General features: G+C 40.9%; 2 protein-coding genes and 1 non-coding gene across 5 annotated transcripts; 1 reads left to right on the top strand and 2 right to left on the bottom strand.

Annotated features, from left to right (window-relative positions):
• Positions 1-5,734: 5,734 nt before the first annotated feature.
• Positions 5,735-12,261, top strand: EEF1A1 (eukaryotic translation elongation factor 1 alpha 1). Its single transcript, XM_061427223.1, has 8 exons — positions 5,735-5,912; positions 6,842-7,019; positions 7,276-7,455; positions 7,574-7,870; positions 7,951-8,101; positions 8,199-8,455; positions 8,539-8,773; positions 8,876-12,261. Exons 2-8 carry the CDS (start codon positions 6,876-6,878, stop codon positions 8,998-9,000), a joined length of 1,389 nt encoding a protein of 462 aa, XP_061283207.1. The 5' UTR covers positions 5,735-5,912; positions 6,842-6,875; the 3' UTR covers positions 9,001-12,261.
• An 11,175-nt stretch (positions 12,262-23,436) lies between these two features.
• Positions 23,437-53,765, bottom strand: MTO1 (mitochondrial tRNA translation optimization 1). 3 transcript variants are annotated; one of them, XM_061427220.1, is made up of 12 exons: positions 53,213-53,765; positions 51,040-51,239; positions 50,824-50,941; positions 46,041-46,330; positions 44,047-44,159; positions 43,765-43,955; positions 43,398-43,528; positions 42,535-42,739; positions 42,281-42,452; positions 38,025-38,143; positions 35,133-35,293; positions 23,437-33,072 (listed from the first exon to the last, which is right to left on the bottom strand). In XM_061427220.1, exons 1-12 carry the CDS (start codon positions 53,427-53,429, stop codon positions 33,064-33,066), a joined length of 1,926 nt encoding a protein of 641 aa, XP_061283204.1. In that variant the 5' UTR covers positions 53,430-53,765; the 3' UTR covers positions 23,437-33,063. The 3 variants fall into 3 exon arrangements, with proteins under 3 accessions (XP_061283204.1, XP_061283203.1, XP_061283206.1); XM_061427219.1 differs by having other exon boundaries at positions 23,437-33,426; positions 53,213-53,756; XM_061427222.1 differs by having other exon boundaries at positions 23,437-33,426; positions 53,122-53,305.
• Positions 32,857-32,929, bottom strand: TRNAR-UCU (transfer RNA arginine (anticodon UCU)). Its single transcript has one exon. It is a non-coding gene; the product is annotated as a tRNA-Arg (tRNA).
• Positions 53,766-54,592: the final 827 nt, after the last annotated feature.

Here is a 54,592-nt window from a genome sequence, read left to right as displayed (position 1 = left end):
CATTTTGAGTGAGTGTTTTCTAAAAAAAAAATAGATGATCTAAGAGCTTATCATAGTGGTTCCCCAGATACTGAGACTTGGTTTTCCCTTTTCATTAATGACTGTGTGTCATGCTGTTTCCCCAAGCAATCATTAAATGTAAGATGATTGAGTGTTTTTTAAAAATAAGTTTCTAAGGGCTTGCGGGATCTTAGTTCCCCAACCAGGGATCAAACCTCTCAACTAATGTTTGATGCCTGGATAAATAAACAGTGACCTCTGAAGTCCTATTCAATTACTATATCGTACTGAAGGCCACAAGTTGAAAGTCGCTGCCATTTATGGAACTCAGTTACACACACACACACACACACAGTCACACAGTCACACATATTGGTGAATTGACAGTTCTAATATTTACAAGGAATGGATTAAAGTACTCATTATTAGAATGAATAATGACAATTGGCAGAGTAAATTTCTCTGTGTTTCGAACAGATTTTTCTTTCTTGCTTTTTGAAAGTGCTAACAAATTCTTTTCTAATTATAAGAGCACTAATGTTTGTAAAAATGGTCTGCATCTTCAGCTACATTATCTCAGTTCTGTAAAATACATGTCATAAGATACTGTACAGTAGAATAATGAGTTAAAGGGTGACTTTTCACCCCAAGATCACACAGCTAATAAATAAAATTGCTTGGGGACTTCCCTGGTGGTCCAGTGGCTAAGACTGAGCTTCTAATGCAGGGTACCTGGGCTTAATCCTTGGTCAGGGAACTAGATCCCCCATGCTGCAACTGAAGATCCTGCATGGTGCAACTAAGATCCAGCATAGCCAAATAAATAAATAATGTAAGAAATAAAAAGAAATAATTCTAAAAATAAATTGCTGGGAGCAGACTCCAGCTCTTCTTTTAATCCAGTGTTCGTTCTATGTTATCTATGTATGTTAAGTTGATATAGTCATGTTCAATTCTGGGCAACCCTATGGACTATAGCCCACCATGCTCTTCTGTCTACGGGATTCTCCAGGCAAGCGTACTGAAGTGCGTTGTCATACCCTCCTGCAGGGATCGAACCTGTGTCTCTTGTGTCTCCTGCATTGGCAGGCAGGTTCTTTACCACTAGCGCCATCTGGGAAGTCCAATGTTATCTATGAAGACATAGATATTGTGGATGACACAGATATTGTGGAGTCACAATAAGTAGTTGGGGAAGATTATTTATCCTTTCCTTTATACCAAATGAGAAAGCATATATCCTGGTAGGCACTGGATTTGAAATCATGAGAGCAGTAGCAGAAATATTTTTAGTTTCCTTAATTTTCCTGGCATATCCTTTATACTTTCTCTAAACTACTAAAAAAAATGAGTAACATTTCGCTGTATAACTTCTGTACAATTTTTTTACTGTGTACCTATTTCAACATATTTACAAATAAAATGATAGCAAAGAGTTTATCTTCTCTACTGAATTAAATTAGCATCACAACGGCATACCAATTGAGGGCAGGTGTTCTCCAAAATACCTATAGAAACATGGTCTTTACTAGATAATTGAATGCCCTTGCTGGTATCTTTTCATGTCATTACATTACCTCACAATAGAATTGTGAGGTAGGTGCTCAGTAAGAGTAATGAGGAGACCCATGTAACACATGAACTGAGAAGCGAAGACTGCTGGGTATCACAGATCTGTAAGCAGCAGACAGAGGTCTCCTTGAACCAAAACCTCTGCAATTTTCATTAGATTGTACTGCCTAGCTGCTGCTGCTGCTGTAAGTCGCTTCAGTCGTGTCAGACTCTGTGCGACCCCATAGACGGCAGCCCACCAGGCTCCGCCTTCCCTGGGATTCTCCAGGCAAGAACACTGGAGTGGGTTGCCATTTCCTTCTCCATGTACTGCCTAGACCTGCTGGTAAAAGTCAGGACTAGCTCTCTGGTCATATTTTTCGGGTTTCAATGCTGCTCTGCTGGACACAATGTCCTCACAGAAAAGATCTTCTATATGTATTAAGTGTAAAAAGCAAGGCGATATATTTTTACTACTTTTACAGAAATAAAGCGAAACTTTAAAAAGAATTTATGTCTGCATTTGCCTATTACCCACATACTCTCTGTTGCCTACAGGCTCTCCATGTGTAAAGTATGGGTGCTGGGATTACATTAAATATTGCAAATATTACAACAGGGCCTGGCACTCTGAAGTATCATTTTACTTGGATTCTCAGTTCAAATTCCCTGGCATAATCATTTTCTAAACTACCCTTTTAAAAATCATTTTCAATTGCAGAGGCAAGATGAAAATGCGGCAAGCCACAGCAAAAATGTAATTACTTAAAGCTGCTCTAAATTTGGCCCGAAACAGAATGATTAGCCAATACCGAAAGACGCTTGGTGAATCACAATTACTGTACAGATATCCCAAAGAAATTGTTCCCTATTTTACTGAATACATTTATTTGGTTATTACCAAGATCTTCCCCCCACCACTCCCCAAAGGGGTCGCGAAGATGTTGACGACAATGTATTTTAACAGCTTGTTACTCTGAAGGGTATAAGCAACTTGAAGGAAAATCTAAAGCAAAATAACGACCTTAGATTGCGACCCCCAAAACACATTTACAAGTCTCAACAACGTTTTTGTTGTTGCTTGAGTTATTGTTACCGCTTGAGTATCTAAGTTAAAGGCACACTAACTGCTGTAACGTCGTGGGAAAACATGTGCTAGGATTACGTGCAAAACAGGGGGTCCGGGGAAAAGGGCGGACGCGCGAAGCTAACGAAAACCATCCCCCGCCCCGGCCACGCTGGGTTTTCGGCCTCCTCCCGGGTGCTTCCTTCCGCCGTCCGGGTCCAGAGAGTGACCTCAAGCAGGGGGCGGGGCCGGGGCGGGGCCGCCTCGGCGCAGAGTGAGCTGATTCCGCGGCCGCCGCCCGCCTGGCGGGCCCACAGGTGTCGGAGCGCACGCGGGGCGCGGGCTCGCCCTCGCGTGCACGCCGGCGCGCCCTGAGCTGCGCGGCTCTGCCGTGCGACGCGCTTCCCGCCGCGCTCCGCGTCCACCCGGAGCACGGACGTGGGCTCTGCTCAAAGCAGCGGCTTGTGGCCGCCGTCTAACCCTAACTCGCTCTGTGGCTCGAGATCCCTCCAGTTCTCTAAAGTCTCGGCCATTAGGGCAGCAGGACTATAAGCACCCGGTCGGTCGGTGGTGCTCAGTAGGTCACTTATGTGATCAATCAAGGACTGTTGTAGAATTTTGCAGTTCCTTAGGAACTGTTTTGAAGAAGGATTCTCTGGAAGGTATTTATAAAGAGTATATACGGATCCGCAGGCTCAGGCCTTGGGGGCAACTTTCAATTAATTGTGCCTAGTTTACAGAGGTCACGTGTCTCACTTTTATTTTTTTTCTAAACTGAAATTATATTGGATGTTTTCCTCTTACCAATATCTGCTTTCATTTTGACTTTTCTTTCTTAGATTAGATGCTAACTGCAATTCTGGATTTCATGTAAAACTTTGAAATATTCAACTTTTGGTGTCTTTAGTCTTTGCTTCCTTCCCTCCTGTCACTAAATAACCGGTTCTTTAAGTTTCCAAAATGTTGTCAGTCCTGTTAGTATGACCTCCAATAATGTACACACCTAAACCATCTGAAGAATATGGGAAGAAAGCATGGTAAAGAAGCATGTAAAATAATAAATCTAATGTGGCAACTTAATTTTAATATGAAATAACACTGTGCTGTTAATATCACTGTGATACACAGATATGACTGTGGGAATATAGTTCCAAGAGATTAGCCATTAATTAATATTTCCAAGTTAATAAGAGCAGAGGTATTTGCATTGTTCTATTGCTAGTGATTTATTTTCACTTGTATTTCTTACATCTTTATCTTATTGCAAACATGGACTAGCATATCAAGATAATTTCATTCCACATGCATATGACTGGGTAAGGACACTAGGAAAACGCACTGTGAAAAAAGATTTTGTGGAAGAAGAAAAGCTAGAAATATAGACATTATAGAAAAGGCTTTTGTTGCTAGAAACAGATGTTACACGTATTTCTAGAGAAACTTCATATGGCCTAGTTTCTTTCATGAAAACTATCTCAATGTTAAAACAAGCCTACAGACTCCTAATGAAGAAAGAAAAACTTGATTTTTAGAAATGTATGGCTACCAAGAATGGTAAAACAAGATGTAGGAAGGTTGTAACAAAAGACTTTCTTTTAAAAAGAAAAAAAAGGCATTTGGATTCTGAGAAGTGACTGAAAGCTAGGTCTGGAAGAACTGTATTATAGAATGAAATTGAAAGTAAACACCATGGAAATTTGCCTATAACTGCTTCCCACTGTTCTATATATGTTTTCCTTTTCTAATTTGATTGTGGGTTCCTCTCCAAAAGGAGGTACTTCTTTTGCACTTGCCACTTTGCCCTGGACACATAGTAGGTTCTCAAATTGTGTTAACAGATTGACTCAAAAAGTTGTCCTGATGTTATATATGTGGAAGAAGAGACAAAAATGTGTGTTACTCTGTCGTGTCCGACTCTTTGCGATCCCATGGACTGCCGCCCACCAGGCTCCTCTGTCCATGAAATTCTCCAGGCAAGAATACTGGAGTGGGTTGGCATTTTCTTCTCCAAGCAAATGATCTAGTAATTAAGCTCATTAAAGATAAAGCTTCTTCTGCAGGAGTGTTTCTGAGAGTTTGCCCTTATTGCTAAACTAAAAAGGCCTCATCCAGTCTCACCTTAGATTTATGCCTAAAATGTAGTTAAAATCAACAGGATGACGGAAAATGAGGCAATTTACTTAAACGGGATAGGCCATTTTTGGGAAGCAGTGATTTCACAGCAGTGTTGGATACAGTAAACTGCGTGGATAAGCTTGCTGATGCTGAGATCTTAGTCTCTACATGAGATCATGTGGAAAGGCTGAATATGAGAAACTCTTTTTAGGTTTTCCATGCTTGCAATCAAACGAGTGTACACTGGAAAATGTACCAGGAGACCAGGCAGAGACTCAGGATTTCGCTAACGTAATAATACTAGAGTTAGAAGTAAAGCAAACTGCAGGATTTAAGTCTGTTCTAAACTGAAAAACTGGACAGCTGGAGTACCACATGGCGTGACTGTGTGGTATGAACTTTGAATAAAAGCTCTGAATGGCGAAACCCAAGAGACTGCCCCTGGAGCATATTCGTCCGGCTGCTGGCCTCCGAATCGAACCACTCGTGGATTCTCCGGCCCTGTCGGCCTCCGCCCTCGCCCGCCGCCCGGGTCTCCGGGCCTTAGACTTCTCTCCAGTCGGAAGGGGCGCGGAGGGCAGGAGCCGGTGAGACACCAGCCCTGGTACAACAGGCGGCTCGAGGAGTTGGTCCGGAACCCGCGAGACTGCAAGGCTGGGCACAGGAGATGGACTGCAGGATAAAGGGATACCCCAATATCGGTCTCTGCACTTAAACCGGGAATGGTATAGAGGGAAGCTTCTGGATGTCCCCACCCGGCCGCCTCCTCGCCGCCCCACCCCCCAGCTGTGCAGCGAGTAATTCATACAAAAGGCGGACTCGCCTCTGCCCGGGGAAGCCCAGGGACCGTCGATAAACTCCCACTACCCTGGAACCGAGGGAGTGCTCGTCTCCGCCCCCCACCCACCCGCTCTCGTCCTCCTCTGGGTCTAGAGGAGCATGCGCGGGGCGCCCAGCGCTCGTCAGTGGGCTGAGCGTACATCGCCCACGGTCCCCGAGACGTGGGGGGAGGGGACGGAGATTGAACTGGTGCCTGGTGGAGGCGGCGCGGGGTAAACTGGGAAAGTGGTGTCGTGTGCTGGCTCCGCCCTTTTCCCCGAGGGTGGGGGGAGAACCGTATATAAGTGCCGTAGTCTGCGTGAACGTTCTTTTTCGCAACGGGTTTGCCGCCAGGACACAGGTGAGTGCCGGGTGTGGCTTCGGTGGGCCCAGCCTCCGCCGACGGCCGCGGCCTTCGCGTGCGTGTATCTCCCGCCGCGCCCGTGGGCATTTTCACCATGTTCTTGACCGGAATTTCGGGGTGTGAGAGGGTGGGGGGGTGGGGAGAGTTCGAGGCCTTGCGCTTTTCTCACAGTCCCTTCGCCTCGTGCTTGGGTTGAGGCCTGGGCTGTGGCACCGTGGCCGCTGCGTGTGGATCCTGCCGCGCTTTGCCGCTCTGTTCCCCCCACCCCGCCGCCACACACACACTATTGAACAACTCCACACGGCCGCGGGTTTTTCGGCCGGGGCGGTTCATCCGGGGCCGGCCGGGGGCTGACAGGCTGGGCTTCTCGGCGCTCGTCGGGATTCGGGGTAGGGGGCGGCCGCGAGGCGCAGAGAGCGCGGGCCTGCTTCCCCGGCGCACATGCCGTAGCGGCCTCGCTGGGCCGAGGCGGGGCGGGAGAGCCGTGGCGGCCGGGCGAGCAGAGCGCCGCCCCGCCCGGCACCAGTTGCGTGCGCGGAAAGATGGCCGCTCCCCGGCCCCTCTGCACGGCTTCAAAATGGAGGACGCGGCGGCCCGGGAGGGGAGCGGCCGGTGAGTCACCCGCACAAAGGGCCCGGGCCCGTCCCTGCCTGGCGCCGCTTCCTTGGGACACCCCCCCCCCCCGCCCCCCGCGGCGGACCGGGTGCCGTCCTGGCCCCTCGATGCCTCGTGGTTCCAGAGCGACACATGGGGTGGGGGAGGGGAATCTGGACGGTGGAGCTTATGGGTGGAGACTTGAGTTGGGCCAGCTTGGCGCTAGTTGTAATGCTCCTTGGAATTTGCCCTTGGAGTTTGGATCGTAGCTTTTTCTTCAGCTTCCGGACAGTGGTTTAAAGTTTCCCACACCTCCACCCCTTTCCAATTAGGTGTCGTGAAAACCACCGTTAAACCTAAGCCAAAATGGGAAAGGAGAAGACCCACATCAACATCGTTGTCATTGGGCACGTAGATTCAGGGAAGTCTACCACGACTGGCCATCTGATCTACAAATGTGGCGGGATCGACAAGAGAACAATTGAAAAGTTCGAGAAGGAGGCTGCCGAGGTAGGCAAACTAAGAATATTGGCTGAGCAAATGAATTGAGTGGTGCTTTTCCGAAAACTAGCCACTAGTCTAGTTTTTTACTAGTTAAAAGGTAAATTGCAAAGTTTGCTAAGTCAGTTAACTTTTGAAAATAAGGTAGATGAACTTAAGTGTAACAGTTGTAAGTGAAATCCAGCATTTTTTCCAAATTAGGGAAAAGAATTTCATGCTGGAGTTCATGGTTTAGTTACCAAGTAATCGTCCTTAATCTTTCTAGATGGGAAAGGGCTCCTTCAAATATGCCTGGGTCTTGGACAAACTTAAAGCTGAACGTGAGCGTGGTATCACCATTGATATCTCCCTGTGGAAATTTGAGACCAGCAAGTACTATGTTACCATCATTGATGCCCCAGGACACAGAGACTTCATCAAAAACATGATTACAGGCACATCCCAGGTTTGTGAGACTAAAAACTACTGAAAATAACTCTTTGGGTCTGTTTTTACACTGGCAAAGCCATGAATCCTTTTGAAGAACTTGGTTTAACAGGATGTGGACTTGTTTTCTTTCAAAGGCTGACTGTGCTGTCCTGATTGTTGCTGCTGGTGTTGGTGAATTTGAAGCCGGTATCTCCAAGAACGGGCAGACCCGTGAGCATGCCCTTTTGGCTTACACCCTGGGTGTGAAACAACTAATTGTTGGCGTTAACAAAATGGATTCCACTGAGCCACCCTATAGCCAGAAGAGATACGAAGAAATTGTTAAGGAAGTCAGCACCTATATTAAGAAAATTGGCTACAACCCCGACACAGTAGCATTTGTGCCAATTTCTGGCTGGAATGGTGACAACATGCTAGAACCAAGTGCTAATGTAAGTGATTTTCAAGTTTTTAAGACTTAAGTTCTGTAAGGGGGTTTAGTTTGATGGTAACACAGCCTTTCTTGTTTTAGATGCCATGGTTCAAGGGATGGAAAGTCACCCGTAAGGACGGCAATGCCAGTGGAACCACCCTGCTTGAAGCTCTGGATTGCATTCTGCCACCAACTCGCCCAACTGACAAACCCTTGCGTTTGCCTCTCCAGGATGTCTATAAAATTGGTGGTAAGTAGAATAAAACCATTAGAATTTGTCTGGGTTGGTACAATACCTTCTGCCTGCGTTTGAGGCATTTATTAAGTGCTGTAAACGTTTATTTTAGGTATTGGTACTGTCCCTGTGGGTCGTGTGGAGACTGGTGTTCTCAAACCTGGCATGGTGGTCACCTTTGCTCCAGTCAATGTAACAACTGAAGTGAAGTCTGTAGAAATGCACCATGAAGCATTGAGTGAAGCCCTTCCTGGGGACAATGTGGGCTTTAATGTCAAGAACGTGTCTGTCAAAGATGTCCGTCGTGGCAATGTGGCTGGTGACAGCAAAAATGATCCACCCATGGAAGCTGCTGGCTTCACAGCTCAGGTAACACTTAGAGACAGGTTTTTATTTAATGCTATAATTTTAAGGGTCTTTGAGACACAACTAAATGCAAGTCGTTTTTCCAGGTGATTATTTTGAACCATCCAGGCCAAATCAGTGCTGGATATGCACCTGTGCTGGATTGTCACACAGCTCACATTGCTTGCAAGTTTGCTGAGCTGAAGGAGAAGATTGATCGTCGTTCTGGGAAAAAGCTGGAAGATGGCCCTAAATTCTTGAAATCTGGTGACGCTGCCATCGTTGATATGGTTCCTGGCAAGCCCATGTGTGTCGAGAGCTTCTCTGATTATCCTCCCCTGGGTAAGGATGTTTTTCTGCTGTAATTTAAAGCTTAAGTTTTAGAAGTAAACTTAAAGGTTTGAAAAATGTCTCTAATGGTAATACAATGTTTGTTTTTCATAGGCCGTTTTGCTGTGCGTGACATGAGACAGACAGTCGCTGTGGGTGTCATCAAAGCAGTGGACAAGAAGGCAGCTGGAGCTGGCAAGGTCACCAAGTCTGCCCAGAAAGCTCAGAAGGCTAAATGAATATTATCCCCAATACCTGCCACCCCAGTCTTAATCAGTGGTGGAAGAACGGTCTCAGAACTGTTTGTCTCAATTGGCCATTTAAGTTTAATAGTAAAAGACTGGTTAATGATAACAATGCATCGTAAAACCTTCAGAAGGAAAGGAGAATGTTTTTGTGGACCATATGTTTTGTGTGTGGCAGTTTAAGTTATTAGTTTTTAAAATCAGTACTTTTTAATGAAAACAACTTGACCAAAAATCTGTCACAGAATTTGAGACCCATTAAAAAAAGTTTAATGAGAAACCTGTGTCTTCCTTTTGGTCAACACTGTAACTCCCTACAGTACTACTTTGGTAAGAGTTGCTCATAAGCTATTTCTGGTAAAACAATTTTCAAATTATGGGTTTGTATTTCTAGGGTGGAGCTTCAGGTTTGTTAACCTTGTGTTGAGAACTCATCTGTTTTAATAACATCTTAAGCATTGGTGCAACACTTTTCTAGATTAGGACAGATGAACAAAGTAACTGTTTTATATGTAAGCTAGTTTGTAAGGTCAGATTCTATAGTACAGAAGCTCCTGTTGCATATAAAATTTTGTATGGTTACATAAATGAATAAATCTATGTCATTTAGTTTGCCAGGTATGAGGATGTGCATTCACATTTATAATAAGTAGTTAATCTAAAATGTGAGACTTAATAGTATTGAGTACTGCCTTGCTAGAGTTAATTGTATACAGGTTCTAGGAAAAATAAAAGATGCTGGAGGCTAATTGTGTTTCCTGTCACTTAAATAGAAATGAACTTTATAGGAATTCTCATCAAATGGGCAAGGTTGGGTGAATGAGAACATTGCTACATTGGTGAGGAGGTAAGGCCCATTTGGGTCTGAGTGTAGGTTCATCTAGTTAATGTTTTCAAAGTTAACTGCCATTTTAAAAACTAGAAAGGAAACTGGAACTTGTCATTTGCAGGTTGCTATAATTTGACAGTTGAATGAAAATAACCCTTAACTCTAGAGGAATTACTTTCATAACCTGTCAATTGTAGGGCTTGTTCACAAATGGGAAAAACTAGGTGGTCAGTTGATAATTGATCTCTGGTATAAGCAATGTAATTCTAAGTTAACCTTGGTTTTGATAGTAAGTCTTATGCATTTGCAGAAACTGAGTAATTCTGTATCTGATAACTAGGCTTTTATAATAGGAAAATTAATCCAGCTGAAACTGGTGAAATCACACCAGATACCATTCTAGAAGCCTTTTTTATGAATAGAAAGCATCCTGTGAGCTGTAGACAGGTGGATTGTTAATTGCAGTTTTTCCTGGATAAAAATAATTTATATGGCCATTGGTAGGGACTCTAAAATGACAAAGGATTTGGTCCCTAGCTTGTTCCTTAATGTTTTGACAGATATGGTGTTAACTGATTAAAGGAGATATGAATAAAGATTGCTAGCTAGTAAATAGCTGGTGAAGACTTGTCTTCACAAGGAAGGTTTCATTGCAGAAAATAGCTTTTAAGTGGAAGTTTAAGGAGAGCAGGACAGTTGGCATGCTTGGAGCCATAGATTTGTCTGTACAGAATTGCTGTGAGCGCCACCTACTGGTGGTCACTACAGACTAGTTTTAAAACATGAATTTCTAGATTCAGGATGAATGTTTTGCTCAGTTTTATACAGTTGCTTTCTGAATATGAACTGACTGAAAAGATTTATAAAACAAACTGGTGCTTGACCTTAAACCCCATTTTTAAAATTGCCTAGCTGTTGAAATGGAATCTTGTTGAAACTTGGCCCCAGGAATTCTTGTGTGGTTTCAGAATATGAGAGGCAGTATGATTTCTGAAAAAATGATTCTTAATCCTATTCCCAGAATAGGCAGTATAGTTGAGTTTTGGCCAGATTAACTATGCTTCAGGGGTTTTTTTCAAGAGCATGAGCAATTCATGTGGTTGGGTTCTGGTCTGCCCAAAAGCAAATTGCATATCCTAAAGAGCTTGATTATTAGTAATTTGCAGAATGGGGTATATAAATACCAGGACAGGACTATAGATATTTTTATTAAAATGTATTTACCTTGGTTACCTTTTGTTAGGTTGAGCACTGAGCTCATGCCAAAAACAGGCTGTTTCTGGCTCTATATACAATTCTTGAAATGGGCAGCTCTAGAAAAGGGATGAAAACTTGTGTGTCAAGATGTCCTTTTATGTTTTCTGTTGATAGGTGTTAGATGTCCTTGTGAAATGCTGCAAGATGATGTATAGTCACTTGGGAATTATTAAAGGTATATTAGTTATTCCCTTGTATCTTAAAAGGAATGAGCAGCATGAGTTCTCAATCTTGTGATGAGAAGAGCAAGCTCTTCCATATGAGAAAGAAGGTGGAATGAAATGCATCTTCCTTTATTTGCAACGTTCCTGAAACTTTTCCTGATCTGGTTTTGGTTTTCATGACTTCTGTCCTTTTTTCTTCCAAACTTAGAGGTTCTCTCACCCAGGTGGCATCAGAGTCCTCTGTTTGCAGGCCTCCGGGAACTTCCTAGACTAGTTAAAATCACAGTTGAAGTTGCATTGCTTGCTCAGGTGATAGTGATTTAGAAAAAACTTTGGAAACTGCCACATGGCTTCTGAGAGGTCATTGACCTCTGATCCAATGGAAAACTTGGAAAGGATCATATGGGTTTCTTTTCTAAACAGAGGTTATGCTACATAGTTCTGCTGTTAATAGAAATGAGTGAGATTAGTGAGTTTGTCATATACCTTGGACAACCTTCAGCAGGTCCATGGATCACCAAGCCTTGAGTGCTCAGTGACAACAAAGAGCATGTTAATATTTCAAGTAAGCAATAATAGAAAAGTTAGCAGAATATTTTAAAGTTCTTACAACTTTTTTCATTAAAATTTACCCTGTAAAAAGCATTTTGCAAGTTTTGATAAAGTTTACCAAAAAACAGTTTATCATGGTATAGAATATTTCCGTCACTTTTCCCCTTCCCAAATTTCCCACGTCCCTGTATGGTCAATCACTCTTCTCTACCTCTTATTCTTGGTAACTACTGACCTATATTCTTTCCCCGTTTCGATTTTTAGCAGTGTCACATACCTGAATTGATACCATATGTAGCCTTTGAATCTGGTTTCTTTACTTAGCATGATGCCTTTGAGATGATCTGTTTTGCATGTATCAGTAATCTGTTCCTTTTTAATAACTATAAGCTTGTTTACAGCTGAGGGACATTGGTTGTTTTGGATAATTACAAATAAACCACTAAACATTCACATACAGGTTTGTGTGTGATTATAGGCTTTCTTTTCATTGTGTAAAAACCTAGGAGTGGGATTGCTTACTCTTGGCAAGTGTATGCTTTTTAAGAAACTGCTAAAAAATTTCAAAGTGAACCGTTAGTAATTTAAGGGAAGTTAAGTTTTATTTTGATATGAATTTTTTGAAAATAATTCATTTGGCTCTTATTGTTGTCAGGTCTCAGTTGTGGCACATGGGATCTTAGTTGCATCATTATCTCCCGTTGCAGCACAACTAGGGGCTCTAGTTGAGGAGTATAGGGTTAGTTGCCTGGGATCAAACCCACATCCTCTGCATTACAAAGTGAATTCTTAATCATTGGACCACCAAGGAAGTTGCTGATGTGATTATTTTTTTAATGAAAAGTAATTTGAGTAAGGTTTCTCTTGTAGCTCAGTCAGTAAAGATTCTACCTGCAGTGCAGGAGACCCGGGTTTGATCCCCGGGTTGGGAAGATCCCTTGGAGAAGGAAATGGCAAACTGCTCCAGTATCCTTGCCTGGAAAATGTCATGGACAGAGGAGCCTGGTGGGCTGCAATCTATAGGGTTGCAGAGTTGGGCTCAACTGAGTGACTAACACTTAATTTGACTAAGTGTTCCACTGAGATTCTAGGACAGGGGTGCCAGACACTATTCTATTGCACAAACTTGGGATAGGATTGTGAACAAAACATAGTCCATGCCCTTGGAGTTGATGGTCTACTGGGGGAACTAGATACTGAGTTAAGTAGGCAAAATCTGAGTTCTGGTGATGCTCTTAAGGGAAAGAAGGATGCTCTGAGCAGAAAGAGTGAAAGAGATGTAATTTAGATTGTCTAGAGAAGGTTATTTGTCAGAAATAGCTGAGATCTTAAAGGATAAGTAAAAATTATGAATTGAAAAATGTGAAAACGTTGCACTACTCTGTAACAATTACATAGAATCAGAAGTCTTGTGGGTGTGAGTCACTCAGTTGTGTCTGACTCTTTGGGAGCTCATGGACTGTAACCTGTCAGGCTCCTCTGTCCATGGAATTATCCAGACAAGAATACTGGAGTTGGTAGCCTATTCCTTCTCCAGGGAATCTTCCCAACCTAAGGATTGAACCTAGGTCTCCTGCATTGCAGGTAGATTCTTTACCAGCTGAGCTACCAAGAAAGCCCTAGAAAAGTCTTGAAAAACCTAAGAACCTTTTAACTACTCAGATCGATTTTGAATATGCTCATGGCAGTTTTTGGTTGATTACTTTGTCAGTGTGGGGTTGTCAGAAGCACAGTTGCTCAGTTGTGTCTGACACTTTCTGAGCTCATTGACTGTAGCCCACGACTCTTTTTGACCCCATGGGCAGTAGCCCACTAGGCTTTTCTGTTCATGGAATTTTCCAGGCAAGAATAGTAGAGTGGGTTGTCGTTCCTATTCCAGGGGAGCTTCCTGACCTAGGGTGGGGATTGAACCCTCGTCTCCAGCATCCCTTTCCTTGGCAGGCAGGTTCGTTATCTCTGAGTCACCTGGGAAGCCCCATATCGCTGTCACTGCTATTACAAATGAGACTGAGGTATGGAGGCTACTAGATGATCCCCTTGCTGGATGAAATTTTTTATTTATTTAAATATTATTGTTGGTAACATAACTAGGGTATTCTCTTCATCTAATTGATTCCATTTTCTTTAAGAGTTACTAATTTACCTGAAGACGCCAGTCAGTACCTCTCAGTCACATCTGAACTAAACACTTCAGTTCCTACAGCTGTTTCTTAAATTGAAGTATAGTTGATTTAAAATTTTTTTTCAGGTGTACAGCAAAGTGACTCAGTTATATGTGTATATATTCAGTTTCAGGGGCTTCCCAGGTGGCTCAGTGGTAAAGAATCTGGCCGCCAAGCAGGGGATACGGGTTCCATCCCTGGATTGGGAAATGGTATTACCCACTCCACTATTCTTGCCTGGGAAATCCCTATATTCCCACGAGGGCCATATTCCATGGGGTTGCAAAAGAGTTGGACATGACGTAGGGATTTTAACATTTTTTCCCAGACTCTTCCTATATAGGTTATTAAAAAATACTGAATATAGTTCGCTGTACTATACAGTAGATTTTGTTGGTTATATATTTCTGTTTTTGTTTTGTTGGGTTTTTTGGCCTCACTGCACGGCAACACGTTGGATCTTAATTCCACATTCGACAAGGGATTGAACCCACACACCCTGCAGTGGAAGTGCAGAGTCTTAACCACTAGACTGCCAGGGAAGTCCCTGGTTATCTTTTTCCTTTTGTATGATTCCATTTATATGAAATGTCCAGACTAGACAGAGCCAGAGAGAAAGCAATGATTAAAAAAATATTCTAAAATTTAGTGATGGTTACACAACAGTAGATACACTCCAAATCATTGACTTTTATACTTTAAAGAGGTGAATGTTGTATGTGAGTTACATCTCATAGCTTTTTAAAAAAATGTCAGGTATCAGGACAGCCTAGAGGTCAGTTGTTTAAGGCCAAATGTCCATCATGGGTTGATTGTGCAGTCTGTCTTTGATCCACACACTACACAAGGCAGTTACTACACAGGTTACTAGTTCTTTGCCCTAGTAGAAATCAGCACAATTGAGAGATCTCAATTTCCCTAAATAGGTTGATATTAGGTGGGGTGTGTGAATGTGTGTATGGCTTGTCAATTAAAGTGACTTGAAGCAGAACCACCTGTGTAGCAGGCCCTGGTTGGCTTTTGGGTATGTGAGTGGGGAGAGGAAGGAATGTGTCCCAGTTTTCTGTTATTTAGTCACTAAGTCATGTCTGATTCTTTGCAACCCCATGGACCGTAGCATACCAGGTTTCCCTGTGCTTCTCTGTCTCCTGAAGTTTGTTCAAACTCGTCCATTGAATTGGCAATGCTATCCAACCATCTCATCCTGTTGCCCCCTTCTCCTCCTGCCCTCAATTTTTCCCAGCATCAGGTCTTTTCCAATGAGTTTGCTCTTCACATAAAATCACCTGTGACCATTTCATGTGTCCTGGGTTTCTTTGCGGCAGGCACTGGGTTCCATGAGTGAGAATTTTAAGGGAAACAGATGGAAGCCTTATCTTTAATAGGACTCAGCTTTGGAATTCATGTAATGTCATTTCTGTAGTCACTGGCTCACTCCACAGACCCCAACTCTAGGTGAGAGGAGTGTCACTGTCATGTGGTAGGAAGAGCATGTGAGATAGAAGTTGTGGTCATCTTTGGAAAATACCGTATTTTTATGATAGTGTGTATAGTTCAGTCTCTCAGTCCTGTCCAACTCTTTGGGACCCCATGGACTACAGCATGCCAGGCCTCCCTGTCCATCACCAACTCCTGGAGTTTACTGAAACTCATGTCCATTGAGTCGGTGATGCCATCCAACCATCTCATCCTCTGTCATCCCCTTCTGCCTTCAGTCTTTCAGGGTCTTTTCAAATGAGTCAGTTTTTCACATCAGGTGGCCAAAGTATTGGAGCTTCAACATCATTGCTTCCAGTGAATATTCAAGACTGATTTCCTTTAGGATGGACTGGTTGGATCTCCTTGCAGTCCAAGGGACTCTCAAGAGTCTTCTCCAACACCGAGTCCAAAAGCATCAATTTTTCGGCGCTCACAGAGAAGGCAATGGCACCCGACTCCAGCACTCTTGCCTAGAAAATCCCATGGACGGAGGAGCCTGGTGGGCCGCAGTCCGTGGGGTCGCTAAGAGTCGGACATGACTGAGCGACTTCACTTTGACTTTTCACTTTCATGCATTGGAGAAGGAAATGGCAACCCACTCCAGTGTTCTTGCCTGGAGAATCCCATGGACGGGAGCCTGGTGGGCTGCCGTCTATGGGGTCGCATAGAGTCAGACACGACTGAAGCGACTTAGCAGCAGCAGCAGCTTTCTTTATAGTCCAACTCAAATCCATACATGACCACTGGAAAAACCACAGCCTTGAATAGACGGACCTTTGTTGGCAAAGTATTGTCTTTGCTTTTTAATATGCTGTCTAGGTTGGTCATAATCTTTTAATTTCATGACTGCAGTCACCATCTGCAATGATTTTGGAGCCCCCCAAAATAAAGTCTGTTTCAGTTTCCCCATCTGTTTGCCATGAAGTGATGGGACCAGATGCATGTTTTCTGAATGTTGACTTTTAAGCCAACTTTTTCACTCACTTTCATCAAGAGGCTCTTTAGTTCCTCTTTACTTTCTGCCATAAGGGTGGTGTTATCTGTATATCTGAGGTTATTGATATTTCTCCCAGCAATCTTGATTCCAGCTTGTGCTTTATCCAGCCCAGCGTTTCTCATGATGTACTCTGCATGTAATTTAAATAAGCAGGGTGACAACATACAGCCTTGACGTACTTTCCCAATTTGGAACCAGTCTGTTGTTCCACGTCCAGTTCTAACTGTTGCTTCTTTACCTGCATGCAGATTTCTCAGGAGGCACGTCAGTTGGTCTGGTGTTCCCATCTCTTTAAGAATTTTCCACAGTTTGTTGTGATCCACACAGTCAAAGGCTTTGGCGTAGTCAATAAAGCAGAAGTAGATGTTTTTCTGGAACTCTCTTGCTTTTTTGATGGTCCAGCGGATGCTGGCAATTTGATCTCTGATTCCTCTGCCTTTTCTAAAACCAGCTTGAACATCTGGAAGTTCATGGTTCATGTACTGTTGAAGCCTGGCTTGGAGAATTTTGAGCATTACTGGTGTGTGAGATGAGTGCAATTGTGCGGTAGTTTGAGCATTCTTTGGCATTGCCTTTTCTTTGGGATTGGAGTAAAAACTGACCTTTTCCAGTCCTGTGGCCACTGCTGAGTTTTCCAAATTCAGTGTGTATATGTTACTCCCACAGAGAAGGCAATTGCACCCCACACCAGTACTCTTGCCTGGAAAATTCCATGGATGGAGGAGCCTGGTGGGCTGCAGTCCATAGGGTCACTGGGAGTTGGACACAACTGAGCAACTTCACTTTAACTTTCATGCATTAGAGAAGGAAATGGCAACCCATTCCAGTGTTCTTGCCTGGATAATCCCAGGGACGGGGGAGCCTGGTGGGCTGCCGTCTATGGGGTCCCACAGAGTCGGACACGACTGAAGCGATTTAGTAGCAGCAGCATGTTACTCACAAATTCCTAATTTATCCTCCCCCAGCCCTTCCCATTTGGTAACCATAAGTTTGTTTTCTATCTATGGGCCTATTTCTGTTTTGTATGTAAATTCATTTGTATTACTTTTTAGATTCCACATACAAGCGATAATCATACTTGTCTTTGGCTTAGAATTATAATCTTTAGGTCCATCTATGTTGCTGCAAATGGCATCGTTCCTTTTGTATAACTAAGTAATACTCTGTTGTGTATATACACCACATCTTCATCCATTCATCTTTTGATAGTCCTTTACATTGCTTCCATTTCTTATCTATTGTAAATAGTGTTATGAAGATAGGGGTGCATGTATTTTTTCAAGATACAGTTTTCTCCAGATAAATACCCAGAAGTGGGATTGCTGGATCATATAGCAACTATAGTTTTTTTTTTTTTTAAGGAGCTTCCATACTGTTCTACATAGTGGCTGCATCAATCTACATTCCTACCAGTAATGTAGGAGTATTCCCTTTTCTCCACACCCTCTGCAGCATTTATTATTATTTTAATACTTTTTGATGATGACCATTGACTATGCCAAAGCCTTTGACTGTGTGGATCACAATAAACTGTGGAAAATTCTGAAAGAGATGGGAATACCAGACCAGCTGATCTGCCTCTTGAGAAATTTGCATGCAGGTCAGGAAGCAACAGTTAGAACTGGACATGGAACAACAGACTGGTTCCAAATAGGAAAAGGAGTTCGTCAAGGCTATATATTGTCACCCTGTTTATTTAACTTATATGCAGAATACATGATGAGAAACGCTGGACTGGAAGAAACACAAGCTGGAATCAAGATTGCTGGGAGAAATATCAATAACCTCAGATATGCAGATGACACCACCCTTATGGCAGAAAGAGGAACTCAAAAGCCTCTTGATGAAAGTGAAAGAGGAGAGTGAAAAAGTTGGCTTAAAGCTCAACATTCAGAAAATGAAGATCATGGCATCCAGTTCCATCACTTCATGGGAAATAGATGGGGAAACAGTGTCAGACTTTCTTTTTCTGGGCTCCAAAATCACTGCAGATGGTGACTGCAGCCATGAAATTAAAAGACGCTTACTCCTTGGAAGGAAAGTTATGACCAACCTAGATAGCATATTCAAAAGCAGAGACATTACTTTGCCAACAAAGGTTCGTCTAGTCAAGGTTATTGTTTTACCTGTGGTCATGTATGGATGTGAGAGTTGGACTGTGAAGAAGGCTGAGCGCCGAAGAATTGATGCCTTTGAACTGTGGTGTTAGAGAAGACTCTTGAGAGTCCCTTGGACTGCCAGGAGATCCAACCAGTCCATTCTGAAGGAGATCAGCCCTGGGATTTCTTTGGAAGGAATGATGCTGAAGCTGAAACTCCAGTACTTTGGCCACCTCATGCAAAGAGTTGACTCACTGGAAAAGACTCTGATGCTGGGAGGGATTGGGGGCAGGAGGAGAAGGGGACGACAGAGGATGAGATGGCTGGATGGCATCACTGACTCGATGGACATGAGTCTGAGTGAACTCCAGGAGTTGGTGATGGACAGGGAGGCCTGGCGTGCTGCGATTCATGGGATAGCAAAGAGTCGGACATGACTGAGCGACTGATCTGATCTGATTCTGACTGGTATGAAGTGATACTTTATGGTAGTTTTTATTTGCACTTCTCTAATAGTAATGTTGAGCATCTTTTCATGTGCTTATTGGCCATCTGTATGTGTTTGGAGAAATGTCTCTTTAGGTCTGTAGTTCATTTTTTGACTGGGTTGTTGGATTTCCTTTTTTTAACATTGAGCCCTACAGCTTTTCACTTAGATGCATTGCAGAAGGCAACCCACTCCAGTGTTCTTGCCTGGAGAATCCCAGAGACGGGGGAGCCTGGTGGGCTTCCGTCTATCGGGTCACACAGAGTCTGACACGACTGAAGTGACTTAGCAGCAGCAGCAGCAGCAGTTTCTTAACCTAGATTCTTTCCATGCCATTCTCCCAGACAGTTTAGTGTTTTCACCAAAATTAAACATTATGACCACGGATGCATTAAAAGACTGATTTCTTAACCTAGAGTGTACTTTTATTAATGTGACCCAAGAGATAGTCACCCAAATTTCCTAGTTCCTAAACTGATATATTTGACTAGATCATCAGAGTGGTGTAAATGGATAAAAGCTGTCCTTTTCATCATCTAGCCAGTGGGTGCAATACTATCTATCTCTTAAGACTGCTGTGAGGGTGAAAAACTGCCAATAAAAGGTAACTTTTATCATCATTAGTCATTTGGAAGATCACAGTTGCTTTGAGCAATACCACTCTACTTCTCTGGACTTCCTGGTAGCTCAGCTGGTAAGAATCCAGAAGACACGGTTTTGATTCCTGGGTTGGGAATGGAGAATGGAGTGTGGCTACCCACTCCAGTATTCTTGGGCTCCTCTGGTGGCTCAGATGGTAAAATAAATCTGCCTGCATGCAGGAGACCTGGGTTTGATCCCTGGGTTGGGAAGATCCCTTGCCATCCCTTGGGCATGGCAACCAACTCCAGTGTCCTTGCCTGGATAATTCCCATGGACACAGAAGCCTGCTGGGATAAAGTCCATGGAGTCACAAAGAGTTGGACACAACTGAGTGACTAAGCGCAGCACACTGTACTTCTGGATTATTCTAAACATTACCTGATTTTTTAATATGATTCCATTTATATGGAATATCCAGAATAGGCAAATCCATAGAGACAAAATTGACTGATTTTTTAAAAATTACCTTTGGCTGTTCTGGGTCTTTGAGTTCCAGAAAAACATCTTCTGCGTTATTGACTATGCCAAAGCCTTTTACGTATGGATCACAACATACTGTGGAAAATTCTTAGAGAGATAGGAATACAAGACCACCTGGCCTGTCTCCTGAGAAATCTGTATGCAGGTCAGGAAGCAACAGTTAGAACCCAGCATGGAATAATGGACTGGTTCCAAATTGGGAAAGGAGTATGTCAGGGCTGTATATTGTCACCCTGCTTATTTAACTTTCACAGAATACATCATACGAAATGCCAGGCGGGATGAAGCACAAGCTGGAATCAAGACTGCTGGGAGAAATATCAATAACCTCAGATATGCAGATACCACCACCCTTATGGCAGAAAGCAAAGAGAAACTAAAGAGCCTCTTGATGAAAGAGGAGAGTGAAAAAGCTGGCTTAAAACTCAACATTCAGAAAATTAAGATCATGGCATCTGGTCCTATCACTTCATGGCAAATAGATGGGGAAACAATGGAAACAGTGACGACTATTTTTTTGGGCTCCAAAATCACTGCAGATGGTGACTGCAGTCATGAAATTAAAAGACGCTTGCTCCTTGGAAGAAAATCTGTAGCCAACCTAGACAGCATATGAAGCAGAGACATTACTTGCTACCAAAGGTTCATTTAGTCAAAGTTATGGTTTTTCCAGTAGTCATGTATGGATGTGAGGGTTGGACTATAAAGAAAGCTGAGCGCCGAAGAATTGATGCTTTTGAACTATGGTGTTGGAGAAGACTCTTGAGAGTCCCTTGGACTGCAAGGAGATCAAACCAGTCTATGGTTAAGGAAATCAGTCCTGAATATTCATTGGAAGGACTGATGTTGAAGCTGAAGCTCCAATACTTTGGCCATCTGATGCTGGGAAAGACTGAAGGCAGAAGGGGATGACAGAGGATGAGATGGTTGGATGGCATCACCGACTTGATGGATATGAGTTTGAGCAAGCTCTGGGAGTTGGTGATGGACAGGGAAGTCTGGTGTGCTGCAGTCCATGGGGTCGCAGAGTTGGACAAGACACTGAACTGAGTCTTCGTTGCTTTTTTGTTGTTGTTTTTCTCTGGTGTTGAGCAGGGGCTACTCTTAATTGAGGTGTGTGGACTTCTCAATGCAGTGGCTTCTCTTGTTGCAGAGCACAGGCTCTAGGCACGTGGACTTCAGTAGTTCCAGCTCACAGGCTCAGTAGTTGCAGCTCTTGGGCTCTAGAGCAAGGGCTCAGTGGTTGTGGTGCAAGGGCTTAGTTGCTGCATGACATATGGAAGCTTCTCAGATCAGGGACTGAACCCATGTCTCCTGCGTTGGTAGGTGGATTCTTACCACTGCACCACACGGGTAAGTCCGAAAGTTGACTGATGCTTGCCAGAGACTGGTGAAGGGGGACTAGGGAGTGATCTTTAATTCAGGTTTTCTTAGATGGGGTAATGAAAATGTTCTGGAAGCAGATAGTGAATGGTAGTTTTGTGACCTTGCAAATGAATATACTAGAAACCACTGAACTGTACATTTTAAAAGGGTAAACTATGTTGTAAAAAAAACACAACAACATGTATATATATGTACATATATATATGTATATATAAAATGGCAGAAAATAAGAGTGACAGCCAAGGGTCAGAGTCCTGCTGTTACTATGCACCATTCCCAGCCTTAACTATGCTTGAGCACAGCCAAGGGATCCTCTGCCCTCACTCTCACTGACCTGCCATGAGAACTGATTTTTATTTTATTTTTAAACTTTACAATATTGTATTAGTTTTGCCAAATATCGAAATGAATCCGCCACAGGTATACCCGCGTTCCCCATCCTGAACCCTCCTCCCTCCTCCCTCCCCTCCCCTCCCTCTGGGTCGTCCCAGTGCACCAGCCCCAAGCATCCAGTATCGTGCATCGAACCTGGACTGGCGACTCGTTTCATACATGATATTATACATGTTTCAATGCTATTCTCCCAAATCTCCCCACCCTCTCCCTCTCCCACAGAGTCCATAAGACTGATCTATACATCGGTGTCTCTTTTCCTGTCTCGTACACAGGGTTATTGTTACCATCTTTCTAAATTCCATATATATGCGTTAGTATACTGTATTGGTATTTTTCTTTCTGGCTTACTTCACTCTGTATAATAGGTTCCAGTTTCATCCATCTCATTAGAACTGATTCAAATGTATTCTTTTTAATGGCTGAGTAATACTCCATTGTGTATATGTACCACAGCTTTCTTTATCCATTCATCTGCTGATGGGCATCTAGGTTGCTTCCATGTCCTGGCTATTATAAACATTGCTGCGATGAACATATTGGAAATAAAAGCAAAAATAAACAAATGGGACCTAATTAAACTTAAAAGAACTGATGTTTTTAAACATAAATTATATTTTAGGAAGATCTCTTTTAAGTTGTACTGCATTGTTTTTTTAACAGATAAACCTTTATTTTGGAATAAGTTTAGATTTATAGAAAAGTTGCAAAGATAAGTAAAAGCTCCCATATACCCCTTACCTATTTTGTTTCTCCTCATGTTATCATCCTGCATTACCATAAAACATTTATAAAAATTAAGAAGCCAACATTAGTCTCTAGACTTTATTCAGACTTTGCCAGTTTTTTTTTCAAATGGCCTTTTTACCTGTCTCAGGACACAACCCAAGACATCACTGTGTGATTAACTTTAAAAACTCAAATGTTGGGAGTTTACATTTACATCTCTGCTATACTTTATCATTTTGTTGAGATAATTTTGCATTTGGAGCCACATTAAATAAAAATGTGGGCTTTGTCATATATACATCTTGTATTTTGTGTTTCTGTAGTTTTACTTTATTGTTAAGTACTAAGCAAACCAGGTCCAAAAACGGGGAACTTGGTATTACAGTAGAGAACTGTTGTTTGACTTTGGTCTCACCAATTGCAAATTCACCTAATAATACAATAACCTGTGCCATACTTTACCATTTTAATCACAGGGTTACCACAGTGAAAATTTTATCAAATGTTTGGTTAAAGAAAAGTGAAGTAGGTGAAAGCTTTAAACTGACTTGGCCTTTTTGGGCAGACCAAAAAAAAAAAAAATCTGCAGAATTTACAGTTTCTATTTTAACCAGTCACACTTTCCCTAAAAGAGTTCAGGTAGTTTTGGGTTTTTGTCAAAGTTAACAACATATGCAGTCTGGATATTGCCTTTAACACTGTCTCTCTTGATACATTGTATAAAATGTAGGTTATTGCTTGTATAAAGCCAAATCAATTTTAAAACGGACAGAATCAAAAGTAGGTAGTTTATTTTAACTGGCAGCAAAAACCAAGCCAAGAGAGTGTGGTATGATCATGCACGTGTGGTTAAACAACGGATGGCTAATATAAAAAATAACAACTAAAACCCCGAAAATATTCCACTTGGTTGAGTTTTCAGTAAAATCATGTGGTTGAGAGAATACCCTAGTTGGTGTTGCACTAACTGTAGGGCTGCCACATAAGGAGTTTGAGTTCCAGTGCTGTCTGGAGGAAGCCAAGGTGGGGATGTGGTCTCCTCAGCCTGCTGGTGAAGCCATCTGCAAAATTTTCTGAGACTTGGGTTGTAACCTTTCAGATGTAAGGACTGCAGCTATGCCATTGCAACAGAGGAAGGACCTGATCTAGACCTGACCTGTAGCCCCTCTCTTTTAACTGTTGTCATACCTTCCTGACTGACCCTTTGAACTTCTCTGTTTAGCCTCCTACAGGATTCTGTGTAGAAACTGGCAACTCAGTAAATGTCTGAGAATTGAGGTGGTTTTTATTCAGTCATTGCTATTGCTATTGCTAAGTCACTTCAGTCGTGTCCGACTCTGTGTGACCCCATAGACGGCAGCCCACCAGGCTTCCCCGTCCCTGGGATTCTCCAGGCAAGAACACTGGAGTGGGTTGCCATTTCCTTCTCCAACGCATGAAAGTGAAAAGTGAAAGTGAAGTCGCTCAGTCCTGTCCGACCCTCAGCGACCCCATGGACTGCAGCCTACCAGGCTCCTCCATCCATGGGATTTTCCAGGCAAGAGTACTGGAGTGGGGTGCCATTGCCTTCTCCTATTCAGTCATGGTTGGGTATAAAAAACATTTTCCCAAACTAACTCTTTGAGTCTAGGGCATGCATCTCTTGGAACTCAATTTCTCATATGTAACTGCTTGTAAGTTTTTTTCTTCAAAGCTCTGATACCTGTCTCTGCAATTTGTTAAATTGCCCCCCTTGAGGTTTTTCTGTATAAAATTGGAAATAAGATCAGTCAAGTTTCATTGTTTGAAACACCACATGCTTGCACACACAAACATAGTCTGATCTTGTATTAAATACAGTAGCGTCTAGAAATGTTTCGTTTTAAATTTATGCAGTGTGTTTTTATGTATATTTATGCATTTAAAAATTTCAATTTCCCATGTATTCAAAGGGTATAGACTGGACTTCCCTGGTGATCAAGTGGTTAGTAATCTGCCGTGCAATGCAGGGGACACGGGTTCTATCCTTGGTCCAGGAAGATTACACGTGCTGCCTGCGAGCTACAACTACTGAAGGCCCTAGGGCCTGAGCTCTGCAGCAAGAGAAGCCACTGCAATGAGAGGCTTGCACACCCAAACTAGAAAAAGCCTGCATGCAGCAATGAAGACCCAGTGTAGCCAAAAATAAATTTCTGAAAATGTATAAAAGGGTACAGACTAACTGTAAAAGAGAATTAAAAGAAAAACCAACGTAAGACTAAAAATGAATTAATCAGGAGGCAGTGGATTTTAAAAAATAGTCTAGCAAACACTTAAAAAAAGCATAACTCCATAAATGCATAGTATGAAATGGTCTGTAAAGAGTGAGTGTGGGAACTGAAGGGTAAGCCAAAACAGACTTCTACCCTATATTGTTTAACAAGGAGGAAGAAACACTTTATCCAGTGGAGGACCTTTCCTGGGAGGAAAAAAACCTACTTGAAAGTGACAGGCATTGTGAAGTTAGAATATCTGAGATTCATGCTCAATAGCAACTTGGAATTACATTTAAATCACATCACTTAATCAGGTACAGCATAGGGAGAGACCAATGTCTTGTTTTTAAAAGCTTTTTAGAAAAATTTGAGGAATGTATGTGTGTGTGTGCTCAGTCATGTCCAACTTTTGTGATCCCATGCACCATAGCCCACCATCCTCCTCTGTTCGTGGAACTTTCCAGGCAAGAATACTGGAGCAGGTTGCCATTTCCTACATGGAACAAATATGCCTCTTAAAATTTATGAAATACAATTTGTATATAAATTACTGAAACAAAAGTATTAGAACACTTGCTGCATATGACAAAAAACTAATTTCACGATCTGATAATGAATTGCAGACAGCAGTTATAAAAATGTCGATTTAGCTCAGTGACAGTCAAAAATGAGGTTTCTAGATTAAAATAGTTGCATTTATTTCTTTATGGCATAAAAACATAGGACCTCAGGGCTTCCCAGGTGGCTCAGTGGTAAAGAATCCGCCTGCCAATGCGGGACACAGGTTCGATCCCTGGTCTAGGAAGATTCCACATGCAGCGGAGCAAATAAGCCGATGCGCCACAACTAGTGAGCTTATGCTCTTGAGCCCAGGAACCACAACTACTGAGCCCACGCACCACACCTGCCGAAGCCTATGCACCTGGAGCCTGTGCTCCACGACAAGAGAAACCACCGCAGTAAGAAGCCCGAGCACCCGACTAGACAGTAGCTCTCACTCCCTGCAACCAGAGAAAAGCCAGCGTAGTAACGACCCAGCACAGCCAAAACATAAGTAGGTCAAGAGGCACAGGATCTCAACCTATATATATTTGTCCACAGGCATCAAGTATATCCAAAAAAGTGTACAATTTGAAAGAAAAAAAAAAATGTGGCCTTGCCCACAAATTACCATAGCCCACCTCTGACTGCAAGCTGGAACAGCTTTTAGACTTGAATTTCTCTAACAACGTGAGCTCACTTTTCTGCACAACTGAACTGCTCTAGTACTTCCTTCAACAGTACAAATTATTTGTCATCTAGGTTCCTGAGCCATCACACATTATAAAGTTATAGCTTTGTTTCTGCCACAAGCTACTGAGTGGATATTTATTTATGAAGGAAAGTCAGTGATTCTCACAGTTGGCTGAGCATCAGAAACACAGATGTGTTAGGAAGGAAGTTAGACATGAGCCACAAGGGGAGGCTTGGCTGAAAGGGAGGCAGGCTGATCTCTAAGCTCCAGCCCAGATGCACCCAGGAGAGCTGACATACGCTATAAACCAGAGACTTTTCAACTGGTGCACATGCGCCCTCGGCACACAGTGGATACAAAATAACCACAGGGGCTTTTCCAAGGAACTTTAGGCAGTTAGGAGCCCAGTAAGGATTTAGGAATATTCTACATCTAATTTTAACACACTAAATTATTGGAAGACATATGTGAAGACATAACACAGCCTGCTGTTATATAACTTAAAATTATCAACTGGCCTTAAGCATATGCTCATTTGCATTCCCTTTCATTGATTGGTGGTGGGTATAAGCCCTACTTTGCACACACCATAACCAAAAGGAGGAGACTGGAAGTACAAAAAGGGGAAGCCAAGTGGGATCACGTTGAAGAATGAGGAAGACTCCTTTAGGATCAGCCTGCTCCCATGTCTTGGGAATGTCTGTTTAATAAAAGATCTGTCTGCTTGAGCTGAACTGAGCTATAACTTGTCTGTTGTTTTTTATACTCTTTAACGACAGCTCTAAATTTTTGTTTTAACAAGACAGGAACTCAGGAAGAGAGAGAAACTGACCTGCCAGATGCCAAGACATTTCCAGGGAAACTAGAATTGCGTGTGATAAAGCTGGCTGTCTACAAGCTAGTATTGAAAATTCTGATGTCTAACTAGATCAACTGTAAAGAACCTGAAGTGCAGGAGACCCTGGTTTGACTCCTGGGTCAGGAAGATCTGCAGAAGGGATAGGCTACCCATTCTAGTATTCTTGGGCTTCCCTGCTGACTCAGCTGGTAAAGAATCTGCCTGCAGTGTGGCAAAGCTGGGTCCAATCCTTGGGTTGCGAAGATCCCCTGGAGAACAAAATGGCTACCCACTCCACTATTCTGGCCTGTACAATTCCATGAACTGTATAGTCCATGGGGTTGCAAAGAGTCGGATGTGACTTTCACATTTTTCAACTAGGTTTTGGGGCTTCCTAAGTGGCACTAGTAGTAAAGAAACTGCTTTCCAATGCAGAAGAAACGCAGGTTTGATCCTTGGGTCAGGAAGACCGCTGGAGTAGGGCATGGCAACCCATTCCAGTATTCTTGCCTGGAGAATCCCATGGATAGAGGAGCCTGGCAGGCTACAGTTCATAGGAGACTCAGATACAACTGAAGCAACTTAGCACATATACACATCTGGGTCCAAGAATCACTGTTCAGTGACATCCCTCATGGTCCAGTGTCTAAAACTCTATGCTCCCAATGCAGGGAGCCTAGGTTAGATACCTGGTAGGGGAACTAGATTCTGCATGCTACAATTAAAGCCTGGCACAGCCAAATGAAAAAAAATATATATATTTTTAAACATTTTTTAAAAGATGAAAAAAAAAATCACTGCTCAAGGGCTTGCCAACCATACATACTTCCTTTATTTTTTTTAACAGCTTTATTGATATATGTCACATACTATAAAATTCACCCTTTTAAAGCATACAATCCAGTGGTCTTTAGTATGTTCACAAAACTGTACAACAATCTAATTTCAGAACATACCACCTTAAAAACAGGTGCCCTTTTAAAGAGCAAAAATGCTACCTAGAGGACTGCCTTTCCAACTCATTGGGTCAGTCTGCACACCAGCCTCAGGCCTAGACCAAATACTGGGGGGCTGCCATGACCAAGATTACTCTAAACTAATGAAGAGTTTAAGCTTCTGGGGCTGCAGAAGCAAAGAGTGAACGAAAGCATGGTTCTTTAGGCAACGAGGAGGGCAGTGCACAGACATGGCTGTCAGGAAGACAACCAGCAGTGTTTCTTAATGTTTCCAAGTGTTGTTTGTTTCTCTTGTCTGTAGAACAGGAAGATAACTGCTTTATCATGGGTTAAAGAGCAAGAATCCATGTAAAGCCCTTAACTTCGTATCTGACACACAGTAAACGTTATTAGGTAGTAGCTACTCTTTTAAAAGAAGGCTGAGCACCAAAGAATGCTTTCGAATTGTGGTGCTGCAGAAGACTCTTGAGAGTCCTTTGAACAGCAAGATGGAACCAGTCAATCCCAAAGGAAATCAACCCTGAATATTCACTGGAAGGACTGATGCTGAAGCTGAAGCTCCAATACTTAGACCACCTGATGCAAAGAGCCAACTCATTGGAGAAGACTCTGATCCTGGGAAAGACTGAAGACAGAGCAGAGGGGGAGGCAACAGAGGATGAGATGGTTGGATGGCATAAAGACTCAATGGACCTGAGTTTGAGCAAGCTCAGGGAGATGGTGAAGGACAGAGAGGCCTGGCATGCTGCAGCCTAAGGGGTTGTAGAGAGTTGGACATGACTTAACGACTGAACAACAATGAAAAGCATAATTCTCCCTATGGGGTTATGTGATTTCTCTTAATTTTAGCTAATAGGAAAAAGTTTTCTTCTGGTCCCCTTGATGGGGCAGAAAGAACTGGGGTTTAACATTTAAATGCAATGTGCCTTTTCCTCAGACCCTTCTATTTAAAATATCTCAATTTTTAGAAATAAGAAGGGGGTAAGTTATCAATCAGCAGGTTTTGGAGTCTAAGATACAAGTTAATTCATGGCTTTTAAAATTGTTATACAATATAAATTTTAACATCTTAATCAGTTTTTTTAAAATTTATTTGGCTGTGCCAGGTCTTAGTTGCAGCACAAGGAATAGTCAGTACGTGGGATTTTTTTTTTTTTTTCAGTTGTGGCTTGCAAACTCCTAGTTGTGGCATGTAGGATCTAGTTCCCTGACCAGCAGGGATCAAACCCAGGCCCCCAGCATTGGGAGTGTGGAGTCTTAGCCAGTGGATCACCAGATGAAGTCCCAACATCTTAAATTGTTTTTAACTGTAAGGTGGTGGTAAGTACCTTCACGTTGTTGTGCAACCATTAACACCATCCTCCTGCAGAACTCTTCATCTTGCAGAACTGAAACTCTATCAAACAGTAAATTCCCATTCCTCTCTTGCCCCAACTCCTGGCAATCCCCATTCTGCTTTGTCTCTGTAAATGTAACTACTCTAAATACCCCATGTAAGTGGGATAATACAGAGTTTGTCCTTTTGTGATTGGCTTATTTCAGTTAGCATAATGTCCTCAAAGTCTGTCCAAGTTGTAGCTTGTGTCAGAATTTGCTTCCTTTCAAAAGGCTGAAAAATATCTCATTGCATGTATATACACTGTTTATCCATACATCTGTTGATGTACTTAGGTTGCTTCCACCTTAGGCTATTGTGAATAATGCTATGAACATGACCCTTGAACAGATCTCAGACCCTGCTTTCAATACTGTTGAATATATATGTGTGAGATTTCAGGGTCATATGGTAACTCTACTTTTGAGGGGAACTGTCACCCTGTTTTCCAAAGTGGCTACACCATTTTACACTTCCACCAGCAGTTCTAAGTGTTCCATTTTCTCCACAGTGTTCTCAACATTTGTTGTTCTTTGTAAAAAATACATTATGTATTTATTTTGCTGCACTGGGTCTTAGCTGTGGCATGCTGGATCTTGGATCTTTGTTGTGGCACCAGGGATCTTTAGTTGCAGCATGTGGGCTCCAGTTCCCCCACCAGGATCGAACCCATGCTCCCCTTACTGAGAGTGCAGTTTTAGCCACTGGACCACCATGGAAGTCCCAACATTTATTATTTCCTGATTGTTAACAGCCATCCTAACAGGCATGAAATGGTATCTCTTTTTTTTGGCCACACTGTGCAGCATTTAGAGTCTTAGTTCCCTGACCAGGGAGAGAAACCATGGCCCTACAGTGTAAGCTTGAAGTCTGGACATTGGACAGTCTAGGGAGTCCCTCCCTGTGGTTTTGATTTGCACTTTCCTAATGACTAGGGATGTTCAGCATCTTTTCACGGGGTCATTGGCCATTTGCATATCTTCTTTGGAGCTATGTCTATTCAAGCCTTTTGCCCATTTTAATTTTCTTTCAAATGCTTTTTACTTTTTTGCTGTACCATGTGGCTTATTGGATCTTAGTTCCCTGACTAGGGATCAAACCTAGGCCCTGATAATGAAAGCACTGTGTCCTTACCACTGGACTGCCAGGGAATTTCCTCAATTGTGTCTTTAATCTGGCTTTTAAGTTAGGAAATATTTTCTGATTGAATAAAATGGCTTGAATATAAAATATAGGCTTTAGTATCATATCAGGAGCAGTGATAAGCAGGGATAACAGTAAAGAAAGATAGAAGAAATGAAACTGAAGAGAATGTGAAGACAGAAGAGAGAGAAAGAGAAAGGCAAACGCTTAAGTATGCAGTTCTTAATATGTTATAAATCTTTTTATCCCATTTAATTATTCAGTTAAGTTTTAGTTTTGCCATCTCTTGCCTTTAGTACTATTTTTTCATTTATTCAAAAAACATGTTCTGACTGTCTACAACCATGCCACTGCCTGCTTGAAGAGGTTTACATGTTAATAAGAGTAAGTTAGAGTAAGACAGGTATTAAAAATTAAGATGGATGAGGTAAGTGCAACAAGAGAAGATTGTGAAGAGGGAGCCTGGGGAAAGTTTATCGATACTGTGTACCTTCTAGTGTAAGCAGCTTTGCCAACTCAGAGGGAACCCCTAGTCTGCTGGTGGCTTTCCTGGTACTTCTGACCACTTCTCCTGAGCAGGGCATTCTTCTAGGAGTTGAAATTTCTGAAGGGAAAAAGTCATGGCTATTCCAAGGGAGGCTGAAACTCAAAAATGACAAACCAGTTTAAAACAATCAGTAATATAACTAAAACACTTGTCTATAAGGTAACTTCGTAATTCAAGGCTGTGATGGTTTCATTTAGCATAGGTCCTTATGTTCATATTCTCTCCCTCCTCAACCAATTTGACAAATGCTTAGTGTTTCTTAGTCATTTCCTTTTTTGGCTGCTCAGTGTGGCTCGTAACATCTTAGTTCCCTGACCAGGGATCAAACCATGCTCCCTACGTTGGAAGCACAGATTCGTAACCACTGGACCACCAGGGAAATCCCTCATTTCCTCATTTTAAGTTTGGTGTTCCTGTTGAAAGGAACTTCAGTATGTGCCCAGCTTTTCAAACTCCCAGGCTATGTGGTCTGCGGTGGGTGGAGAAAATCATAAGGCCAACTTCTGTTGGATGCTGGCTGTTGTCATTGTTGGGGGGTTCCCATGGAGTAACTGGACTAAGGTTACATTTTTAGCTGGTTTGTTCTGAAATATTCTGTTAAGTGAGATAATTTTGTATAATATATGTAACAACATATTTTAAATTGTGGATTTAAAGAGGTTTCATATGCTAAACTAAATGCAGAACCTAAAACATGTTTTCTATCAAACATTTTTTCAGTAAGATGGTTACTACTGTAATGGAATCACATTATAAAACCCAAGCTTCATTATATGTAGTATCACTAGGCCCAAATTACAGCTGTTGAGAACCTTCCAAAGCATTTAGGAATTTATTTCCTCAAAATCAATTTTTGCTATATTCCATTCAATAAGCACCCCACTCATTGCTTTTACTCCTGCAATTAGCCAGAAAAAGAAAAGTTTACAATCAATGGTTCCCCCCTAGTGATAAACACTAGTACAAAATACCCTCTTAATAAACACCATGCAGAAGTGTACTCAATATGCCTCTGTGGTAAGAATTCTGCCTAGGAATGGCCATAATAACTAAAAGTTACCACTTACTGAAATTACTACATCAAGTATCAAAAAGAACTCATCATTGCTAAAACATCCAGCATTACACATATTGGGTTGGCCAAAAAGTTCACTCGGGTGTTCTGTAACATCTTCCGAACAAACTTTTTGGCTAACCCAATGCTTTTTACTTGCTACTGATCTGGACTGTGTTATGGAAAGACAAAATTAGATGAAACCCATGGAAACCGAGCTACATCCAAGAGGCTATACATGATTATAGTAAGAAGGTATTTGCCCCACACCCACTGAAATCACACCAGTGATTTCAGGGCGCTTAGAACTGTCTGAGATACCTGCTTTGGCTTGAGGCTGATATGGGAGCTTCTCCCTGGACTGACAGGAAAGGTCTGAGTTGGCATTTCCAAGGATAAGTAGGGTCCTCTTGTCTGCTTGGCTACATTCATCCTCTAGTCAGTGAAGAAAGGTCAAGGTGTGTGAGGAGCTAGCCAAAGACCCGGCTGGTCACCCCCGCTAACCCCAGTAACCATGTATCACAAGTACTGGAGAGTCCCAGCGCCATTCAGATTTTTCTGTCAATTCTGACTTTCAGTAGGGGAACTTTAGTCGCCATGCTGCAGCCAGCACTGGAAATTAGCTGAATGATTCTGGATGATTTTGTACAGTTTCAAATTTTTAGCCTTAAGAATTTGAGGGCTTTGAAATAACATAACTAAGCAGAAGCCTGCCAACTTTCAAAACTAGTTGAAAGATAAGACTTTTAATTTGGTACCTTTTATGGACAAAGTTCTTATTATTTATTTTTGGCCACGCCATGCAGATCTTAGTTCCCTGACCAGGGTTCCAACCTGGGTCTCCTACAGTAGAAGTGTGGAGTTCTAACCACTGGACCATCAGGGAATTCCCAGTAAATTTGTCCTTATGAGTAGGCAAATCCGCAAGCTGAGATTTTTTTTTTTCCAGACTCAGTTTTAGTTCCACTGTATGTCTCTTTGATGAACACTGCCCAAACTTATATTAGTAGGTATACTGTATTAGAACACCTGAAAGAAAGAGTATAAATGGACTTTATAACTATTTTTTCAGATATACAAAAAAGCAGAATTATAACCTATTTACAAATTAATGACAAAGCCACAAAACCTAATAAAGTTATTTTAACAGGTGCTAAATATAAATACTTCTCATCTCCTGTCTACACTCTTGTTCAGATTAACTCTTCTATGAATAGAAAGCTATAACTGACTCTCTTCAAGTCTGTCTGTATCATGTAACTGTTGATCAGTTTTGGGAACTCTATTCATAGCTGCCTGTCTTTGCTGAGTGGTCTTCACAAATCTGAGCAGGTTGACGATGGCAGCAGCTGTCACTCCAGGTATACGACTGGCAGCCCCAATCTAGGAATTAAATCCACGAGAAACATAAATGAGCTATGTTAGTTATAAGCAAATTTATTTTCCTCCTGATAACGATCTGTATGTTACAGTTTATAAAATATTTTCAAAACTTTATCTTAATGTATTATCAAAATAACTTTAGAAAGTAGATAAAAGAAATGTGGTTATAATTAATATCTTCACTTTAAAAACAGGGGAAACTGAGACTAAGAGATATTAAAATGACTTGTCTAAGATCATGTAATTAACAGATGTTAGAGTATCTAACCTTTTCTTTTCGTTAAACTAAACTAACATCACTAGCAGTGTGTTGCTCAGCACCCTACGACTAATCTCAGTAATATTTCTATGGTATATTTTTGCAGTGAAATGTATGACTTATTCACTCCAAGTGGTATAGAGACCTCATATCAGTTCAGGTCTGTTTTGCCACCAAATGACTCTGTAGCAAACGTTTGTCAGAGCTTATGGTATTTCAGAATTTTGGTTAAGAGGTGAACTGTGATGACCAATACAATGCAACTGAACTTTTCTGTGATAATGGAAAATTTCTGTAACACTGGCAGTGTAAAAATATGATAACTGTCCAGTATGACAGCCAAGAGCCTTTTGTAGCTACTGAGCATCTGAAATGTGGCTATTATGACTGAGGAGTTGAATTTTTAACTTTATTTCATTTTAATTACTGTAAATGGTTGCACTTGGTTAACGGCTATCATATTGGGCAGTGTAGCCTATGACTATCCACAAAAACATAACCCAAAATGAGTAAGATACAGCTATAAAACTTAAGGCCTCTCTGCTGCTTTCCATGATGAATATGACTAAGAATACCATGTTAGTTGATGAAATCACTCCTCTTTAAAAAAGCAAGAATACTGGAGTGGGTTGCCATTTCCTTCTCCAATGCATGAAGGTGAAAAGTGAAAGTGAAGTAGCTCAGTTCTGTCCAACTCTGAGCGACTCCATGGACTGCAGCCTACTGGGCTCCTCCGTCCATGGGATTTTCCAGGCAAGAGTACTGGAGTGGGGTGCCATTGCCTTCTCCTGGTTAAGTACCCCTTTATTTTATGAACCACTGAAAAAAATAAAAAACCCAATGCAATGCCCATTAAACTATGATACACCATCAATTTTTAAGCTACAACTCAGAGATGTTAAAAATGTATCTCAGAATCAATAAATATAGCCTACAAGTCTTTAAATATTTGTTATTACAAATTCAATACTGTATGCTGAAGTTTTTAACAGATGTATACAGCATGGTGCCCATGTACTCATGCAAATACAAACCACACACAGACACACACAGGATCATCTCTGGCCCTCTACTTCCTCCTACTGGCTCCCAAGGCAACACTATGGAACGCCTTGGAGGGATCCAAGCAGTGATCTGAAAACCACTGACATGTATTCTATTTTAACCCAAAGTAGTTTAAGTCATGCATATAAACAAGCATGCACATGGTTGGCTAATTATAATCAACCCAATTCTTCACTTCCAGATACTTATTTAGACTAAGCTTTTTTTTATCTCTCATAAAAAATATAATGACACCTGTTATACAAAGAGAATATGAAAATAAGAGGTTAAGCTTTTTATGATGAAATAAAACATTAGTTATATGGCCACTACAAATCCAGCTTTTAAAAATTAAAGCATTGGCTCTCTATGATCTGTTCCTATCCACTGCCTGTTTTCTTACCGTCTGTGGGCGACTGAAATGGAGCTTCTCTCGAACTTCATAGGACAAAGATATATCCTTGAGAGTCAAATAATCTAGGTCCTTTGGCAGTTGGAGAGCTTCATCTCTTTGAACTTCCTTTATTTCTTGTTGCTGATGGAACAGTACTGATTCATAAGTAGCTGGTGAACAAAATTAATTATGTTGTGATACTCAGATAATATTAACAAGCTACATGTTTCTAGCTTTTTACAATTTACAGAGAGCTTTTGCATATATGATCTTAGTACCCCGATAGGTGGTAGGTATTCCCTTTCACAGAAGAGGAGACTGGGGTTAAAATAAAGAGAGGGAGTATCCTGTGTGTTAACTACAATATTCTGTCTGGCAGTTTATTCCATGTCCTTCTCATTTAAAAAAACTAGAAAATTTTAAGTTAAAAAAAAAATTCCTTTCTTTCTCAATGCAAATTTTGGTGGAACACTTTCTTCAACAGGCTATAGGTTTGAAGTTCTAAAGATTAGGTGTTTCTCCAAGAAGATGGTTTTCAAATAAAGCTATAATTGTTAAAAGTATATATTCTTGGATGATAACATATAATTTAAATAAATTAACTGAAGTTTTATTCAGAGTGAACTTAGAAAGACAATTCAGCAATTATTTTGTAATTAAAGCATTCCATTCTTAGAAAAATAAATCCAAGACCTGTTTTAAAACCTATACTGAGGTGGTCATTCTGTCCTGTTTAAGAAAAGCAAGTCTTCCCTAGAGGTTCTGGCAGCTTCTGCTTCCATCACTTGACTGTAGCCAGAAAATCTCAGCTCTGAGCCTGGCTCTACCAATAAATTACCCTCTGACAATGAACACATCATGATACTTCTGGGCCTCAGCCACATTATCTAGAAATGTTATGGGCTGACCCAGAAACTTATGATGGTCTTTTTGACAATAAAGGAGAGCTGTGAGGTGCACAGGCCTTGTAGACAGATATACTAGGTTCAAAGCCCAGTTCTGCCACTCCCCAACTGTGTGACCCTGGGCAAGTTATAACTATCTGTAAATTAAGACATAATGCTAGTAGCTATCCTTCACATGACACTTTTTAATTATCAAATGAAATAATTCATGTAAAGGGATTAATCTAACATATAACACATCAGCATGACAAATTGTAATGAAATTTTATGACTCAGGAATAGACTATAGGATCACAGAATATAAATAATGTATATGTTAAAGATATATTTACTTTTTCAAATATGTATAGCAAAACAATGAAAGATAGTACAAAGAAGAATCTGAACTGATTTCTGCCTTCAAGAAACTTGTCTAAGGACTTCCCTGGCAGTCCAGTGGTTAAGACTTCACCTTCCAATTCAAGGGGTGCAGGTCTGATACCTGGTCAGGAAGCTAAGATCACACATGCCTCAGGGCCAAAAAAACCAAAACATAAAACAGAAGCAATATTGTAATAAATTCAACAGATTTTTAAAATGGTCCACATTAAAAAAAAAAGAAAAAACTTATCCAGTGGAGGATCTAGGTAGTGATTTGAAAACTACTGATATACACTATATTTTAACCTAGTGTGGTTTCTTTTAAGCCATGGGTATTAGTTAGAGTCTTTATATACGCCAGTCTTAAAGAACAAAGCAAAACAGTAACTACTCCATGGCTGAAGTCAGGGTTTCCTATAAACAAGTTGAAGATAATTATTTTGGACCATTTACTGGACACAGTAAAACTGCAAACCAAGTTTAAAATACAGAGTTTAATCACCTTTTCCCAGATGCTAATGGCCTAAATGTTCAATAAAGTAACTTTTACTCAATAGAAAGATCATGATGTTGAGATATAAGGTTAACAATACTTCTTACACATTAGCAAATGACCAGGGCATGTTCATTTGGAAGAATGATAGGCAGCACTTGGGTCATTCTATATAAGCAGTCAAAGCATAGCAAGGTAACAGACCTCTCTGGAACTGAAAGAAAACGTTACTGCTAGGACTGCAGCATTCTCACCACCTTCGCTGGTCCCCAAGGAGCCTGAAGGCCTTTCCTGTTTAAACAGTCCACCTTTTATCTGCTTTTCCTACCCTTCTCTCCCATCTCATTCTGTTCCCTGACTTTTTCTGCACACAATTTTCCAGTGGAGGAAAAAAAAAATCTTCTATCACAATGCAGAAGCTAATGCTATTATCAGTATTTCTGTTTGAATTTTTTTTTTTTTTTTGGCATGCGGGATCTTCCCTGACTGAGGATCAAATCTGTGCCCCCTGCATTTGGCGTATGGAGTCTTCAGGGAAGTCCTGAAATTTTTTTTATAAAGAAAAAATTATAAATTGCAGTACAACTCCAAAAGTCACATGTGACTTTGATGGTCAATATACTGACCAAGAATATGAGAGCACGTCAAATGTTATAACATACAGGGGCAGAATGTGAACTTCTTTGCCTGATACAAAATAAGTCTTTGTTAATAGAAAAGTATTATATCATCAAAGCCAAAAATAGCATTATTTTCCTCATTAGCAGAACATTTAAGTGGAGAAAACATTAAAAAAAAAAGTTCAAAAGGAAAAAAGATTTAAGTTTGTTTTTTTTTTTTTAAAAAGGAGAGCTCTACAGTGGCACTTCCCAACATGAAATATACACACAGATCTCCTAGGGATCTTGTTAAAATGCAAATGCTCACTCAGTGGGTCTGGGGTGGAGTCTTCCTAACACATTATGATGTGTTACAGTGCTACCTGGGAAACCTACTCTGAGTGGTCAGAGCCTAAGACGATGCTGGTCTTACGGTAATAATGGCTCCTCTTGACACAGAGTTCTCTGTGTATCTGCAATTCATTCATTATTTGCACAAATGAAGAAGGGAGCATACAGACATCCTAAGTAAAAAATTTTCTACCTTCTATTTTCAGTCTTTCGGCCAGCTCTCTACATTGGGTGTACTTCTTCAAGGGCTCTGGAACAGCCCTGGCCAACAACTCCATGTCAACTTCCTCATACTTCAGAACATCAAGAGCTCTACAAACACAGAAAAGTTTCATTAACACAAGGGTCCATATCATATCAGGCAGATTAAGAACAAAATTCCTTGAAAGTAATACCAAATCTCAGAATAAACAATATCAATATATTTCTAATTTTCCCCAAGTACACTGAGCAAACAGCAGCATCTGTGACACAGCGGGACCTCCATGAGATCAGCATGTGATTCTCAGGCTGAATTCTGTCGAAAGTGTTTCTGCATCTACTGAGATTATCATATGGTGTTTATCTTTCAATTTGTTGATATGATGTATCACATTGATTGATTTGCGTATATTAAAGAATCTTTGCATCCCTGGGATAAACCTGACTTGATCATGGTGTATGATCTTTTTAATGTGTTGCTGAATTCTGTTAGAATTTTGTTGAGGATTTTTGCATCTATGTTTATCAGTAATAGTGGCCTGTAATTTTCTTTTTTTGTGATGTCTTTGTCTGCTTTTGTTATCTGGGTGATGGTGGCTTCATAGAATGAGTTTGGAAGTGTTCCTTCCTCTGCAATTTTTTGAAAGAGAGCATGTGATTCTCAACTCCTTTCCTTTATCAAGAGGGGTAAGTAGTTGGTAAAGTGGTACTGCAACAATCCATTTGTCCTCTGGAGCTTTCCTATTAGGACAGAATATCCTCTGAAAACAAGGGTGTGATTGAACTCCCTAAGAATTTACATCTAAGTCACATTAAGCCCATGTCCGTTGAATGCGCCATCCTTCTACACGCATGCTTAGAACCAACTAAAGGAGATCTGCTTGTTCCAAGACTGGAAAATACCCTGCAGTTTCCTTCTCATTTTGCTTGGTTCTCACAAGGTTTCACTGATCTGTACACTTTCCCTACAGTACACTTACTGCCTTAACTTTATTTTTATTTACTTTGCCCTTTCCCTCTTTCAATAGATTGCTTTTTTTATCAACTCTGTCCACCCAAAATCAATTAAACCAATTAATTTATTAAGTCAAAAGAAGGTCAAATCTGCCCATCCCAGCGTTCCAAGTCCCTTCAGGCCTCCCAGATGTGTTTATTTGTTTGTTTGTTTGTTTTTTACAGCTCATTCTATCACCACAGTCATGTGTCACACTCTCTGCAGAGGCCTGTCTCATCTCAGACAGTCTAGGAAAGGCCAGACACCTCTTCCCACAAGGAGCTGTCAACTTTGTTGTGCTCCACAAGATGAATTATGTCAATTAATTTCAGAAGTCTCATCAGATAAGCTGTTGATACAATGAAACCAAATAACCCTAAACTCCACAAGAAAAGGGGTTGTTCTTTCAGAAATTATAAAACCAAGACTTCCCTGGTTGCTCAGTGGTTAGGAATCACCTGCTAATGCAGGGAACATGGGTTTAATCCCTGGTCTGGGGAGATCCCACATGCTATGGGGCAACTGAGCCTGTGTGCCAGGACTACAGAGCTTACTCGCCTTGGAACTAGTGCTCTGAGACATGAGAAGCCATCACAACGAGAAGCCCATGCTCTGCAACTTGAGAGCAGCCCGCACCAGTCACAACCAGAGAAAGCCTGCAAGTAGCAATGAAGACCCAGGGTGGCCAAAAATAAAATAAAAAAATTACAGAACATACAGGAACACATCTAATGACCAACCAAAAAGAGAGGAATCTTAGAGGATGGTGACCTCAAAGAAAAGCCTATGACCATTTAACTTTTAAGAAGGTTTTAGGGTTCCCTGGTGGTCCAGTGTTAAAGTTAAGAATCTGCCTGCTAATGCAGGGGACGTAGGTTTGATCCCTGGTCTGGGAAGATCCCGCAGGCCGTGGGGCAACTAAGCCCATGAGCCACAACAACTGACCCAGCACTCTGGAGCCTACCAGCTGTGACTATTGAAGCCTGTGCTCATAGACAGGAGAAGCTGTTGCAATGAGAAGCCCTGGTACCACAGTGAAAAGCAGCTTCCGCTTGCTGCAACTAGAGAAAGCCCACAGGCAGCAGTGAAGACCCAGAGCAGCCAAAAATAAATACATCTTTTAAAAGGCTTTTAAACAATTTGTTTAGAAGGCTTGGAGCTATTTGCAGGTCCAAACTTCAAGACCAGCTTTGAATGAAGCCTAAGCCTCAGAGTACAGAGGGCTGCCACTGAAGGACAAGTTAGCACGCTTCTGCAGAACACGAGAGACAGTTTCTGCACTACCTGACACATCAGTGCGTCTCCCTATGATCCTAACAGGAAATGTGTGCGCGCATGCTCTGTGGATCTGTTCTGTCAAAACGGTAGCTCAAAGTCCAGTCCTACCCCTCAGTGCCTGGCGCACAGCTTGCTATGTGTGCGGCAGACACAATACATGTCCTTGGACCAATTTTCTATCTTTCTAGCTTTATATATCTAGGAATTGATCAAGTGAGTTCTTTCAGGGAGGCTCAACACTACACTATAAATATTCTACCAAAATCAAACAGGAGGATGAGGTCCCTGTTTCCTTCTGAAAGGAAAGACACCTGAAATTAACAAGAAAAGCATTTGGTCAAATTACTGTTTTAAAAAAAGTTACCTTAACAAAATGGGTACTCTTAGGATTAGGTAAAAATATAAAGCCGACAGCCCCCTCCTTTTTCATATTTTTATTCATCAATTAGCATTCTAAACTGTGTTGAAAACAATCACTTCCCTTGCTCTCACTATGACCTCAATCCACATGAGTCACATTGAATGAAAATTCTAATTATATAAAATCTAACACAGTGCAATATTTGACCTAAATGAAGCATAATGCTATAAATTCTTCTGCAAAGCTTGAAATAATAATAAACCCTCTTAAATTTAAACAAATATCTGGAAAACAGAGTGAAATATAAAACTATGCTTATACTACTACCATCTCCCAGTACCACTTAACTGGTACACAAATAAATCTGCCACCCTTATCTGTGAACCAAGCTGTCTTTCCTATAAATGAGACCCCCTGGTTTGGGTGACAACCATGCAGATTCTTTATTATTTATTGTTGCTAAGGCACTTCAGTCATGTCTGACTCTTTACTACCCTATGGACTGTAGCCTGCCAGGCTCCTGTGTCTGTGGGATTCTCCAGGCAAGAATACTGAAGTGGGTTGCCATGTCCTTTTCCAGGGGATCTTCCTGACCTAGGGATCGAACCCACATCTCTTAGGTCTCCTGCATTGGCAGGTGGGTTCTGTACCACTAGCGCCACCTGGGAAGCCGATTATTTACCATTACTATAATTAAAAACCTGCTTATTCTCCTCTTCAGTGATGCCAGTGCTTTGGGAAATTCTCATGAAAATGAAAATTTGGGAACACAAGTTGTAAACAAAAAACACTGTGATGAGATGAAAGTCAAAGACATGTTATGCCTGGCTGTTAGTTAAAAAGAGAGAGAGCACTTAGAGAGATTGTGGATGATAAAAAGTGGCATTAAAATGAATATACCATTAAATCTACAAATTTCCTCACAAGCAAAACAAGGACTGAGAAAAAGAAAACTATAAACAAAAAACATACTGGAGACACAGCAGCAAGATCAAGTCAGCATGTGTGCTTCTAAAATACAATGATTGTAGGTTTATACCTTCTAAACCCACCCTCCAACCCCCGCTCCCCACGTTAGCTTACATTTTTTAAATGGGAAAAATCAGTGGTGACTGATGTAAATTTTGAATTACATGAGGTTTTCAGAAATGTATCTCTGAATCAAGAAAGATCTCTATTAGTGTCCTTTAGAGTCCATACAACCAGAATGGTAAAAATAAGGACAAAAAAACTCCTAAAATGTAGTAAGGGAGTCTTCAAGAATTGGTAACACTGCTTAATCAAAGTTTCCCTGCTATGGCTCATAGGCAAGATGAGACCATTCCAATTGTTCAATGCCTAAAAAAGAAAGCAGATGCTATTTCTTGGTTTATGCCCGCTAGATCTTAGGAAAGGCAGAACTCAATGGGAGCCACAGAGAAATAAAATAAAGAATAATTTAGAATCATATATATTGTCATTCGTGAGTAAGGAGATTATCTCTAAAGAATTTTGAAAAGAAGCAAACATAAGAGCTGCGTTCGTTTAAAATGTGTAGGTAGGGAATCTATGGTAGTATCTCTCTGAGATGACTCCATTTTTCTACAAAAAGAAAGTTTATACAAAAAATGCATACCTGAGAGGCAGACTTTTACCACTACTTATAGAAGACTCTGGAATTAAGTTTTTCCATTTAGTACTTAAAAACTCAATGGATTTTAGCATAGAAATGCCTTCTTCTAAAGAAGACTTCATCCAAGAAGCTCTTTCATATCGTTGTTGGGACACACAACCAGCTTCCTTGTACCCTAGAAGGGGGAGGGGGAGATTATAATGAAAGAGGTCTTAAAGGAGAGAAAGTCTGGTTGCAGGACTCAGTGTAAGAGTTACCTCGGAATGTGAGCCTGCTGTCGGCGTTATCAGGACGCAGTGACAAACGGAACTCGGCTCGGCTGGTAAACATGCGGTATGGTTCGTTGGTGCCCAGTGTGGTGAGGTCATCAATCAAGACTCCTATGTAACCTTCTGTTCGGCTAATGACAAAAGGAGGCTTGTGTCTGACCCGAAGACTTGCATTGATTCCAGCTATCACACCCTACAAGAGGACTGAAATGTTTAAAAGGCCATTATGAACTGAACAAAGAGCTATCCTATTCAGACACTACCTGGAAAAAATGGTTCAGGCGGTAAGGAAGCAGGCCTGCCCAGAAGGGACAAAACAGAGACAGAAAATGTGGTTCATATTCACAAACAGAATATGGGTAATATACCACTTTAGAATGCTATAATTCATTGTTTTCAAAAATATCTAATATTCTTGATAAACCAGGTGGCTAATCTTTAAAAAAAAAAAAAATCCACTTGAAAGACTTTTTTAGCCTTTGCCCATTTACAAGTAAAAATAACATAACTTTCTGTTTAAAAAGGAGTAATAACAGGGTAATTTTCAATAAAGTTAGGTTAGGTTAAAAGAACTAACTTTTCTTTTTTTAAATTTCAGAAGCAATACAAAAATCTAATCAAAATATGCAACTGGATCTAGGAGCTCAGAAAAGAGTAACAAAGACACAGTGTTTAAAAAATCTTGTTGTATACAGAAGCCACCCCCACAGTTCCTGAAATAGAAGTCAGTTTGCTATTACAGTTATGAGTTGTATCTAAGCTCTATATAGCAATCATGACAGATGTCAAGAGGAGGAACACCAGTTAAATAGTCCTTTTCTGTTTATAGTAACATTTGAACCACTTCTTACTTGAGCTGCAGCTTCCTCGTAACCAGTAGTGCCATTTATCTGTCCAGCAAAGAAGAGCCGCTGCACCAAATGAGTCTCGAGAGAAGGAGAGATCTGCCGGGGGTCCATGTAATCATACTGAACACCGTAGCCTGGCCAAAGAACAGATGGTACAAAATAAGCAAAAACAGCGCTGGGTTTGCCTCAAGCAGAGATGCAAAGATTATCATTAAATGCTCTTCAAATGTGAAGACTATTTTATAAATAAACGTGCAGATGCTGGGTTTTGTCTTCTGGGGCTCTAAGCACCATGACTGTAGCTTCAATTTTCCGCTGTCTGCTAAGCAATACTGAGCTCAGACCAAAGGGCAGCTGGCAGTCTCTTTACCTGGCTGAATCATTTTAGCGTTCTCCAAGCCTCTGATGCATGTGATCATCTTCTCCTGTAATTCAGCTGGCAGTGTCACAGATAACCCTTGGGGGTAGATGAGGTCAGAATCCATTCCTTCAGGTTCCAACCAAACTTGATGTACACGGTTTGGAAAACGCAAGACCTTTGATTCAATGGAGGGACAGTATCTAGAATAAGACATTGGAATTTAAAAATGCAATTAAACAAAAGAGGGTTGACAATCCTTACTGTAATTAAGCACTGGTATTTTGTCCTTACCGGGGTCCTCTTGTAGTTTCCTTAACGTGACAGTTAAGGTGAAGGTTCTCAAGGACAATCTCATCCACTCGAGGGTTAGTGTGAGTCAAGTAACATGGCAGCTGATCTTCTGGCTAAAACATGGGAACTCGTCAAAATACTGTTTTGCTTCTCTATTAGTTTGCCTCTAATTCAAATAAATTCCACACATGATATAAACTTACTTGTATAGACATCAAATCTATGCACAAAGCCAAATACTAATGGTGAAGTATGTTTGTGAAAAACAACCCCAAAGATGAACGTAAATTGACACAAGCCTCCAGATCAACAGTTCATAGGAAATACTGATGATGCAGGAACATGTTTAAGGCACCAGGCAGTGAAATCAGACAAATCTACAAATCTAGAATGTAGGAAATTCCAGAAGAGAAATGTCTCAGTTTCTTCCCCATGTAGATGTAAAAGAGGCTCCCCTGGTAGCTCAACTAGTAAAGAATCCACCTGCAGTGCAGGAGACCCTGGTTCGATTCCTGGGTCAGGAAAATCTCCTGGAGGAGGGCATGGCAAACCCACTCCAGTATTCTTGCCAGGAGAAGCCCCATGGACACAGGAGCCTGGCATGCTACAGTCCACGGGGTTGCAAAGAGTTAGACACAACTGAGCGACTAAGCACAGCACAGCACAGCACACAGATGTAAAAAAGAGAGGAACTATTATAAGATATGTAATGTATGAACCTCATTTGGTTCTTGGTTCAAATAAAACAACTATAAAATACTTGGAATGCACTTGGAACATTGTAGTTCAACTATACTTCAATAATATATCTATATTTAATACTAAGGAAAATTGAGCACTGAGTATCAGATGATATTAATAAATTATGTTTTGCTATATGTGTTAACAGTATTATGGTTGAGTTTTACAAAATCCTTATTTGTTAAAGACATGTACCAAGGTATTTCTGGATGAAATGATGTCTGAGACTTATTTTAAAACTAAGTAAGACAAAGTGTTGAGGAAAGATAAGAATGTCAAAAGAGGGAATTCCCTGATGGTTTAGTGGTTAGGATTCCACACTTTCACTGTAGGAGGCATGGATTCAATCCCTGGTCGGGGAACTAAGTTCCCACAAGCTGTGCAGCATGGCCAAATAAATAAATTAATAGCCACTCATCAGGGTAACACTCACCAGAAATTAGGAGCGTCAACTACTAGCCCTTGATTCTAAACACACAATATATAGCTTGCTTTTTTTTTTAATTACAAGGATAGGTAAAAGTAGCCTATATCTTCAAAAGTATCAGTATTATTAAGACTGAGGAATTATTCCAGATTAAGAAGAAATGACAATTAAATGCAATATATGATCCTAGGTTGGAAAAAGAACGTTGGGACAAAAAAATGTATTGGGGTGGTCAGAAAACTCTATGAATTTTATTTTCGATAACAGCACTGTGTCAATGTTAAAGTCCCCAAATTTCATCACTGCATTGAGGTTATATGAGGATGTCTTTGGGCTTAGCTGAGATGCAGACTGAGGTATTTAGAGGTAAAGGGTCATGATCTCTGCAACTTTTAAATGTTTTGGGAAAAGAAAAAAGAATAAAAATAAATGTGTATGTTACTGTTCTATATGTTAAATATATGTATCTATGTCTATATATATGGAGAGGGCAAGTAACAGTCCTACAACTTTTCTGAAATTATTACAAAAAGTTTAAATAGGTAAAGTTATCAAATCAATGAAATTTAAGAATTTATGGGATTTTGGGAGGGAGGTGGAGGGAGGGTCGGGATGGGGAATACATGTACACCCATGGCTGATTCACGTGAATGTATGGCAAAAACCACCACCACTTAAAAGAATTTGTGAGGAAATACCCAAGTAGCCAAATCAGCTACTCCTTTTAAAGAACACATTTTTGTGCCCTAATTAATAGTGATGAAAAATGAATACCAAAAAAGTCTATATTCCCTATTTAAGGCCAGATTTTCATAAATTATCTCACCTTAATCCACACTGTCTGATTGATAAAGCTGAAAGGTATGGATGGATTATCTGGTGTCTGCTTGTTTAGAATGCTGAAATTAACGGATTCTTTGGCGATTCGGGGCGGAGTCCCAGTCTTCAATCTTCCCACCACAAACCCCAACTTCTCCAGGGTCTGAGCCAACCCTACGGCAGGCTGATCCCCTAAACGTCCTGCTGGATGCATTTCCAATCCGATTACAATCATGCCTCTCAGGAATGTCCCAGTAGTCAGAACCACACTCTCTGCATACACTTTACTTCCATCGGCTAAAGGACAAGAAAGAGAACAAAACTCATGTCCTAATTGTCACCATGGGTCAAATTAGAATGTTACGCTTTTGTAGGAGAACTACAGAAAAATTTGTCTTTAGAAACCTGAAAAAGATTTTAAATCAGTAAGAAGGCTACATGTCCTCAATCTGAAGAATGCAGGAAAGCTGAGACGGAGAGCATAATGTATTATCACAGATACACATGTTCCTAAAGTCTTGTCAGCACTGAATAGCTGGTCTCAGTTAATTTTTAAAATTAATTAAATTTAGACTTCTAGTTAAATTTAACAGATCCCACCTCACATGATTTCTTCTCCTTCTTAAAATTCCAAAAGAAAATAAAGGAGCAAAAAAGATATGAAACCATGAGAACCACAAGAATGGAAAAGAATTTGTCAAAAGATGAAAAATTTCAAATATTTTTGAAAGATAGAAAGTGGTTGGGGGGGATGGATAAATCAGGAATTTGGGATTAATTTATACACACCACAATAAATAAAATAGTCAACAAGGACCTACTATATAACACAAGGAACTCTACTCAATATTCTATAATAACCTACAGTAGAAAAGAACCTGAGAAAAGAATGGATATATACATTATATACGTTTAACTGAATTGCTTTGCTGTACACCTGAAACTAACACAATATTGTAAATCAACTATACTCTACATAAAATAAAAAATTTTTTTGAAGTGGTTGGAAGAGTGATAACTGATTGAGCAGAGGGTAGAATGCTATAACTCAAGAACCTGAAGAGAACATACAGATGACAGTGAAGTACTCTGCCCTGCAGCGACACAGAAACGGGAGGACTGAGTGTGAAAAATGTGGGAATGCAGCTGGGGGCTGAAGAGGAGAAAGAGCTGAAAACCACATATAAAGGCTTGTCTACAGATGGATCTACCATACAAGAAAATGTGGGTTAATTCTTTGGGTAATAGAGAGTTACTGTTAATGGGTACAGTATTTCAACTAAATTTCCAAAGTTCTAGAAATGGAGAGTGGTGACAGCTGCACATCACTGTGGGGGTACTTGAGGGCGTGGAACTGTATACTTAGAAATGGCTACAGTGGCAAACTTTATGCTATATACATTTTACTACAATAAAAACCCGATTATTAATAAGCTATAATGGAGAAGACTGAAAAAGAATATATCACTTCACTGTACATCTGAAACACTGTAAATCAACTACACTTCAGTAAAAAAAAGTTAATTAAAAATTGTATTGTTGGGCCCATAAAATATAGACAGGGTCCAAGAAATAGCGTTTGAAGATACTAATTTAAGTAACAAGTAAAAATAATTAAAAAGCATAAAGGGCTACCTTAATAAAAACAATATAATCATCAAGTCTGGCGAGGAAAGGAGGCAGAGAGAAAAGGAAATGAAAATAAAAGTAGTAACTGTTCAACATAGGGAAGTCAGGAAACACTGACAGAAGAAAGGGAAGATGGGGTGTATTATACAAAATCATAGTTACTAAGGTAATCACAGAACAAAAGCCATGAACTTATAAGAAAGAAACATAGCTCCTAAAAGGCAAAGCAAACACAGATTAAGTGGTTAAAAAAAAAGTATAGCAGAGTGTGTACAATATGTTACTACTGTGTGTGGGGGTGGAATATATATACCTCTGCATGAAGTCAAGGATAAAATCACAGACAGAAAGACCACGCCAGTGCCTAGGAATGCTCCTGAAGAAGGAAACCGGCTGCCTGGAGCACAAGATGAGAGAGAGACCACCTTTTCACTCTGCCTTCTTTCATCCCCTTTAAACTGTTGATGATGCAAAAGGAACATTTAAGTTTTTAAATACCTGGATTGAGTTCTTGACTGTGATATTTTCTAGCTGTGGGACTTGGGGAAACTACTTGAACTTTAGGAAAGTTGGCATTCTAATCTATAAAAAAGATATGCCTACATCATAAATATACTTATATGGAATTTTAAAAATTCAGGTGGAATATAGAGCAAATTGAAAATTTTTTCAGATCCCTGGCTTTAATTGTCTGTGGTAAATGGCAATTTATTTTTTCGTAAAAAAATTTTTTTAGGCATTAGCTGGCTGCAGCTACCATGTTTTTTTACTATTAATGTTGCAGTTATTTATTAAGTAATTAAGTATAATTATTTATTAAATATTTTATTGTAATCTGTTAAATCCTTACTATATGCCAGCCTCAACATTAAGTCACATTTTTCACATTTCGTGAAATATACATTACTCTCCCAATTTTGTAGATGAAGAAACTGAAACCCAAAGCTAAGTCTGAACACTAGTCTAATTCCAAAGCACCTTCTCCAGTCAATGTATTTTCTTTTTACTCTTTGAGTCCACCAAATTCCTCACAGTAAAGTTTGAGCAGTATCTTTCTGCTTTTCTTCATTTTGTCTTTCCTTTTCCTTTTAATCAGAGGATAACTGCTTTACAAAGTTGTGTTGGTTTCTGCCGTAGAACAACTATATGAATCAGCCAGACGTACACATGTCCCCTCCCTCTTGAACCTTCCCTCCGACTCCCCACCGATTCCACCCCTCTAGGTTGTCAGAGCCCTGGATTGAGCTCCCTGTATTATACAGCAACTTCCCACTTGCTATCTATTCTACACCTGGTTTTGTATACATTTTAATGCTCCTCTCTCAGTTCGTCCCACCCTCTTCTTCCCCCACTGGGTCCACAAGTCTGTTCTCTATGTCTGTGTCTCTACTGCTGTGCTGCAAATAGGTCCATCAGTATCATTTTTCTATATTCCATATTGTGCGTTAATATACAATATTTGTTTTTCTCTTTCTGACTTATTTCACTCGTTTAACAGGCTCTAGGTTCATCCACCTCATTAGAACTGACTCAAATTCATTCCTTTTATGGCTGGGTAATATTCCACTGTGTATATGTACCACACTCTTTTTTTCCATTCATCTGTCGGTGGACATCTAGGATGCTTCTGTGTCCTGGCTATTGTAAATAGTGCTGCAATGAACATTGGGGTACATGTGTCTTTTTGAATCATGAAGTTTTCTCAGGGTATATGCCCAGTAGTGGGACTGCTGCATCGTATGCCTACCACAGTATTTGATTATTGTTTTTACTTGTAACACCGGATATGTTCAATGCCTATGTGGGATGTAAGTTATAGGTAATATATTTGTTATGATAGCACTCTCAATGTAAGTAATTCCTTATCCAACTGACACACTTTCTTGACTAATAACTCTAATTTTCCTTGGGTGAAATATACCAATTAAAAATATTTATCTTCTCACACCAATTTGAGGCCATAGAAGGCCATTAGGATGAAGTTTTGGTCAATGGACTTCAAGAAGATGCTGGGCTAGACGTCTATTAATAGGAAAGTGGAAATCCTGTTTAAAAGGAAATGCACCTTGTTTGCTCTGTCTGTATTTGGTCTTTACCCTTTCCCTCTTTTTCCTTTTCTTTCTGATAATGGATACCTGGATATGTGACTTTGGTCTTGTGAACACTGGGATGAAAGCTACAGCCAAAGGTGACAGAGCAGGACAATGGAAGGGCATGGGTGTCTGCTGACATGGCTAGGACTTCCAGGTGCATTGTCTACCCATGTCCTTCTTATCGTGTAAGACAAATACACTCAATTATTTCTAAGTAAGAAAATTAATATGTATATCCCATTCTAAAAAATGTCTATAATAAAATTTAAACAGGGAAAATAAGTTAATAAGTATTTTAAATGATGAATTTTTTATGGCTGATTTGAGATGTTGTATGGCAGAAACCAATAAAACATTGTAAAGCAATTATCCTCCAATTAAAAAAAAAAAAGGATAAATTTCTCCAGTGCAGCCCCTCCTACCACTTTGTTCCTAGAAAGCTAACAGTCCAGTCCTCTGGCAGAAGACTGATTCTTCTCTTTAGGACTAACAGACATAGATGTTTGGGAATTCCCCAACAAAAAGGCCAGTTCAATCCCTAATCATCAGACTGTACAGAGTCAGTCAAGCCATAAAATAACTATGCACACACAAATCTTCCAATTAGTGTTTGCAGTGAAGGCTAAAAGAGCTAAAGTGGTTAAGTCTTTAAAGGAAGAAAACAGAGATAAATTGCTTTTCCATTCTTCTGTAAAAAATATGTGCATGTGCAATTTTATTTAAAAAATTAATATGTAACTCAAGTAAAAACATACATAATAATCTTGTAAAATATAAATTTAAAATGTTTAAAGTCAGAACTAAGAAAAATAAAAATTACCACAGAAATACCAAGAGAAAAATACATAATTTTGCAGGCTATAGAGTCCCAAAATAAGATGGTACAGAAGGTGAGCTTCATGGTAAAAATAAAATGAGGAATAGGATTTTTTCTATACAGTTTCCCTCATACTTGAGCAGAAAACACAACAATTTCCTAGAATAAGCAAAACATCTCCATACACTACTCAGGATAAAATTTTCACATGGAGTTTGATACTGTTACTATTATCTGTAAGCAGTACATACCCAAAACAACACCACTGACACGGTATTTCCCAGTGTGCTCAGGCTCTGGTTCTGTAAGAATGAGATCTTCTACAGCTCCCTCCTGAACAGTAAGCAGCGGTGTATTTAGGATTTCTTTCTAGCAAAAGAGAATGCAAGTTGAAAATAACTTGTTAAAAATAACTTGCATGTTAAATAATCACTACAATCCTTCCTGTTTTCATGCCCTGTTCTTACCTGCATGTTCTGCTTATAAAGCTTCCTATCAATTTGAGCTCTCAGACCCCAAACAGCTGGTCCCTTGCGCCGGTTTAATACTTTGTAATGTATACCAGACTGGTCACAGATTCGAGAACACAGGCCATCCAAGGCATCGACTTCCCTCATTAAATGCCCCTTTCCAATGCCACCAAAGGAAGGATTACAGGACATCTGACCTAAAGAGAACAGACATAAACAAAATAAATATACGAGCATCTTGCACACAGTGCGTGCTTGATAGGAAAATGTCTGTACAAGCGACTAGAATCATGTGATTAAAAATAAAAAATGATGCAAACACTAAAACTGCTGAAGTCCCAATGGGATGCAAGAGTTATTCAGGGCATCGTGGAAGACAAACAACTGCTGGACGTTTCTTTTGAATCTTTCTCTTATACATATTTTTAGCACTTCATTACGCTGCCTCTTCCTTTACAATGTGATTTTGAAAACCTTACCTCGTGAAACCTTCCTAAATCAAGCATAATTTAATAAATTTCTTTGTACTGGTTCACAGTTATAATTAATTATGTCTTCCATAAAGGCCATCTGCTGATCCTGTGACCAGCATTAAGGCCTCCAAAAGTTTTCACGGTCTCCAGAGGGAGGCTGAATAGTGCTGTCCTTATGAGCATGGGTTAGGAGCAAGGCAGAGTTCTGGTTCAGCTCCTATATTCACCACTTAGAAGCTCTAGGTGATCTTGGTAAGTTGTCTAATATTCTGTATCTCAGTGTCCCTACTGTAAAAACAGGGATGACAACTTCGTAGATTATCTTCCTCCTTCCTTTGATATAGAACCACTGTTTATTTAGGTAAACACTCTTCCTGATGAGGCTTTGTGCTTGGGGAGTGTGACCTACACTATTTTAGGGATAAATCTTTATTGATCTAAAGTAATCCTGTTCCTACTTGCCAGTGAGTGGTTTAGTGTTAAAAGACTTTTCTCTTTCGTCATGAATGGCAAACAAGAGTTTGTCAAAAAGCACAAAAAGGACAATTCCTGCATTCTGTATTCCTATGGAAGTTTAACCTTCTAAGTCAAAGCTATCTTTCTGAGAACAAGCAGAAATACTTCATACTCCATGACATCAAAGTACCTTAAAAAAAATGAGACTTTGATTTTAAGATAGAACTGTCATTCATTAAGCTCATTTATAAGAGTTATTACATATCTCTGAAATTCATTTATTTAAAAAGATAACATAGGTCACATTGTATTGGTATAAAAATATAAATACATGTTTTGATGGGAATTCCTTTATCCTTGACAAAGCTACACCACTTATAGTATTATCTTATCATCTTAGTTCAATAATACTTTTTTGTTCATTCAACTTTTAAAATTATTATTATTGAAATGCAGTACCTGGTTTTTACTTGGTAATCACATAGCCTCTATCCAAAAGAATCGCTGTTAACAAAAGTATATATTTCTCCACAGTTATAAACTGAATGGTTATTTCTAAACAGTATTTCAGTACAGAAAGCATAGTTAACATTTCAATTACAGTTCCCTCGTAAGCAAAATGCACAAGGAAAGACACAGGCATGCATAATTTACAAGATAGTGTCCTAGCTGGCATCTATGATGATGCCACAGAGGGGTCTTGCTTTAAATTATGGCCGTCCAACCACTGCTTGTGAAGTGCCAAAAAGCACAGTCGGGTCCTGACCATAAAATTGGGGAATAAACATTCAGTATGAATATAAAATACAATTTAAAAAGTAGCCTCGTTCTTCAAAAGGGTTCCACAAAATCTCGAGAAAAACACAATGGGTATTTAATAAACGAGCACTAATAACGCTGATTCACTCTAACCGAAGCAACAAGCTAGTAAAGGGCAAAAGGCAAAATTGAAATAAAGTATCACCAGTATTCTTAAGAGTTTGCTCTTTTCTCAAGGCACCTCTCCCTCAACCCTCCTCCAACTAATTATTTCTGTCAATAGCAGCACAATTCGTGGTCCACAGAATAGCCGAAACCAGAGTTCTGGCCCGGTCCCGCTTGATCTGCGAAACACACATCAGGCTAAAACGACATTCGGTAGGATTCTCACCAGAGTAACTGGAGGAAAAGGCACTGGGAAGGGGAGAAGGAGGACCCTGGCAGCGTGCGTCTCTCTGCAAGCCTCACACCGCGCCACTCACCGATGGTGTCCACTCGGTGCGTGAGCAGCAGAGTCCGGGAGCCGCATCGAGCTGCGGCGGCAGCGGCTTCGGTCCCTGCGTGTCCTCCGCCGATGACCACTACGTCGAAGTGCGGAGTCCAGGGCGCCGCGCTGTCACCGCCGAACCGGACCGACGCAAGGTGCTGTTTGGTGAGGCAAGCCGCGACCCGGCGGCCACAGCCTCGGATACAGAACATTGCTGGAGAAAGGCAGTCTGTTAATTCGGATCCTGACACTAGCGAGGGGAAAACACTTAGGAGAGAAAGCCTTCAGGAAGCAGCCATCTTGCTATTATGTCACAGCGTCACGTCTACGTCCAGCGTCGCCGCTGATTGGCAGTTTGGCGCGACTTTCCTGGCGAAGCGCGTTGCAGTGTGTGCACGTGGATTGGTGCGTGTGTACCTCGTTTCTTGCCTGGCGGAGGCTGTTGGATTACCTATGGTTGGAGAAGGGGACGACGAAGGATGAGATGGTTGGATGGCAACACCAACTCAACGGACATGGGTTTGGGTGGACTCAGGGATTTGGTGATGGACAGGGAGGCCTGGCGTGCTGCGGTTCATGGGGTCGCAGAGTCGGACACGACTGAGCGACTGAACTGAACCCCGTTTCTTCCTGGCGGAGGCTGTTGGATTACCTATGGTTCTGGATTTGGGGGCGGGGGGGCGGGGGGCGGCACTTCTACTCAGTCATCTTTTGTCCTTTTAAGCGAATTGCTGCCCTAATCACTAGGTGACTGCCTACAAACAATAATTTAGGTCCCTTTGCTTTACATGAGTCTTTGAAATTTGTGGTGCAGCCATCACCTTGCCTCTGTTTATGAAGATTGGGATAGATTCCAGAGATATTCAGATGTATTTGTGGATGAAAGGTTCATGAAGCCTAGTTAGAAGAACTGAAGGGTTGAAGGTTAAATGTCCAGCCTTAGGGAACTGATAGTTTTAAAACCTCTTTGTGGTCAGGTACATCCCCTGCTCTGTGTGCATGCCCTAGTTAGCCAGTGTCTACCTCACCTACACCCTACTCACATGACTGACCTTCCTACATACTCTTGCCCCAGGCCTTAGCTGGTGACCGCTAAGCAAAGGGCTAATGAGAGGGTCATGTCCCAGTTACTTCACCATGTAACTGCTAACCTCTCCCTTCCACTGGGAGCGAATTCTGCTGCTGTGGTCTGTCCCCCCTCCAAGGTACGCAGTGGGGTGTCTCTTGAGGACCTTGCTGCAGACAAGCAAGCACTCCTGTCCCTTAAACCATTGACGTCTCTGTGCTGACTCCAAGATGTTTCTTCAGTTTTGAAGCTGTGCAAACACACCCTGGTTAGGGGGAGGAGGGTAGTGTGCAACCCAACACCTTCCTT

The sequence above is a fragment of the Bos javanicus genome, chromosome 9, assembly GCF_032452875.1.
Source record: "Bos javanicus breed banteng chromosome 9, ARS-OSU_banteng_1.0, whole genome shotgun sequence".
NCBI lineage: Eukaryota > Metazoa > Chordata > Mammalia > Artiodactyla > Bovidae > Bos > Bos javanicus.
Note: the sequence above shows the minus strand (reverse complement) of the source record. Positions and strands in the feature narration are given on the sequence as shown.

Excerpts from the sequence above, each read along its gene's own strand:
- EEF1A1 (XM_061427223.1), top strand. The coding sequence starts at position 6,876 with ATGGGAAAGGAGAAGACCCACATCAACATCGTTGTCATTGGGCACGTA. Across the intron at positions 7,456-7,573 it reads TGATTACAGGCACATCCCAG|GCTGACTGTGCTGTCCTGAT; the intron begins GTTTGTGAGACT and ends TTTCTTTCAAAG. Across the intron at positions 8,774-8,875 it reads CTCTGATTATCCTCCCCTGG|GCCGTTTTGCTGTGCGTGAC; the intron begins GTAAGGATGTTT and ends TGTTTTTCATAG.
- MTO1 (XM_061427219.1), bottom strand. The coding sequence starts at position 53,429 with ATGTTCTGTATCCGAGGCTGTGGCCGCCGGGTCGCGGCTTGCCTCACC. Across the intron at positions 51,240-53,212 it reads GCACCGAGTGGACACCATCG|GTCAGATGTCCTGTAATCCT; the intron begins GTGAGTGGCGCG and ends TGTTCTCTTTAG. Across the intron at positions 33,427-35,132 it reads ATTTCAGTCGCCCACAGACG|ATTGGGGCTGCCAGTCGTAT; the intron begins GTAAGAAAACAG and ends TTTAATTCCTAG.